Raw genomic sequence first — 72089 nt, 5'->3', positions numbered from 1 at the left:
CTTGGGACAATAGCTTAGGTTTAACCACCTATATGGAATCAACATATACCACTTCTACATTAGATCTATTCTGACCTTCCTATTGGGGCAGAATGCTTATGGGGTAGGATTGAGGGGCATTTGGTTTACCCAAGTGATGTCTACTTTTTTTGTATCTTCCTGAGTCCTAATAGCCTATCCCTTTACTTGGGTTCTATGAGTTAGCTCGATTCCTGTTGGTCACATACTATTTTGTTCATGTGTTATAGTTTTTATAATGACTAGCATTGTACCCTTTTGTTATCCTTGTTGGGTTGCTTATCTTCATTTCTTTGGTTCTGTTTAGGTGCCATCATTGCTAATATGTGTTGCTCTGTTTTACCCAGTATTCTCTATTTTTGTATGCTTTTCCTAGGTGTTTTTAGGCCTTTACTGTTGGTCATGTTATGGAGCCTCTCAAATTTTAATTTTGTTGGGTTTTGTTGTTTTCATTTATGGTTTATTGGTACCTGGCAGCCTTGTGTGAGTTTGGGGTTATTTTGGATTTTTTTTCTTGATGATATATCTATCTATCCTATGTTGATGGTGATGTCTATATTTTTTAGTGTTTATGCCAAGGTGGGTTCCGGGGTTACTGTTAATTATCTTAGTTGCTTTATTGATAGTGGTTTGGTACTTGTTAAAGCTTTAGGTTGCCTTATTATTATATGTATTGTGGATAAGTATTGGAACTATCAAATTGTTAGCCTTTGTTTTTACTTGTGCTATTTCTATCTTGGGTATCACCTTTTTTTAAAGAATTTTCTTAATACAGGTATTTATTGTGGTGTCATTTTGGAAGGGAAGGTAGATCTAAATGCTATTTTTTGGCATCTTCCTCCTTTTTTGGTGCTTGTTCTTGTGCATCGTAGATTGTAGCTACATGATTTTGTACTTTTTCTTATTAGGGAACTCGAGCTCTTAGGATTTTTTTGTTTTCTTTTTGAACCTCTTATGAGCATTAATAAGTTTGAGTTCCCTTTAAGGACTGCACAACTTTTACCTGAATTAATGCGTAGGCCACTTCGTCGATTCCGCCCACCCCCCCCCCCCTTAACAAAGAAACAAAAGTAGAGGAACCATATTACAAATTAACTCACCCGAAAAAAAAAAAACCCTAGCTAAAGTAAAGTTAGCACAATAATCAGCTAACTTATTGCAATTTCTATTGAAAAATGAAATAAAAGATTATCAAAATCATTCAAAAAAGTAAAGTCTTCCACCTCGCCATTACATACATTCCAAACCACCTTACCAACTAATCCTTGCAGATACTTAATGATATTGAAATTGTCCCATTCAATAATGATGCCTCTTCCGACCAACATCCACTTTTAGATTACTTTCTTCAAAGAACAGAATGCAAAAAGTTTTAAATAACCACTATCTCGATGAAGATATCTAAATCAAAAAGCAAGGAGGATTCTCCCTCTATGATCTCTAAATACGCCACCCACACCAGCCTCATTAGAAAGCAATAAAGTAGCATCTGTATTGACTAATTTTATTAGAAATAATGAAGGCCTAGCTGAGTTCCTTACCACCACGAATAACATTGTTCTTACTATTCCAAGAGAAAAATACAAAAGAACAGTAAAGATTTGCAACAAAAGGATCACCCTTAGATAACATCTCTAATTTATTTTTACAATCCAGTATCGACGAGAACACGGGAAATGGAAATCCCCATTTGTTAACCAATGTAATGGCTTGAATGAGTCTGGAACAATAACTATAATCTGCTCAGAACTTTTTGCTGCATTACATCCTCTTGGACAGTAGTTACAATCCATTAATCTTCTATACATTAAGAAATTTGTAGTAGGGATTACATTATTCAAAAGCCGCCACCAAAAAAAATTAACCCGAGGAAAAAGTTTCAAGTTCTTCATCCACCTCTAATAATCTACGTCCGGTAACTCTTCTACAACTATCTTCAATGCCACTACTATAATAGATGTACCATAAAACTTATTGATTAGCTCCAGTCGATCATTCAACATCTCTGAATAAATTTGGGTCTGAATTATAATATCAATCAAGAACTTCCCAAATTATTTAAGAAGCTCAGCACAGTTCCAATTACCATTCACGATGAATTTGTCAAGAGTAGGAAAATCTCCATAAAATATAGCAATGAAAGTCGGCCATTTATCAAAGGATTTATCTAATACCCATGTATCTCTTAAAGTATTAATAGAAGTACCTAAAGAAATTATCCACCTAACCAAAGGCCGAAGAGATTTAGTTCTCTAATCATAATTTTCCACGTGATAGAACAATTTCTTTTGGAATAATCCTTCCAAATATCAATTCCATATATGGCAATTAAAGACTTATTAAGAAGAGAATAAGGTTTATTGAGAAAATTCTAAACAATATTTATTATCAAAGGTCCAACGATCGAGACAGCTGAATGAATTCCACGACCACCAGCACTCAAAGGTTTGTAAAGATCATCTCAAGCAACATAATGTAGGCCACGATTACCACCATGTTTATTCCATAGAAAATTCTTACACGTCTTATCAAATTCTTTTAAGATGCTCAAAGGAACCAAGGAATGAGTAGAAAAGAAAATAGGAATGGATAGAACCACTAATTTAATCAACACCAACCTACCCGCTAATGAGATGAATCTTGTTGCCCAACACATTCAATTTACAAGCAAATTTTCCAACAGGTTTTGGAAATCAGAAGAAACCAACCTTCTCAAAACAAATTTGATACCCAAATAATATTGGTCCTTCACCTTTTTGTAACCAAACATACTTGAAATAGCTCTCCTTTTACTCTAATTCATAGATTTTCCAAAAATAATGGAAGATTTTTGGATATTGACTTTCTGACCAGTCCAACTACAATAATTAGAAATTATTCTTTAATCTTCTTCAAATACCTAACATTGTCTTCCAAAAATATAAGAATATCATCAACAACCAATAATTGAGAAATCCTCGGAGCAGTAGAAGCAGATTTAATTTCCATATTCCTTCCTTTCTGAAGAAAAGAATTAGACAAGAGTTTGTTGCAAATCTATTTTCATGACTTTTTTATGATTGACAAACACTGTTAATTCTATTGGACTGCTTGTTGCTTCTAACTTTTCAGGAATAAAAAATTGGACGAACAGACGAAGCCAGTTCAAGATTGCATAGGTCTAGGGTTGAGTCAGTCTGTACTTTGTTTTTTCTCTTCTTGAGTCTATTTTTAATGGTCAAAGAGACTGATGCTAAGTAGCCCTACATACACACACACTTGAGAGTCTTAGAATTTCTATTTTTACTCATATCGGCCAGGACGATTTTTACATCGTCCTGGACGATCAGGCTTAAAACAGAAAGTCTAAATAAGGATTCTTAATTAAGGCAGCCATCATTAACATATCGGCCTGGATGATACGTATATCGGCCAGGACGATACGCTCAAAACAGAAAGAAGTTGCCGCCATAGACAATTAAGGTATACTGTATTTTTAAATTATCGGCTAGGACGATCATTGATCAGCCTGGATGATATTCACCAATTATGCCTTAATTGATCAGAAAATCAAGGGAGTAATTAAGGATGATTGATACGATCATATCATCCTGGACGATCACAGGATCGGCCAGGACGATCCTGTCAAAAACCTTAAGTTACTTCAGGACGATAAATATCAGCCAGCTCGTATCCAGGGCTATTCTCAGGACGATTTTCCCATGATTTGAACTGATCGGCCAGGACGATCGTGAGATCGGGACCCCCCCCCCCTCTTGGTTAGCTTCGGACTAAGTTCATAAGGGCTTAACATCCCTAATGAACTTTCAGAGTTGAGAGTGCAATATGAATAAATATGTAGATAGAAGAAAACCTTGTCTAAATAAAGTTTTTGCCTCAATCCACATTGAAATCTTGGCATTAATTTGAACCGAAAATTTAGGATCCTCCACACACTCCATTACAAGGTTATAGAACTTAAGAGGAAATCCAAAATACTCCAAAAACTGCCTAAGACTAGCCCAAGCCATACTATCATAGGCTTGTTCCATACCAACTTTAATCACCACCAATCTTTTATTAGACTTGGAGTATCTAAATTTATGCAAGTTCTCTTGAACAAGAAGAATATGATCCGATAAAGTCCACCCTTTGATAGATAAAGGCCACTTACACATCAGAAATCAAACTATGGATAACCTTCATCAATTTATTTAATAAAATCTTTGCAACAATTTTGTAAATTGATAAACAAAGACTGATAGGGCAAAAATTAGAAGGAACTAAAGGATTATTGATTTTAGGAATAAGAATAACAAGAGTCTCCTTCCATTTAGAACACATCTTGCCCAATGATAAGAAATAAATGATAGCATGTCACACATCTTCACCAATAACATTCAAATAAGCTTTTATAAATGATTACAAAATACCATTAGAACCTTGAGAAATATTTCTACCAAGGTTCTTAACAACATATACCACTTATTCAAATAAAAAATCACCATTTAAGAGATTAAAGTCCTCATTACCTAAAGTAGATAAATTTTAAGGCCAGCCTCTGAGATCACAATTCCTATACATCCACTTGTTGTTAAAGAAATTAAAGAATATATCTTCAATAGCTGTTTAATCCTCCACCAGAGTACCATTAACATCCTTCACTTGGTAAATAAATTTACCATTCCTCCTTGTTGACCTCATTTTTGTATGAGGTCACTTGGACTAATCTTGACTTTAAATCAATCCAATATCCAAATCAACTCAAACTCTAGGATCCTCCTAGAATCCTGACCTTAGGCTCTACCTAGATCTTAGATCAATCAAACCAAAATTCAAAGTCTTAAAGCCCTGTCCTAAAGACCTTTTCCAGCGAATTTTCAAACATTTTAAAACCCAATTAATTGACCTCCGATTCAGAGTCTGTCAGTTGCATACTGATGGGACATGTCTCTGGAGGCAACCCTACAAATTTGAACCCATTCTGAGGTCTCTAACCTTAGAATCTAGATTAAAATCCAAAGGCTGTAAAACCATCAAATATTTACAGCCCATGCCACTGGACTTGTCACAAAGAAGTTTCTGACCTTAGAGCCTTCACTAGAGCCTCGAGTCACTTCCAGACCTTTAATCTTGATATGTTGAACTTTAAAATGTATTTTTCTGGACCCACTTTGACCCCCAGTTTACCAGGAGCCAAAATGACCAAAATACCCCTATGGGGTTCAAATTTTGATTTCCAACCAAATGAACTCCAAATTGAATGCAACCACTTCCAACAAATTTCAAATTTCATTTCAAACTTGTTGGACCTGTTCCCAACCCCTGGGTCAACCTGGTTGACCAAGTCAACAGGTTTGACCTAAGAGGTCCTTTAAGGGTCCAAACATGTGTTTTGACCCAAATGACCTCTTTGAGCCATGGAAATACTTCTATTGGCCTCCAAATGTCATTTCAAGCCTGTTGAGCCTGGACCCACCTCTTAGGTTAACCTGGTTGACCCAGTCAACCTAGTTTGACCTAAGATTTCCTTAAGGGTCTAAGTGGGTTATTCAAACCCAATTGAATAAATCAAGTCCATTAAACCTTTAAATCCATCTCAAATATCGATTCAAATTTTTTTTTAAATACTTTTGAAGTCAAATCACCATGGATCTTGACTTAGTCAAACCCTTGACTATAGTCAAACATATATATTCAAATCATATTTCCTTAAACTTCAAACCTCCCCAACTTGTTTGATTAGCTCCTAACCTCTATCGCTTTGACACCTCAGCATAGTTTGACCTGTTGACTGGTCAAACTAGTCATTAAATGGTCAAGAGGTCATTAAATTTCCAAAGGATTAATCCCATAGCACTCAAGTTCCACTCCTTAGCTCCAAATACAGCACCCTAGCTTTTAATACTCCAGTCCATGCCACCTCAGCTGCCATGTGGCATGGGGAATGGTCAAACAGTCAAACCAAGGGTTGGGAGGGGTCAAACTTGGTCAAAACCCCTCTCAAACTTAATCTTATTCTAATCTAATCCATTCTAGCTATTTAATCACCCTCTAGAACATTCCTAGAAGCATTCTAAACCATTGGATCTAGATCCAACAGCCCCTATTGATCCATGTGTCCAATGGGGACCAAAGAGGCTTTCCACCTCATTGTCCTTGCAAATGTCCTTTATCCCAGCTTTCCAACTACCCCCTTGACATGTGGCAGCTATCTGGAGTCCAACCAAATAAATCCTAGCCGTCTATCCAACCAGGGGACTTTTGAATAGGGTGTAAACCCTCATTTGAGATTCATTCTAACCCTAACCCTCTCTCACCCGCCTAGATTTCCTCCAGCTTAAAACTCTGTTCCATTGAGCTCACCAGACCCCCTTCAACACTTCCCCACTCAAATCCTACCGGTCAAAGCCTTTCTCCACCGAGTTCTCGACGAACCTAGCACAAATCCATTTAAGACGATCTCGCACTCGATCCAGACGTTCAAAGTTCGAGCGATCTTCTACAAAATGGAGCGTGGACAGCCTACAAATGCAACATGCCATTATACGGTTTAAACCGTCCATTATCAAGGTGAAAATCTTAAACCCTAGTTTAGAACACTTAGTTTAAATTAACTTTTGATTAAGCATTTTTAAAACTATCAAAACACATCCCCAATATTTATGTTCATCTCTTTAATCTAAGTTTTAAATTTTAAGTTATTTCATTCATTGGTTTGAACAAACGAACCAAAAAACCTCTTCTAGAGCGTTCTCACGGCTCAGTCCAGGCACATCATTTCTGGACCGTTGATCGCCCGATCAACGGTCCAGATTGAGCCGCGCAGCTCGTTGGTCCGACCGCATTTTCAAGTTAGCTCTTGGTTTCTTCATTTGGCCACATCTTTGCCGTCCATTTAATTTGCGGGATCTAATATCTACCGTTAGATCTCCTTTCATAGAGATCAAACGACGGGATCTCATTTCCGCCGTCGGATCGACCAAGATGGATCCAACGGCTCTGCCGTATTGCTGACATGGTTAAGTAGCTAACCACGCTTCAGCACGTGTCCCGCCTAGACAACGCCGCGTGTGAGATGCGGCGCACTGCCGCCATTCACGCGTTTTGGCTCCGCAAACGAGAGGCCGCCGCGTGGCATCTCCAGCCGCCAAACATTTAAAATGATTTAAAAAATCATTTTAAATCATTTTAATTCCAGAAAAATTCTAAAAATAATATAAAATTAAATATAAGTCCAAAATTTTAATATAACCTATCAAATTTCTCAGAAAATTAAGATCTTTAATTTAAAATTAAATTTGATTTTAAATATTATATATATTTTAAATTATTTGAATTATTAAATATTTCTTATTAATATTTTAAATATAGATTAGGCTTGATTGAATAGAAATGTTTGGGGAATGATTAGTGAGTGATTATTTTATAATAATTCACTAATCAAAACTTCGTTACCTCAATTATTGTCAATTTTTGCATGCTTAGGTTGTGCACACACCACATAGTCTAAGGCTCTCCTAGATTTAGGAATTGATTGTGCTTATGTATGTGTAACATGTATTTTGTCAAGGGTTAGTCAAAACTTCAATTCAAACCTATTAAACTTTGTGTCACTAAGGACAATAATTAAGGACATCTGTTTAGAGAACTTAGAATATTTTCAATAATTAGGATTCACTTCCTCTTGAGTTGAAACTTTGAACACTTAAACTTAGTGACACTCTCAGCCCTTAGAAAAATTTTCACTTGTTTTAGAAGTCATTAAGACCCTTAATTAATTTTCCAATGTTTAAGCCTTAAAACCTTCCAGAAAATGTAATAAATCCTTTTTAAACCCAAAAATTATGTGTAACCCCTATAGCTAACCAGAATCAAGTCCTTGACAAATAAAAATTGAAAGCCCCTTGATTTGACAGCAAATTGAACCTTAATTTAATTTTAATTGAAATTCAATATTTAATTAATATAATTAATTAATAATAATTAAAAATTTCAAAAATTTCCCAAACACTTGGGAATCTCTCCTTAGGTCATTCCTGACCTTTGGAGCTGATTTCAAGGAGTTGGGATCTCATTTGGAGCAAAATCACAAAAAGATCCAATAGTTAAGGATTTTTTAAAATCCTTTAAATAGCCAAAACTTTGAATATTCATAACTAATTCAATAAAAATCTAAATTGAACAAACTCACTTGCATTCAACTCATAATAATATCTAATAATTATTAAAAATATGAACATTCCATAATTTGGTTTTTAATTCTAAACTCTAGAAAATTTTAGTTTAATATTTAAAACACTCAACAAACCTTTTAAAATACAACAATCATCCTAAAGATGAAGTTTATTGGCTGGACTACTCTGGGTTGCGGGGCTAAGTGTCCTAAGGAGGCTGGTTCCTCGAGCCTGGTGGCACAACGCCGCGAATGAATTCTAAGGGGTGTTAAATCTTAAAATATATTAATCATTAGTTATTTAACCTTTTAAAATCTTTAATTCAATTTTCTTAATTTGGTTTATCGGCTGGACTACTCTGGGCTGCGGGGCTAAGTGTCCTAAGGAGGCTGGTTCCTCGAGCCTGGTGGCACAACGCCACGAATCAATTAATGGAAAACTTAAACTAATCAACTTTAAAAATCAGCAACCAAACACTTTTAATTTAAATTCATCAAATTTCAAACCTTAATCAAATCAAATCACTTAATTATATCGGGTACCACTTGGTAACCCAGGCCTACAAGGCTATTTACTTAGCCCCAAGGAAGGTGAAATAAACTTCACGGCCTCGGTGTGAAACAAAGGTGGTTTCCAACAAATAATTAATAATTAATTTTAAAAGATTCAAAATATTAATATTTAAACTCTAATTAAATTCTCTTAAACATTTCAACCAATCGAACCTTAAACAACTTTAACTAATAATTCTATTTAGGACATATCAAAACCACACGACCTACCTCACACACTTTAGATGGTTTGCTAGGATTACCGACTCTAGTTTTAGGATAGACCGGTGTTTACTTTTCTGCTGTGTGCCGGGTTTTCGAGTTTTCACTACATGTTGTTTGCTAGTGTAGAATTGATGAGTTTATTTACTTACTTCCTGCACTCTATGATTGATTGTGCGTTAGATTTACCCCTAGGTTAGGGACGAATTATACTTGTGCAATCTTATGCAGGTGGCCATGCTCATACAAGGAGCTGAAATTAAAGGGGGAAATTAATAAAAAAAAATCATATACTCTTTACACAGGTACTTCAGAAGACGCTTAAGACCTCCTTTAAATAATAAGAGCATGGCCAAGTGTGGCTAAAAAAAATTGCATTTCAAATTTCATATAATAACTGCTTGGGATTGTTTATACAACTGCTGATTATTAGGATAATCCTGCAGGATCGAGTCTAGATTTTTTTTTTATTTGAATTAATGTAAATTTAAATTTGATAAGGTTATAAATTCTTTAAAATGATTTGAGATTGGGATATAAATATCCAATTTGAATTTCAAAGAGGTGAAGATATCCCTAAAGAGGAGAGTCCTCTTCCATTTGGAAGTCAAATTAGGATACTTTTCAAATATCCAAAGAGGAAAGATAACACCCCGATCAAGGGGGAGTTTCTTTTCATTTAGATATCCGAAATCGACGAATCAAGATGTTCGTGAGAAGACGAAAAAATGGACGACGAGAAGAATCTCAAATCTCAAAGTCATTTGATTTAAGATTAGAAATCCGGGTAGTTGTTAGTGGTGCCCGACCACTTTAATTTTCAGCAAATTCTGTGATGTAATAATAAGGGCACTTGCCTATGGACTTTCAATTTGAATAATTAATTTAGTTGATTTATTTAATTGATTGCGCATTAGAACTGTATGTTTTTCTAGTCTTCTTACTTGCATGTCGTATTTGATTTAGCCTGGAATTCGATCTTAGGCTCTTAAGGACTTATCAAAATTCTTCTACTTTAATTAAATAAAATTTTTAAGACAACATAGTAACTCTAACGTTTTAAAAAATAAACCCGGGACCGCCGGAAGTTTTCATTTCAAAGCATTCATTCAAATTCAAACTTTTTAATAGAGTCAATTAGCATGCATCATATTAGCAACTAACTTAAAAACCTTTAAACTCTTAATTGTATTTTCTTAAGCATCAAACCCAACATAAGTCAAAGGGGCCAATTAGGATCCGCTCTAGATGTCGGCCCCATTCTCAAAAACATATCTTAAATAACGTCCCTACCCATTCTAACATTAAATGACTTGATACATTTTTTTAAAGCGCCTAGGTGGTTTAGTTGGCTCCCCAATCCAGGCCGGGGTAAGTCCAGATATGCATTGCACTAGCTAGGTTCGGGTCACTTTTAAGTACCCAATTTAGACTTAGGTTCTGAGGCTAGCTCGGGCTATAAGATCTCAACCTCCAGGAATTAAATCCTAAATTTTTAATAAAATTGATCACTTAAACATAAAACCTCTTTCAATCAAATTTGAGCCCAACACTTAGGATAGACTGGGACACTTCTGAATTGTTTCAGAATCCCAAGTGTCTCCTACCCTTCTTCCTTTGACTCCAGAATTAACTGTTCAGCCTTGATCCAATCCCGGTTGAAAATTCCAACCCTTACCTCCTTTGACATCCAGCCTTGAAAATCTTAAATAAAATTTCTACCGCTATTTTAATCAAGAGTTTTCGTAGGAAATTCTGATTTCCTACGATGTAATTAACTACGAGGGCTTGCTTCATAGCCCAACAACCTAAAACACATAAAGCCAAAAAAAATAAAAATTTGTATACCTTCCTCTCAACTTGAATAACTCAGCCAAGCTGGTGTTCTCAAGTTTGTCATCAAGAATAATATGAAATTCAAAACACTAAATCTAGAAAATACGGGATTTTGGATTAACAAAATGATTTAACCAATCAGATATACAACAGTAAAGGGAAGCACAACAGTTGTAATGCATTCACTAGTTTGGTTTACAAACGCGTCACAAGAAATAAAAATAAAATTCATAAAAAATGTTTCTTTTTCATATTTTGATGAAGTTCTCAAGCATGAGAGGCTGGTCATTAAAACAATACTGCAATATCTGCAATCAAGGATATTTTAATGTTTATTTTCTAATGTACGAGAAATCATTAATTTATATAACTTGAAAACAATAAAATATATATATATATATATATATATATATATATTTTTTTTCTACAAAAATAAAAACAAAATCTATAGTTATATTATTATTGGCTTCCACTTTTAAAAATATATTTTTAAATTTAAGTTGTGAATTTGGTTTATGTTTTCAAAAGGAGTTTTTGAAAAAAAAATTAAAATTTAGTTTCACCACACTTTGGGTGTGTCTCTATTGTTCAAGTGGCTTAAAAACTATAAATTAAACTTTCAATTGGTATCAAAGTAGATTCTCTGAATTAGTGGTCTAAAAGTCTTAAGAAAATATCCATAACATAATTTGAGAATAGAAATACTATTGCGAGTTATTCAATAACTCATCCATCATTGTTTGATAATATCCTATTTGATTTCTAAGAAATTCGTATGTCAACATATTTACAATCGATTAAATTAAAATATGGCATATAATACAAGCAGGTTATTCTACTTCTTTTCACATTATTAATGTTGCTAAAATTGAAATCTCATTCACTGAATGGATTTTAAAACATAGGCATCATGCAAACTAAATGTGAAGTGCTTAAATAATTTTTTTATGCTTTAAAATTCAAGGATTACATGTATGTTTCTACTTGCACTATTGGAAAGGATATATGGGATAGACTATGCATTTCTTATGAAGGTGTAAATAAGGTCAAACAATCCTAATTGGTTTTTACTTTTGTATGAATACAAACTCTTTTGTATGAAACATAGCAAAACTATATTCGACATGTATACTAGGTTTACCAAAATAGTGACATCTCTCTACATGCTCTAGGAAGGGAACTATCTAATTCTAAAAGTTTAATAATATTGTGTTGCTTATCTGATAATTTTCATGCTAAAGTCACTACAATTTGGGAATCTAAAAACTTAAATATATATTCTATTGATGATTTACTAGGCTTCTTCATTTCTTACAAGCAAAATGTGAGCCAAAGATTGCTAGATGCAATTGACATGAAAAAGGAGTACAATATGGTTCTAAAAGCTGATGATATAGATAGCTTCAACTCAGGGGCTGATTGGAGCGAGGAAATGGCTCTTATAAAAAGCCAAATCAGGAGCTTCTTGAAGTGCAAGTACAAGCGTCACTTCGATAGGAGCAAAGATAAGAAATGGTAAATGGAATAAATTTTCATCTAACATATTTTTTTTATGACTGTAGGAAGCCTGCACATCTGAGGTCCAAATGCCCCAATCTGAAGAGCTACCCGACGAAGGAAAAGGGTGAAGAAAAATTTTAAACTCCAAAAAGGGCAAGTAGAGGATGAAAAAGGATTTTTTGGCAAACTCATTCTCGAACTCATCAGAACAAGAGGCAAAAGAGGAGGTAACAAATTTATGTTGAATGTCCAATCACTGAATTGTGAACTTTGACCAAGATGAGGTATGCAAGCTTACGTATGATGAACTATTTTCTATTTTCGAATAAATTCAAGATTCATATATGAAGCTAAAAAATAACATATAGCTCTAAAAAAGAAATTTTAAAATTTAAAAAATGAGCATGATGCTTTATTTAAAGGCCATTCTAACTTTGAAGTTGAGCACATTTCATTAGATAATGAGCATGCATCATTATTAGATGAATTTGATGAGTTATACAAATAGCATATTGAATTATCAAAATCACATGAATCCTTGAAAACAAAATTTATTGAGTTAAAAAAAGCATTCAATGAACAAGAGACACTTGCAATTGAACTAAATAGTAATGAGCATGCATTGAAATTTGATGTTGTAAGTTATAAGAGTGCAAATGAACATTTAAATAAATGCACTTCAAAATAACACACTTGGACCTATGTATACAAAGCCACAATATAGGACATAGCATATATCATATATTCCTAGGAAGATGCTCTACCCCAAATATAAATTAGTGAATCCATTTTCAGGGGTCAGGTGTTACTTGTGTGGCATGCTAGGATACATAGCACGCAAGTGCCCATTACAATTTAGATCACACCTAGTTTGAAGGCCCAAACTAGCACTACAGCATAACATGCATACATTTAAGTATAAGGAAAGACCCAAACTGACTTGTGAAAGTACTCTGATGGTACTAAAAAGTTCGTTAGGAATGTTAGGCCCTACGAACAGGCACAAGGCTAATTAAGAGAAAGAGGTGAATCGATATTTAAAATAAATCATTCGATAAAAAACACCACAATGAAAACCAAAGTGCGGAAATTAAATGCGGAAGTAATAAAGGAAAGAACACACTAGATTTATAGTGGTTCGGTCAAACCTTGACCTATGTCCACTCCTTGGAGGCACCCTCAGGATATTGCACTAAACTAAGTGTCTCTCCTTTAGCCCCCCACAGTTAGGCGAAGAAGCCCTTACAAAATCACTTCCACCTTCCCCGGTGCGGCGGATTCGCCGGGTCCTTTGACACCAAAGAGATCTTCTTCTTCTATGAACTTCCCTCAAGATCAGCCTTGAATCTGACGGTATTAAGGTGCAAGCCTGCCAGAGCAACCATGTGGAATCCCCCTCCACACTCCCTTGAGTCCCCCTCACAGGATGTTCTCCCTCTCTCAGACTTCACCCGTTCCTCACTCCCTTTTAAGCTTTCTCTTCAAGTTCCCCCAAAAGAGCGAAGCTACATTGGCTGCCAAAGACACTTACAAAGGTGCCTTATCAAAGCTTAAATAGAAGATCTCAAAACGAGCTCATTAATGCAATTTGTCGATTTTATCGTCCAGGCCAATATAAATATCGGCCTAGCCGATCATCATAAATTATGCTCAATCAGCCCGATCGGTTAGCGACGATTAAACAATTTTTGGTCATATCGTCCAAGCTGATAGGATATCGTCTGGACGATTTGTCCAAATATGAGGAAAATCGTCTTGAACATCGCTCTAAAAAGAAGTTGGCCGATGCCAAATCGGCCCAGACGATACTGCGATCGGCCCGGCCGATGTGATCATGCAAATCACCATTAATTGCTTTCCTTAATTGCCATATTTATTTAAGAAAAATTGTGATGGATCAGACAGGCCGATCCTGATAGGCTAGGCCGATCCACCGGGACGATGTCCAAAAATAAATAATTCCTTAATAGATCTGGCAGCAGATTCTTTCTGAATTGAGCCTATCATCCTGGCCGATACAAAATCATCTAGGACGATGTGTTTAATGATGGCTGCCTTAACCAGGATGATGCCCTAATCAAGGTTTTTATTTTTGAACCGATCATCCAGGTCGATACAAATATCGTCCCGGACGATATTACCAAAAACAATAAACTTTAGGGAATAGTTAGAAATTCTTCCAAGATGTATGTGTGCAAAGTTATTTAGCATCAGGAGTCACATCAAATACAAAAGACTAAATAAAGAAAAAAGGGTACAAAGTGACTCAAACCTTCTCTACCCAATCTTGAGTTAATTCCAAATTGTAGTCTTGATCTTGTGAACCTGAAATGTCAGTAGATAAGACAATCGTAGAGAAATGAAAGTGTTTGATATCATCAAAATCATAAACTATGAAAATAGATATGCAACAACTTGGGTCCCCAAAACTAATGATCGATTATGTGTATAGGTGCCCTCTCATAAGAGGTCCAACAAGAGTGGATAGAACCTAGACAGTGAATGCAACACCTACCTGAAGATCTAAAACATTTAATGTTGTTTGAGACAAAAAAAAAAAAGGTTAAGCTACATTAAAAGATTGCACTACTAGAAAGATAACACATACAAGTATTACTGGTATAAGTTGATAATTTTTTTGTGTTAAAATATTTTGAAGATGAATTCTTACAACCTTTTAAGCATTATTCAATTGAGATTAAAATGATAATATTAAATATATTTCCACAAAATATTCAGAATAAAATAATGAAATAAATTGTATTGATTAAGAATTAACAATTTATTTTGGATTGCAATGATGAATTAATTTCATGATGATTGATGATTATTATTTTCAAATTTATTTTTGATAACTTAAGGCTATTCTTTTCAAAATTATTTTTGGAAATAATAATTGATAGTTTGAAATTGTTTAATGCATAATGATTACTATTTTGGAAACTAATTTTTCAGTGATAAGAAAATCATGGCATGCTAGCTTAAGGACACTATGATTTTGTTATGATTGCACTTTAGTAAAGTTATTGGGACAATAAAAGACTATATGAAATGTAGAACATATATATTTTGGATAAATATAAAATAATTAAAATTCTATGAGGCATAGTGACTGTGTAGCTTAGGAGAGTTGTAGAATTACTATATACTGAAATTAGACTTTCAATTGGAAGACATTCTTATCAAAACCCTCAATTATGACATTTTAAGCACACTTAGGATAAGACAAAGTGTTATTCATATCCATGCATAGAGAAGTTGGGGTAGAGAAAAGTTAAAGTTTGTGTGTTTTTATTTTTGTCTTATGTTTGTGTTGATGTCTTTCATGACTATTTGTTTCTTGTGTGCTTGTTATTTATAAGAGTATTTTTACTTGTGAATTTTTTCTTGATCATCACACAAAGAATTTTTTTTCCCACGTTGTAATGTATGATACATGTAATTCAATAATCAACAATATTTACCATTTAGTCAATCCAACATTTCAGACAAACTTAGTTATTAGAGTTCCTAATGTAGGAACACACATTTCATACCATATAAATTATGTGGCAATGTTGTTGGATAATTTAAATTTAGTAGTACGATCCATTAATAGAAATTGTACTGTACACACATGTTCGTATAAGATGAACCTTTTGGTCAACACTTGTACTATTGACCCCTCAGGATGAAGGATGTGTCAAAAATCATTAGTATGATACCCGATCGTATCGTATGATTTGGCCGACTATTGGCTATCTTGACAGAATAATTCATCTTGTTCTGATTGTACTATATGATTCCCTTCGTATTGTATGATTAGGCTATTTTTTATAAATTGAGTGAAAAACTTCACTTTCAATCACACAATCTTCTTATAAGCCTTCACATCCCTCATCATTTCAAATGGTTGGCAAGAGAGTGAGATTACTTCTTGGAAGTTCTTCTCATCCCCTAGTAGATAAACGATTCCAAAAATAAGATGATGAGGTAGACTATAACCTCTTTCGAGCTGCCTAGATCACACCCTCAAGTATCATAAATAAAGAAAAGCTAACCTACCATATATTAGATCTCTTTGTAGGAACCATGCTCCAGTTCATTCTGACACTTGCCTTTATGTTTCACTCAAAATTAATCTTTGCATTTTTGCAATTTTAAAAATTAATTTTGAAAATACCTCTATGATCTCCTATGTATGTGGAAGGATAGTAGAAAGTTCTTACCAAGACTCCCATGAACTCCTGCATTTTTTTATAACTAGCATTAAAACTCATGATGTTTATAATATCGGAGATTATGATTAGACAATAATAAACCTCGCTATTAGGATCACCTCAATGGTTTAGTAATTACCATTAGTGAGTTCCTTAGTTAAAAATATTTGTGTCATCCAGCATGTGCTTAGAACTTTAGTCATTCCTAAGAATAAAGATAGAATAAGCATCACTCCATTATTATTTTTTGTTACTTATTTTGGCATGACTGGTACTAATTTTAATGCAGCAAACATTATTATTACAAACATAGAAAACCTTATTGTGAGTATTATTTCAAGGAATATAATTTTGATGATAGCAAATATTTTTATTTTTGTGCGACTGTCTTGCCTACTAACGTTTCAGGTCCACAAGATCAAATTGCAAATCAAACGAGTTCAAGAATGGGTAAGATTAGGACTAAGTTAGTTTGTAATGTACGTCAAGTGTTTTTTATTCTTTCTTGAGTCCTTTGTATCATTATGGGTCCCGATGCTAAGTAACCTTGCACACACACACTTAGGGAAAAAATTCTTACTATTTTAGAGTTTTTTGTTTTCATCACATCGGCTAGGATGATCTAAAAATCATCCTGGATGATCAATTAAAAATAGAAACCCTAATTAGGGCATCCTGATTAAGGCAGACACAATTAAGCACATCGTTTTGGACGATATTAGCATCGACTGGGATGATAGGCTTAAATAAAAAAGAATCATCTGTTAGATCTATTTAGGCATCTTTTATTTTTGGACATCGTCAAAGACATCATCATGGACGATATAGTGCAATTATGCATAAATTAATCTTATAATTAAGGAAAGCAATTAATATTTGATTGCTCAATCATATCAGCCTAGAGAATCGCAGGATCATTTGGGATGATTAGTTCATAAACCTTAGTTCTTTTTAGACTATCAATAATCGTCCTGGCTCCATTCAGGGTGATGCTCTAGAAGATATGAACTGAATTAACTAATCATCTGAGATGATATTTATATCTGTCTGGATAATCAAGTTATTTTGTCATCATCTAGACATCCATTTAGTGTGATGTTCTGGACAATATTTATCATTTTGTACTAATCAGCTCGGACGATCGTGAGATCATCTTAGACGATCTAGTTATTTTTCCATCGTCAAGACATCTATCCAGGGCGATGGTATGGACAGTATTCGTCGTGTTGAACTAATCGTATAGGATTATATACTATCATCCTAGACGATATTTGACGATTAGTTGCTAATTAGGGAAAATTTGGAGCCCTTATTTAAAATATCTCTTATTTTCTCAAGTGAAGATCTTTTGCTACTATCTTGACTTGAGAGAGCCAAGAGGAGAGGGAGAGTACGAGAGAGAGAGAGAGAGAGAGAGAGAGAGAGAGAGAGAGAGAGAGAGGATCTTGTGAGGGGGAGTTTATAAGGGTTTTCATAAAGGTTGCACCAAGCAAGGATCCGAGTCATCTTCTCCGATCGTCGTCCCTGGGTCCATGGAGGTTCGAGAGAGGTCTTCTTCAGCAACTGATCGAGGATCTCTATCTGCTTCTGAAGGAAACAAAAGGAGTCGGGTTTGATGTCTACTTCTGCAGGAAGCAAAAGTAGTTGGGTTCTCTACCTTCTACTGGAGGAAGCAAAAGGAGTTAGGTTCTCTACCTCATCAAGGTTGGTGGAAAGAAGTTTTTTTTGTACGAGCTTCTCCTCCTTGATTGGGAGAAAAAGGAGATACACTGAGTTTAGTACAAAACCCAGAGGAGAGGCTCCGGGGAGTGAACGTATGTCAAGTTGACCGAATAACTATAAACTTTGGTGTGTTCTTTCTTATTATACTTTCGCATTTAATTTCTGCACTTTAATTTCTGTGGTGATTGTTTGGATGTGTTTGTGATTTTTTTTTTTGAGAAATTTTTAAATACCAATTCACTCCCCTCTTAGTTAACCTTGGGACTAATTCATAAGGAATTGACATCCCTATCGAACTTTCAACTGGTATTAGAGCAGAATTTATAAAATTGAGATTTTAAAAACTTTTGAATTTTGATGAATGTCTAACGTTGGTAATCGTAATATTACGGAAGGGAATTCTATTATCTGATCACTTTTTTTTGACAATATTCCTTTTAATTTTTGGAAAACTTGCATGTCTACATTTTTATAATCGATTGATTATCGCATGTGGATGCATGTTAAAGAAGGTTATTCACCTCCATCTCGTAAAATTAATGGTATTAATACTAAACTTCCTTTCACTGAATGGACTCTTAAGGATAGGGATTTAGCTCAACTGAATGTAAAATGCTTAAACTATTTTTTCTGTGTTTTGAAATGGGAAGATTATATGCATATTTTAACTTGTGCTACTAGTAAAGAAATTTTGGATAGATTATGTATTACCTATGAATGAACCAAAGAAGTTAAACAATCTAAGTTGAATATTTTATTACATTACTATGAACTTTTTTGTATGAAACATACTGAATCAATTTCTGATATATATACTAGGTTTACTCAAATTATCATCTCATTGCATGCCTTAGGAAGAGAGCTAACTAACATAAAAGTGTGAATAAAATTTTGAGATGCTTGCCTTCTTCTTTTGATGTTAAGATCACTATAATTATTGAATCCAAGGATTTGAATACTTTTTTTATTGATAACTTACTTAGATCACTCATTGCTTACGAATAAGGAGTAAACCAAAGATAACTTGATGCAAGTGAGCGAAAGAAGGAAAAAATTGTGGTGTTAAAGGCCAACAACATGGACACTGATTCTTTCGGGTCTGAAAGCGATGATGTTACCTTAATCACTGGGCAATTTAAAAGCTTTCTAAGGAAGAATCACAAGCACCATAAAAAATGGAACAAAGGTAAGGGTACCAAAAATTATAAAAGTTCTTCTAATGTTGTTTATTTTGAATGCATGAAGTCTGGACATGTCAAAGCTGATTGTGCTACAATTAAGGATCACCCAAACAAGGAGAATGATGAGGAGAAACTCAAGTATAGGAAGGACAAGAAGAGGTTTCAAAAGACATTTTAAGCAGATTATGCATCTAACTCCTCTGAGATTGAAGCTGAGGAGGAGACAATAAACTTGTGCTTGATGGGTGATCATCTTGATCAGTCTAACCAAGAAGAGGTATGCCAACAAAGATATAAATAATTACTTAAAGTTTGCGAGAAAATTCATGCATCATATAGGAAACTTAAGAAATTGCATGCTAGTTTGAAATTAAAATTTTTAAATCTGCAAATAGAATATGAAGTTTTACTTAAAGATCATTCCCAAATTGATAGCAATAACATGACATTATTTAATGAGTTAAATAAAAAGCACTATGAGTTGGTTGTTGAGCATGATTCATTGAAAGCATCCTACACCTCACTTAAAATTGATTTTAAAACTTACATTGATGAATTTAAGCATTGGGAGCACTATTTGAGAGTTGATAACATTATTTTAGAAAGTGTTAACTCGAGATTTAAAGCTAAATTGAATACACTTGAGAAAAATAAGAAAACACCCATACTTGAACAGTTTTTTAATCATGATCAAAAACCAAAAATTTTGAAACCTAGGAAGAGGTACTATAACCCGAACATATTAGTAAATTATGTTCCTAGTGTTAGATGTTTTTTATGTGGCATGCTAGGGTATATTTCATACACTTGCACTGTTCAGCGTAGTACACATTGGATGTGGAAATACAAATTGCATGATTCACAGCATAACATATATACATTGCATTCTTCTTTTCATAAGAAGGAACTCAAACTTATTTGGGTTCCTATATCTGATATTTGATGATTTTGTAGGTGTACCCTTACCAAAGACCTTGTGAGAATATATGGTACCTAGATAGGGGATGCTCACGACACATGACTGGAGATGTCGATCAATTCATTTCGCTGGAGGCCAGGGCTGGAGGCAAGCTCTTTCTTGGAGTCAACACCACTAGGAAAGTGATGGGCGCAAGTATAATCAGAAACTCAAAGAATCTTTTGATTGAAAATGTTTTGCTTGTAGATGGACTGAAACACAACTTTAAAAACATCAGTTAGTTATGTGATAAGGCTTCATCATAAAGTTTTTGGCAAATACATGCATTATTAACTTGAATAACAACACTGTTTTGCAGGAAAAATGGATTAACAATATTTACATGATTGATTTAAATAATATTGAATGTGCTATTTCATTTTATTTAAAAATTATTGCTGATGATTCTTGGTTATGGCACAGGAGGTTATGTCATGTCAGTATGAAAATCCTTAGGAGAGTGACCAAAAAAGACCTAATTAGAGGAGTCCATAAGCTTAAGTTTTTCAAAAACTACCTGTGTGATGCCTACCAACTAAGGAAGCAACTCCATTCCTCTTTCCATTCCATTAAGGACATTAGCACATCTAGACCTTTAGAAGTCATTCATATGAATTTGTTTAGACTCATTAGCATTGCCAGCTTATGGGAAAAAATCTATGGATTTTTTATTATCGCTGACTACTCGAGATTACTTGGCCTAAGTTTATGTCGCATAAGAGTGAGTCTTTTGATGAGTTTAGATCCTTCTTCACTTGGATTCAGAAAAAGCTAGGTTTTGAGATATTGACCATCCATAGGTACCATAGGGAAGAGTTTGAAAATGAAAGATTTGTAAACTTTTATGAGGATAAGGGGATTAGTCACAACTTTTCAGCTCCTAAGACCCCTCAGCAAAACGGGGTAACTGAAAGAAAGAACAGGACCTTAATTCAGGAGGCTAGAGCCATGCTTGCTGAGTATTCACTTTCAAAATACTTTTGGGCTGAAGCAGTAAACACAGCTTGTTATGTGTTGAATAGGGTGAATGTTAGAGCCAAACTTGATAAGATGCCTGTGAGATCCTTAAGGGTAAGACACCCAACCTTTCCCACCTCCATATATTTGGCTGTAAGGTTTTTATTCTAAACAATGGTAAGTCACACTTAGAAAAATTTGATCCTAAATTTGATGAAGGACTGTTCTTAGGATATTCAAGTGTGGTAAAATCCTTTAAGGTGTTTAATAAGAGGACATTAGTGGTGGTGGAGATTACTCATATAGTGTTTGATGAATCTGATCCTAAGAAGTCTAGAGTTGAGGATGAAGATGATGTTGAAGAGATTACTCAATGAATTGATACTTTAGAGAAGATGGTAGAGTCTTAAAACATTGAAGCAGTAGGTGAGATTACCTAAGGAGCAGAGAATGCAAATCTAGAGGAAAGGGTTGAACCTATACACACTTTACCTAGGGATTGGAGATATTCTTCGAGTCATCATAAAGAATTGATCTTAGGAGACCCTTTTGAAAGTATTAGAACTAGGCATGAACATAGGAAGGAAGTGAACCACTTTCTTTTATCTCAATGACTGAACCTACCAATATCAATCAAGCCTTGTCTGATGAGTTTTGGATCTTAGCCATGCAAGAGGAATTAAACAAATTTATTAAGAATAATGTTTAGGAGCTTGTAGAAAGACCAAAGAGACAAAGTGTAGTTGGAACCAAATGGGTCTTTAAGAATAAGATGAATGATTCTAATGTGGTGGTTAGGAATAAGGGGAGATTGATAGCTAAGGGATACAACCAAATATAAGAGATTGATTTTGAGGAGACCTTTATCCCTATAGCTAGATTGGAAGCCATTAGAGTGATACTAGACTTTGTCTGTTATAAGGGATTTAAGCTTTACCAAATGAATGTTAAGAGTGCCTTCTTAAATGGGGTAATAAAAGATGATGTATTTATATAGCAACTCCTAGTTTTTGAGAGTTCTTAATTTTCAAATCATGTTTTCAAATTAAAAAAGGCCTTATACTGATTAAAATAAGCACCAAGAGCTTGGTATGGGAGACTTAGCACATTTTTACTAAAGAGGGAATTTGTTAAGCGGAGTGTAGATACCACCCTTTTTCTGAAAAAAGAAGAAGATGAGTTACTCATTGTTCAGATCTATGTTGATGATATACTTATTTGATGTTCTGATTCTGATTTTACAGGATGTATGGTGGATAGAAAAAGCACTTCTGAGACTTGCCAATTAATATGATAATTTTTAGTCTCTTGGTCTAGTGGAAAACAAAACTATGTTGCACTTTTCACTGATGAAGCTGAGTACATTGCCTTAGGGAGTTGTGTGACCCATGTCCTTTGGTTGAAGAAACAAATTCTAGATTTAGGAATACCTATAGGCATAATTTCAATCCTTTATGATAATACTAGTATAATCTGCATCTTTAAGAATCCTATCCAACATTTAAGGATAAAACATATTGACATAAGGCATCACTTTATTAGAGTCCATGTGACCAAAAGAGATATTGAGTTACATCATGTGACAAATGAGAATCAACTAGCTTACATCTTTACTAAACTATTGGTTTTTCACACTTTCAACATCTTAAGGAACAGATTGGATATGATTGATATAAATGCATGAACTTGATGTTTACTGAATTTTGAATTTTTTATTTTGTTACTTATTATTTTTCTAACACTGCCGTTTCCAAGTCCCAAGTCCTGGATTACAAAAGTGGAGGGTTGCGTTAGGTAGTCGATAGCCAGCGTAAAACTTGTCGAACAATAATGACATGAATCCTTTAAGAAATTGTGTTAATGCTAGGGCGTCTCCTGAAAGCGACGCGCTGTATGGCCTGAATACAGTGACAAGTGTGCAAGAGCCGCTCCACTGGCGCCTGGGTGTAGTGTTAAATAGGCAAGGGTTCCCACATCAAGGACGGATGTGAACAAAAAAGCTAATCCATGAAACTAAAATTAGGATAGAAACTTGGAATATAGGTTCCCTTATAGGAAAATTAATGGAATTAATAGATATTATGATTCATAGGAAGTTAAATATTTTGTGCATTCGTGAAACTAAATGGGTTGGAGAGAAGGCTAAGGAAATTGATAGTTTAGGATTTAAACTTTAATATTCGAGTAGGAGTTGTACTAGAAATGGTGTAGGTGTTATTATAGATAAGAGTTCAAAGGATAATGTTATAAAAATTAATAGGATTGGAGATAGAATTATAGCTTTAAAGATTGTTGTTAATGATAAGATTATTAATATTATAAGTACTTATGCTCCTCAAGTAGGTTTAGATATGAGTTCTAAATTAATTTTTTGGAATGACTTAAAAGAATTAATACAAAAGATACCTCTTGAAGAAAGAGTTTTTATTGAAGGAGATTTAAATGGACAAGTTGATAGAGAGATTTTAAAAGCATTCATGGTGGCCATGGATTTGGAACGACGAATTAAGGTGATAAGACCATATTGGATTTTTGTTTAATTTATGATTTTTCAATTGCTAATACTTTATTTAAGAAAACGAATGAGCATCTCATCACTTATAAAAATGGATATAGTACAACTCTGATTGACTATTTTCTTATTAGAAAATTAAATCGTTTAGATTGCAAAGATTATAAAGTTATTTCGAGTGAAAATTTATGTACCCAACATCGCTTATTAGTTTTGAACTTTAAGATAAAAGGACATAAAATAAAAAATAAAGTAAAATGATGTTCTAGGATTAGATGGGGCATTTAAAGAATATTAACAAAAATATTTTTTTAGAATAAGATTTTAGATCTTAAGATTTTGTCTGTGCATGAGGATGCTAATGCTATGTGGGAAAAAGTGGCTAGTGATATTAAAAATATTGCAAAAAATGTCCTTGGAGTATCAAAGGGAAAAGCTCCTAATAGTAAAAATAGTTGGGGGTGGAATCCAAATGTGCAAGAAAAGATAAAAAATAAGAAGTATTGTTATAAAAATTGGTTTAATTTTAAAATTTGTAATAATTGGAAAATTTATAAAGTTGCACGTAAGGATGCTAATAAAGTAATATGAGATGCAAAGACATTAGCTTTTAGTGATTTATATATTAGATTAGATACTAAAGAGGGAGAATGATATATGTATAAGTTAGCCAAATAAAGAGATAGGAGTAGTAAGAATTTAATTCAAGTGAAGTGTATTAAGGATGAAGATCAAAAAATACTTTTCTTAAAATATGATATTCAACAAAGGTGGATGAGATATTTTGCTAAACTTTTTAATGAATATGGTGAAAATAAGATTGACTATAGTGATCTTAGCACCCTAAATATTCAAGAATTCAAGTTAGATGGTTGAAGTGGAGGAATGCATCGAGCTTGTTATGTGATAGAAATGTACCCCTCAAACTTAAGGGAAAATTCTATAAGATGGTAGTGAGGCCTGTAATGCTTTATGGTGCTGAATGTTGGCCATTAAAAGAGAAGCATAATACTAAGTTAAGTGTGGCAGAGATGAGGATGCTCAGGTGGATGAGTGGCTTTACCCTTAGAGATAGGATACGAAATGAGCATATACATGAAAAGGTTGGAGTAGCTCCAATAGAAGATAAGATTAGAGAGAGTCGCCTTAGATGGTTTGGTCACATAAAACGACGGCCTTCCGATGACCCGGTTAGGGGAGTAGAGGTATTAGATTTGACTTATGTTATGAAAGGTAGGGGATGACCCGGATAGGAGATTTGTTTTCAAAAGACGATTTGCCCAAAGAGAACTCTGAGCTAGGGCTAACAGGATCGGCTATTATATCATTTTTCGGATTTCGACGATATTAACTCATTATTCTTACAATTTTTTAAATTCAATTCCATGGAGAATTTATCATTTTCATGCTTTGATTAAAAAAAATATTGCTTTCATTCTTATTTTTCGTCTTCTGTTCTGCTTCTAGTTTTTTCTCCCTTTTTTTGTGATGTCAAAAGAGGGAGTAGTGTTTGAGTTATTTTGTCGTACTGTTTTCACTTTTGTTCGCATTTTATTTAGTTTTGAATGTTTGATTATTTGTCATCATCAAAAAGGGGGACATTATTGTGAATCTGATTTAAGAAAATATAATTTTGATGATAGCAAACATTTATATATTTCTATGACTATCTTGCCTACTAACGTTTCCGTTCCACAAGATCAAATTGCAAATCAAACCAGTTCAAGATTTAGTAGATCAGGACTATGTCGGTTTATAATGTACATCAAGGTCTTTTACCCTTTCTTGAGTCCTTTATATCATTGTGGGTCCTGATGCTAAGTAATATTGCACACACACACTTGAGGGAAAATTTTTGACTGTTTTAGAGTTTTCTGTTTTTGATCACATCAGTCGAGATGATCCAAAAATCATCTTGGATGATCAGTTAAAAATAGAAACCATAATTAGGGCATCCTGATTAAGACACCCACAATTAAGCGCATCGTTATAGACGATATTAGCATCGACCGAAATAATAGGCTCAAATCAGAAAGAATTAGTAGCCAGATATATTTAGGCATCTTTTATTTTTGGGCATCATCCAGGATGACGATACAGTGTAATTATGCCTAAATTAATATGGTAATTAAGGAAAGTAATTATAGTTTAATTGCTCGATGCCTGGATGATCGCAAGATTGTTCGGGACGATCAGTTCACAAACCTTAGTTCTTTCTGGATAATCAATAATCGGCCTGGCTCCATTCAGGACGATGCTTTGGACAATATGAACTGAATTGAACTAATCATCCGGGATGATATTTATATCGGCGTAGATCATCAAATTATTTTTCATCGTCTAGACATCCATTCAGGGTGATGTTCTAGACGATATTTATCGTTTTGTACTAATTGGTCCGGATGATCTTAAGATCATCCTAGATGATCTAGTTATTTTTTCATCTTCCAGACATCCATCCAGAGCGATGGTATAGACGGTATTCATCGAGTTGAACTAACCATACAGGACGATATACTAACGTCTTGGACGATATATTATCATCTTGGACAATATTTGACGATTAGTTGCTAATTAGAGCTAATTTGGAACCCTTGTTTAAAAGATCTTTTATTTTCTCAAGTGAAGATCATTTGTTGCTATCCTGACCTGAGAGAGCCAAGAGGAGAGGGAGAGCAAGGAAGAGAGAGAAAGAGGATCTTATGAGGGGGAGTTTGTGAGGGATTTCACAAAGGTTGCTCTAAGCAATGATCCGAGTCGTCTTCCCTGATTGTCATCCCAAGGTCCTTGGAGGTTTGAGAGAGGTCTTCTTCAGCAACTAATCGAGGTTCTTTGCCTGCTTCTGGAGGAAGCAAAAGCAGTTGGATTCTCGGCCTCACCGAGGTCGGTGGAAAGGAGTTTTTTTTTTGTATGGGCTTCTCCGCCTTGTTATGGGGGCAAAAGAAGAGACACTGAGTTTAGTGCAATACCCAGAGGAGAGGCTCCGGGGAGTGGATGCAGGTCAAGTTGATCGAACCACTATAAAATCTAGTGTGTTCTTTCTTATTGTACTTCCGCATTTAATTTCAGCACTTTAGTTTCTATGGTGATTATTTGGTTGTGTTTGTAATTTTGTTTGGAAGAATTTTTAAATACCAATTCACCCCCCTCTTGGTTAGCCTTGGGACTAGTTCATAAGAGCTTAACATCACCTAACTACCATCAGAAATATGAGAGTCTGACGTAGGAAAAACTTTGCACTAAGATAACATTGCCTATATCTTAGATGTCAAATATAGCCTCATGTACCCTACATAGGCCGACCACCTCACAATTTTTCTACACACACAATTCTTTCAATCTTAGACGTTGTTGGACACAACCCACTATGAGGAATAGGAATTTGAAGAGCCAGGTAAAGACATTACATTCCAGAGGCACTAGCATCACCACTACCACCGGCACTAGTTACAAGACATAGTTTTATAAAGCCCTTATAGAGCGCTTTGACCAGCTGGAAATGCTCCTCGAGACTCATAATTATGAGTCTACCACTCACTAGGATCAGATACAGCTCTATTTAGAGCAGTAGCAGTAGCAACGTGAAGCCAATCATGTATGGTTTGGATAGTAGTTTGCCTCCATCTACCATTAATTACAGCCACCTTTACTGCCATCTAATTATGGACCATCCTATAAATAGTTGTGCTTTGTGCTTTATAATTTATTTGTTTTTGTTTGTTTATTTTTAATGCTTTTTACTTTTTGGTGATATTAATAGGATGAGTAGAATGTTGTTGATCTTATATCATTTTAATTATTGTCCTTCTTATTTTCATTTGTGCAGCGTTGTTTGAAAGTTCGTTAGGGATGTTAAGCCCTTATAAACTTAGTCCCAAGCTAACCAAGAGGGGGGGTGAATTGGTATTTTTAAAAAATTTCTTTTCACAAAGAGAAAAAACACATAAACCAAAATCACACCACGTGAAAAATAAATGCGGAAATAAAAATGCTAAAGCCAGAAACAAGAACACATAAATTTATAATGGTTCGGTCAACTCGACCTACGTCCACTCCCCGGAGGCGCCCTCCGAGTATTGCACTACAAACGTGACTCTCCGTTAGCCCCCACAGCTAGGCGGAGAAGCCTTTTATAAGAACCTCCTTTTTGCCACCCCGGCAAGGCAGAGAACCTATCTCCTTTTGCTTCATCCTGAAGCTGGCAGAGAACCACAACCAAAAGCTAACTCCTTACCACTACCGACCCTTCCACGGATGAGAACTTCTAGACGAAGTAGACTCAAGAAGAGAAAAAACAAAGTACAGACTGACTCAACCCTAAACCTACGCAATCTTGAACTGGCTTCGTTTGTTCGTCCGATCTCTTCGATTCCTGAAAAGTTAGAAGAACCAAGTAGTCCAAGAAAATCAATAGTTTTTGTCAATCATCAAAACATAAGTCATGAAAATAGATTTGCAACATTGTTTTCCATCACTACTTATTATGCTTGTATTATCATTGTTCTATTATATTAAATAATAATAAGAAATAATAATAATAATAATAATAAAATGAATGAAAAGTGGTGAGTTTCTCCCTACTTTTAAAAAGAAATCACTTAGTAATGGGGAGAACTTAGAACTAAAATGGAATTAACTTGTAATTCAACCAACAATATTTATCATCATCAAAAAAGGGAGATTGTTGTAATGTAGGAGCCCAAATTTATGTTTTGATGATAACAAATATTATTAGATTATATTTAGTTTCTCTTATATTTTATTATTGCATATTTTTCCTGTGTACTCATATTTCTGGTTCAGCATGTACCAAGCACCTTTAGATAATCATGACTCAAGAGTGAGTAGTATAAGTTTGATTATGCAAGAGTCTTTTTTTTTCTTTAAATATATCATTATAAAAAGGGGTATATTAGCTTAACAACTGTGCCTAGACACGAGGAGAATGAAAAAATGAATAGTTTAATTCTTCTGCTTTATCAAATTGTGCGATCTCAAACAAATTGTATGATCAATACAAACAGAAATTAATTAAGATATTTAATTTTAAAGAAAAATTAAATCTTGCATATAATTAATCGTGCATTACGATCACACATCGTACTAATGATCAGCTATAACTAAAATCCCCTTCATCGAATCAAACTTACCTAAAATAGGCAAATTTAAATTTTAAAATTTGAACTATTCGCATTGACTAAATCTTTTCGTGTTTTATGATCATTTAAATCACTTTCTAATTAGGTCCATTAATTATGAAATCAAATCAGATCTAACTAATTATATATAGTATTGTATAATACTATATCATGATGTACGAGTCACCCGAGGAGTCTCTGGATGAAGTTTGACTCATCTAGTACGATCAAAAAATTCTTAATGTTTGAATCACCAGAGGGCTCTTTGTATATTTTTGTTCATCATGTATGATCAGATATTGTGTTTTTCTAATCATATTGTGCTCTTGTTCATTCATACAGTATGATCCCTTAACAAACTTTTATTGATTATGTTGTATACTATTCATCATATAGTACTACAGAAGGATATGTGAACTAATTATACTATACGACCTATATATCATACTATATGAACATTGTTGACTAAATTGATTATTACAATTTTCTTGAGACCTAATATTTAATCATCTCTTACTTTGTTAGAGAGAGACTTTTGATAATCATTGGATTGTGTCCTCTGTGAGAAAGCATTGAAGAGAGGAAAGCTAGGGATAGAAAGGGTGAAGTTTGAGAGAAAGAGAGAAGATTCTTGTGAGTTCAAGGGAGTGTGAGAGGATGTTTTCACATGGTTACTCTGGCGAACTTGCACCAGAGTTCCTCCATGAGTTAAGGTATGTGAAGAAGAGCCATTTGGTGTTAAAGAGTTTGGCTACTCTACCACACGAGTTGGTGAAAGGGATTTCGCTACTTCGCTGCACCGGGTTGGTGTAAGGGATTTGGTTACTCCACTACACCGAGGAAAGGGAAAGGGATTTGACTACTTTGCTGCACCTAGGAAGGTAAAAAAGAATTTTAGATTTTCAGCCACATTAAGGGTGAAAGTGATCCTTATAAGCGCTCTCAGCCTTATGGGGGCAAAATAAGAGACACTAAAAAGTTTTAGTACAACACCTGAAAAGAACTCCAAGGAGTGTCCATGTTGACCAAACCATTAAAAAAATTATGTTGTACTTTTTTTATTTTTTAGTACTTTAGTTTTTGCACTTTACTTCCTTATAAATTTATTATCCTATAAATCTGAGCTGTGAATTAACATTATTGTTATACAATAATATTGAGAATACTTTGGATTTAGTTTTTATTCAAAAAAGAAAAAGAAATTAAATTTCTAAAAATAAAAGAATAAAAATATAAATTAATATTTTAATAAAACAAAAAAAAATAGCTGTTTTATTATTTATTTCAGCTTAGAAAAAATCTATTTTTAAATTTAAGTTGTGAATTTTGTTTAAGTTTTCAAAAGAGAATTTTAAAAAAGAAAAGTTTAAGACATCAATTCACCTCTCATGGTATGCCTTTCTAGTTCAAGTGATTTAACAATCATAACTTAAACTTCAACCTTCTCTTCCTTTTCATAGGATTTGAAAGGAAATAGGAGTTGTATTGATACGTAGTTGTCCCATCAATTTATGTTGATATCATTGAAGGTACCGAGTTGATCGACGATCTGAGAGGGCGAGCTGGACCAAGTCGAATATTTTGTTCACCCCATTGAGATGGTAAGGAGCGAATGTTGTTTAGTTGTTGCGGATGGGATATGGTGGAGTAATCTGAGTCACCCTATTATGGCGAAACGGAGAGTTAACTTTTAAGGATGAGCTGGGTCATTTATGGAGATTTTTTGGGGGAGAGTCGTTTTATATTGGTAGCTTCGAGATGTATCTGATATGGGGATTTTAATTCGAGCTTGGGCGAATAAAAGTTTGCCTAGTTAAGAGGAACTGTCAAGGTCGCCCTCTTTCGGGCGAGTGCTTGGCCATAGTGATTAGTCCTTGGTCCATTATTCTCCAACATTAAGCTCCTTTCAACTCCATAATGAGTCCCACGAATGGGTAGCTTCGAGAGTGGAGTGTGTCCTGCTCTCACTCGACTCGAATGTAACCTACAAGGCATATACGAATGGGTACCTGCATAAGTATTCACATGTGTACAGTGGATGTGAATTTGAGTGGGCCTTGACCACTCATGCATTTTTAGGCCATTTAACTAATTTGGCTGGTCAACGTTGGTAAAACTAAGTAGTATATATAATGAGAGAGTTTTAGAGGTTGGTTTGCTCTAGTTTAAGAAGTGTGGTTGAGTGGAATTGAGGTTTATTTAAAGGAGACCATGCTTAGCTTAGATTTTACCATTCCATGGGGGTCAACTCACTATGAAGTGACTAGGCTAGGCTTTAGGTGTGTTAAGGAGGTCAAATGGACCCAACTTGAGCAACGGGGTAGGTCCAATGGATTATATGCATAAGGTTGACCCGGATTAGGCTAGTTTGACCAACCTTGTTCTTGGTTGATCATGTCAACCTTTGACTCAAACAGGCAGACCAAACATGTTCAAACCAAAGCTTTGATGGATTTAATTTGGTGAGGTTTTATAGAATCATAAAGGTAATAGTAAGTCAATGCAAGGGTTTAACCTACTAGGCTAACATGAACTAATTCAAATAGGTCACATGGGCCAACCTCTAGCTTGATGAGCTAGGGTTGATAATTATAATATGGAGCTCTTATGTTTGAATTTTGTGCAAGGTCTAAGGTCAAGAGGATAGTGCCACAAGGCGAGCTAAGTGTAGGTTGGGATTTAACCACTTATCTTTTAGGTCAACCAAGGCATGGTTTAAGGTTTAGACTAGTTTAGATATGTTTAGGGTTAGGTGTAAGGAGCTTGGAGTCCAATGGCAAGGTCTGGTCATCTAGACTAATCATCAGATACAAAACAAGGTTGTAGGCAAGGCACTATTTGACAGGCTAGCGCAAGGGACCTAGGACCGGGTCCATGATGTTTGATAAAGCCATGTAACACTATAGGCATGTGATGTCGAGCTTGAGAGGAAATTTTAGAGGTTCGGGGTTCATATAACCTCAGTTAAAAACGAGGTCAACAAATAAACCACTAACAGGTGTGATGAACTTGAAAAGTAAATCGCACATGTTGGTGTTGACCATTTATAGTAAATGAATGTCTATTTTATATAATTTATAGGCTCACTAATATATTTATAAATACATTATTTCTTTTACATATATGATAAGTTTTTATTCAAGTTATTATAGAATATAAATTAAATATTTTAATAATTTTTTAATAATATGTTGTGCAGTGCAATTTCTCACTATAGTTGATAGCTTACTTTTTAGGAATAAGGAAAGAGCATGTCAAGTAAATTCAAATAGAAGATAGAAATCTTAGGATTTTGTGAGTTTTATGTTTTATATTTTAGTTTGGTTAATCTGATAATAGATGTCATATGTTGGATGAGAAATGTTAAAAGTATTTTGTAACATCATGATTGTAATATAAACAATTTTGGATGAAATAAAAAATGATGTTATTATGTTTACTTCTGTTTAGTGGCTCTATATGAATGAAATTTTTTTATCCTAATATCAATACATCCAACTAGATTCTAAGTCGTCACAGATCCACAAGTGCTACTCTCCTGAGCCCATCAAGCACCTCGCCCTTTGTGAAGCAAATTAAGTATTCCTCATCATACTATCATCTCAACACATACTTAGACCACCACCTTAATCACTCAATCCACCTCAAAACAACCTCAAGCACTTGCTACCTACCAGATCAATCATCCTCACTAGACTCAACTATAAAAAAGTATCTTCTCACAGGGCCTTCAACCTACCTCGCCATAACCATCGCACTCAAAAGCTCTTCATTTCCATGACAACATATCACTCTCCCCCAGTAAAATCAAATCCCTCATAAGTTGTTGACAAAGTCAATAAGCACACCAACCAGTAATCCCCTTTCATCTAAGTACTCACCCGAGCACACTTGCCCTCGTCCACTCAATGCTATTAATCTTGCCCAAAATCAACTCATTGAAACCTTATGACATCACTCCCCATCAACTAATAAGTAGGAGATATGTATTTATGATAATGTATGGAATTGTATGAGCATTTGTATAGCACTGTATTTTTTAGGGGTGTCAATTCAAGTCAATGGGTTGGCTTCGGGACGAACTCGAGTTGACCTAGGTCTAAAAGGATCAACCCTCACCCGACTCATTTTTCCAAACGAGTCTGATATTTCAACCCAGACCCGACCCGCTTAGGTTGCCGGGTTGACACGACCCGACTCGAATTATCTTGATATTGCAAAAGAAGCGTGAACGGAGCTCCTGTCGGACCCGTCGCTACTCTAAGACTTGCGAAAAAGCACCAACAGCGGCGGCGACACACCAACAATGACGACCTAACTGCTTAGGGTGTAGCCTAGGGTCCGGAGAAGGTGGTCGGCGAGGCTACGAGACAGCTGAAGGAAGTCAACAGGGCCGAGGCCGCAAGACGATGGAAGGTGATCGACAAGGCCATAGGATAGTGCGTGATGCACACCTGGCGAGTCACAAGTGTGGGCGGAGTCATCGAGTGCGTGCAGTCCTCAAGTGCGGGCGAAATGCTCCGAATGGACTCGACAGACTTAATTTCAAGTCATTGTTAGGTTGATTTAGAGTTGTCGGGTCAACCCGAATCTGATCCATTTTTTTTAAATGGGTCAAAATCTAAACTCTAGTTCGACCCGTTTGCTAACCGGGTCAAGCCAAACTTAGATTTTTCCAGGTCAGTCCGAGTCATGTTTCGCCTTGTCAAAAATTGACGCCCCTAATATATTTTAAAATTTTTTTCAAATATAAAATTTTCTTTAGCCCTCAAAACCACATAAATAAAAGTTGAATTTGAGATATCATACACTTATTTTTATTATTATTAGTGGCTATTTGAGATTTATTCTTTTTTTTAGCATTCTACAATACTTTACTCTTCCCATCCTCTTCATTCTCACATATTCAACTCATAAGCTCACTATATAGGCTTGCTAGTAAAATAAGATATCATTCCCAGATATTGAATCCAACATATGCATCAACAAAATACAGCAGAAATATCATTCAAATTGTTGTATTTAAAGATATTATCAAATGAATTATGTGATTTATGATAGTAACATGATATTTTATATCCGATAAATAAATTAGTGGGGCATGATATTGCATGGCAGATATCACTTTAACCAACCAAACTTAAAGTTTATTAACGTAAGATTAACTAAAAAACGGCCAAAATACTAACACACTATTAGATTATTATAATAAGAACTAAGGCTAGGAGCCATCTGATACCATCCTCATACACGGTTGGCTGTCTTGGAAGATGAGTTTATGCAACAAGTTATTCGCTAGTGAGCAAATTGGTAACAGTTGCAAGTCAAACAGAGAAACAAAAAAATAAGACACAAGAAAATAGAAAATAAATAGTAAGGATGAGTAAACATGCAAGTGGTTTACATCCGTGCGAAAACTCTAGTTTTCTCCTGGCAATGAAATATTGATTCTTTCCATCACCCCCAATCAAGCTGTATTTGTTTTCTGCAATCCAAACAGTAGAAAAGAAGCAATTAAACTCCAAGGATTAATTAGATAGCAAGGAAAAAAGATAATTCCAATGATCGACAAAGTAAAGGAGCAGTCAGAACAAGAGCATGGCCATACTGATACAACATTTCAATGATGCCACGTTCCACTAGTGTAGTATTTAGAATGTCCTATCCAAAAAATGCATAGTATCACTTATGATGATAAACATAGGGCAATCCCTCACACATAAATATATGGTGGACAAAAATCATAGCTTGCCTTAGCAAAATTAAATAAGTGCATAAAGTCCAAGGACAAATTAACAGTGCGTAACGTACACTGTAATCATATATATAGAAGTGAAATGAATGAATATATTCTGTCAAAACGCTGGTTCAGAACTTTCTGAGTTTCTCACACTAACAAAATGCCAATAATACTTGATGCTAGTCTGTCATCGTTTGGCCATTTCCAAAAGGAGTAAAAGTTGTTATTCTAGTGAAATAATGCAGTATTATGGGTTATGTTTTCACAAGCAGAAAAAACATCCCATGACCAACTGGAAACAGTTGCCAAGCAACGAAAAAGTAATACTAGTAATAATTCAGTTTCAATACGTGGGTATTACAATACTTCAAAGTGTCAGATGTCCAAGAATTAATAGCATTTGGTAAATGGAGAAAACATAATCAACCGTTAATAGAAAAAGATGGCTGAAAGAAGAAGACATAAAAAGGATCCGGTTAAATTACTTTATTAAACTCTAACAATTAAGATTTTGTTTGGAAAAGCGTTCTTGTTGCTTTTTAAAACAGCATTTTAGTACAAAATATTTTTGAACTAAAAAATTTGTACTACTAAGTTTCTTTAAAAGCAAAAACAAAGCTGCCCCAAGCAAGGCTTAAATATAATAAAACTAAACCAAAATAAAGACAATACAACATACAAATAACTTTTCCAAGTAGTTTTTTTAAATACACAATGTGCGCAACAAGAAATATCTCAAAATTATAAGCTTGTAAAAAAAATAGCCAGTATATTAAAAATATGCAAATAGTACAAATTAAAAGTAGCACAAAATCACAGCTATTCAGTTAAGTGATGAATAGAATATTAGCACACCAACATACCCTTTTCTCCTCTTCCATTTTAGCCTTAATGTAGGAGTAAATGGCGACTCCAGCAATCGCAATGCAAGTTCCAATGCCAGTTTGAGTTGAGATCTTGTTTCCTGTTCAGGATAAGGAGAAGGTTGCAGCATTTTGAATGATTTGCATATTTAAATTAGCATGCTTAGTAACGAAGAAAAAAATAAGTAAAAAAATAAAATATTGGAAAATACCAAATACAACGATTGAGAAGCCAATAACAAACACACGCTTCAATACATTTCCAACTGCATGCGTGAGTGGAGCTACTCTTTCCAAAGTGTTTGTTGCAACCTAGGTTATAAAGAGAAGAATATCACGGTTAAAACTACTTGAGCAAATAATCACAATTATGACAAAAGAGTTGGAACGCAAGCAAAGTTGAGAAATTTTCTGCACAAAATCCACAGCATTCCAATCTGCGGACAAACCCAAATCTGACAATCAAAATGTTTGTTTAAGGTTTATAGAATAAAGTAATAAGCACGGTCAATTGGAAAGAATACCAGAGCATTCAGATATGTGTCATTGAGGAACTAAAACTACTTTTAACAGCATTTGATGAACTCCTCTAAATGATGACGCACGGCTCTTTACTTCATAAATATACATCCAGATTTCCAGAAAGTTTGATTCAAGCAAAATCAAGCTACTTCAAGCCAAGCTAATGCAGTCTACCCGGTCTCAACTCAAAAGAGACTCACCAGTCTAAAAGAGAACTCGCTTCAAGCTGGAAACCATGATTTAATCATGTACCAATTGGCAAATATGACTTATCAGTTGGCCTTTGCAACTAATATTTAAGAGTCCCTAACAATTACTTATGGAAAGATGACTTCTCATGGCAAATTATCGATTGACATATCAAGATGGTTACTTGTAAAGAGCTCAACAAACAACTTCATTAAGTCAAACATCTCGATTAGGCTACATAATTATTGCACATTGTATATTTTCTGTATAGTTATGTAAATAACCAATTCTGTAATGCTCCTACTCCAACTCCAACCTTAGTCTATAAATAAAGGATCAAGGAGTGAGCTCAGTTATGTAAGTTATGCAATGTCTATAAGATAATTTTCTATAATCAAGCACATTTATAGAAATCCCAAATCTTCGTACTCTTGAATTCTTCTTTCTCTCTATTTCTCTATTCTCTTTTTCACTCATTATTCTCAATATACTAGGGTGTAATTCATTGATAATTCAAGATTCAATATCCTATGTGTGGTGAGCAAGGAACATACCATTAACTAGAAAAATGTTACATGAAGCCGAATAAAAAAAGAATTTGTCAACATGGAGAACCAAGAGTTTCTAATTGTTTGCGAACTTCCCAAATTCTAGGACAAGACTCAAATGATCCAGAAGCACTGCAGAGATTCTAAAACCACTCCTAGAGTCAAAATGCCTAAAGGATCCTTTGAGTCTATTTATGATCTCTAGATCCAAATACTTGACCTCCAATGAGAAGTCCAGAAAGTGAGAAGTCAACTTTGATTCTAAATTTGGAGGAAAGAATAACTAGGAGGAGGAGGCCACCGTTAGTCAATGCCTTCTCAAGAGAGATTGCTAAGGCCAAGCCTCCATAAAAATTTAAAATTCCACATCAAGATCCGTACAAGGGAAGGACATATCACACTGACCATGTCACCATAAGTTAATTATTGCTCTTATTGATATTAGCAGTTCATTAAAGTACAGGCTACTATTCCTTACCTTCAAGGAATCACCTTTGAGATGGTTCTCATGTCTGCTACTCAGCGTCAACATCTCGTTGGTCAAGTTCAAGTAGATTTTCTTGATGCAATTCGCTAATGTGCAAAGATTGATGAAGAACTCTCAAGTCTTATTGTAGATGAGACAACAATCAAGTGAATTGTTGAAGTTTTCTCACCCGGTTTCAGATGTAAATGCTCAATCAGAAATATTTAGAGCCATATGTGACTCAAGAAGCTCTTAACCAAGGTATGTGTAAATGAACTTTAAGGTAAATACTCAACCTGCAGCCATTATGGCCATTGGCCAAGTTGATTGAACTTAGTAATAGTCACATAAATGCCAAGAAGTACAATACAGAGACTGGTGCCTCTGCTATAACCAGGAGGAAGGAGTAAAGAAAAATGGGAGAGAAATTCAAGCAATTTCATAGGGACCAGAGAAGTCATCCCAGAACTCAAGCGCTAAAATAATATTTTATCATGATCAGAGAAGATCCACCCGGAATCAGAGAATTCATCCCTTTGAGGGTTTAGTTTGAACTTAAAAAAAGGCATGATAATCGCCATAGCGACAGGCCACTATCTCCTCAAATTCACTTGCTACCTCCATTACGAACCTCAACAGTAAGTTAGCTGAGGCCATTCAAAATAAAATTTCTTCAAAAGGCGGACACCCAAGATGGCTGACTTTCATTGGCATGACCAATCAAAGTGTTGTGCTTACCATCACGACCAACACTGAGGAGTCTTGACATCTGTGGAGCTTGGTGGAGGATCTCATCAAGCCAAGAAAACTTAAAGAGCTTGTTCTTGCTAAGTACGGAAGGAGGTCGGGAAAGCTGCTAGTGGATGAGGTCTGCAATTAACTAATCCCAGCACAAGCGATTCAAATTGTTGGGGTGGTTTTCATAATCCATGGAGAAGTTAGCGAAGAAGCTTCTCAGTAAGCTAGCCTAAAACGAATTCGGTCGAGTGTGGTGACAATTACCTCAAGGATGCCTACTACCGAGGTGTCGCCAATCATCTTTATTGAGGCTGATTATCTAGCAAATGACAATCGCTATAACGATGTGGTTGTTGTCACAGAACACATCACCAATTATCATATTGACAGCATCCTTGTAAACAAAGAGAGCTACAAGAATATTATCTTAAAGAAGATTTACAGGAAGATGTACCTTACTTCCAATCCTTTCTCCGGGTTCTCTTGGGAGTGCAAAGAGATGGAAGGAGTGATCTCCTTGTTCATGGATGAATTGTGTTATATTATGAGTTATATTTTCATTTAAAATGTGTTGCTTTAATTGTTTTGTGCAGGAGAAATACAAAAATGACACAAAATTCTAAGTATTATCCAGTGCCGCGGCATTGGACGAATCAAAACCACAATGCTATCAAGGACAACAACGGAGAGCCACAATATTGACATGACGGCGCAGACTTCTCTATTAGACAATGTCGTGGTGTCAAAGTGGTCAGCTTGGTAGCGCCGTGTTCATTCTACAAGTGTCGCAATGTCATAACCTATAACGCCTTGGCGCCAAAATTGTTACTCGTGCACCACAACAATCGAAAGTCAGCAGCGCCACGACATAGCAGTTGTAACTTCCAAATGACAAAATATACCAGTGAAGCAACGCAACTATTCACAACTATTCACTAAGTAGCAGATCCACGTCAACAAGCGCCGCGACGGAGCAAAAACATCAGCAGAGCGGCATTAGTTCATTTTAAGGGTGTTGCGGCGCCAATCTTTCAAGCGCCGCAGCGCCAGTTGCCTATTTTTATTTTATTACAAATAGTCATTGTGTTATGTTTGTAATTTCAGAACTTTCAAAGTAATTCTTTTACATCTCTCTTAAAGTCAATTCTAAGAAAAACTAGAGAAATATTTGATATAATCATTAGAGTGTTAGTCAGTATTTTTTTGAGCAACTCCATACGTTAAGTAGTGTAGATGAGATATATTGATCCTTCCTGGTGATATTATTCTCTCGTATTTTCATTCTTATATGATTTCAATGAAAAAAAATTTACTTATATTTTCTCCATGTCTTGCTAATTATATTGTTTTGGATTGATGATGTAGAGAATATATTAAATACTAATAAAGATTCTTGTTCTCTAAAGTTAAATGATGTTTTCAATATTATTCTGTTCTTTATTTAATACACATAATGGTCATATGTGTAGTTAAAATGTAGTGTGATGTATAGTCACGATAGAGGAATGCAAGAATAATAAGGAATAGTGAAATAGTAAATTTGTATACCTAGACATAAATTGTAAAATATGCTAGGTTCTTAATGAGATGATATAAGTGTAGAAAGTTAGTAGATATCATTTTCACTCCTATAAGCTCGACAGAGATCTAGGGATGCATATCCTTTGAATCACATTACAAATAAGAAATTCATTAGGAAAGATATGAAATTTATATTCATTAATTCAAATCACTTTATTTAAATATTGTGTCCATTATTTCATTATTTTTATTCGATGATTGAATCTTCACAACCAATGTTTTTATTTAAGTAGGATAATTTTGCAATTAGAGTAAACAATAGTATTTGATTGATAAAAAGCATACTTCCTCATGAGTTTAATACTACTCTATCACATTATTACTTGATTCGACATGTATGCTTGTGTATATTAAGTAAGATTTGTTATTTTTATACATAAAAAAAAATTATTGTTTAGAAGAGTAGTGTCTTAAATATTTTTATAATTCAAAAGTGCACTCCACAGCCCCCATCAGATTTATCATAGTTAGCGCGCTGACCACCTACAACAAAATCTTCGACCAACCCTAACTGAACACTTTCTGAGCTGTCATCTCTACACAACATCTTGCCTTGATGTTTCCAACAAGTGGTCAAGAAGTGATAATAAAAGGAAACTAGGGCCAATCAATGTCATAATATCTTGTGCATAATGTAAAAGAAGAATTTCTCCAACTTATTTGTAGAGATGGTTTATGTTGGACACTACAGAAGCCATTGAGGGGCCAATTTTTTAACATAATTTAATTGTAGCTCTTAGATCAATTACTTTCAATAAAGAATGCTGATGGGGCTTGTGTTTATATTTTGTGTGTGAAAAAGTTAATCCTTTACTGATGGTAAAAATTATATACTAATGAAATTGCTTACCACTACACATTCATATGTTAAATGCTCCTAACTAACACAAGTGTACGTGTCAATCAAGTAATAAAGTGTTATGAGAAGAGTGTCGAACCCATGAGGAAATAGATCAGATAACTACTATCTTACTCAAACTACTAAATTTGTCATATGCAACAAAATTAAGGGGAATTGACTAAAACTACTAAGAAATGCAGAAAATAGTTGAGATAACCATATATAAAGATGTTTTGGACTATTGATGATAAATGAATCTATGTTCTCCTAAGCAGACTAGTCTAAAATAGTTGTGAATCAGAGCTTATGCACTTTTAGATCTCTATCGAGCTTGTAAAGGTGTAAAGAAAGATTTATAGCCTCTCTATAGTTATTATATCACAATATATCCTAGAATCATAATCATCCTATGTATAAGCATGCAAGCATTTCATTTGAATAATCCTATTTATTCCAACATTCCTTCGTCGAGACAATGCAACGCACTAGATTTTTTTAAAAGCTCAACAAACAACATCTTCATCTAACTCTCTTATGTTGAGGCTTTCCATTGTTTTTCATCTAACTCTCTTAGAAGTTAGAATTTTCAGCCTTTCGCCTTCCTTTATCCCCCAATTTTCTTCTTACTCTAGAGGCATTCCATTGTTTTTGATAAGTCGCATCCCCTATCCAAATTTAATGCCCCTTTTTAGTATAGAAGAAAATTTTTTTCCTCCTCCCATTTTCTTCTCCTCTGGTATTCTTCTTACATTGAAGGCATTCCACTATTGGAGATAGGTGACATTCTACTATCAAGCTTTAGTGCCCCTCTCTTATGTAAAAGAAGCTTTCTTCTCTTTGTTCTTCTCTAGTGTTCTTCTTCTTACATTTGAGGTATTCCACTATCGGAGATAGGCGGCATTCCCCTATCAAGCTTCTGTGCTCCTCTATTGTGTAGAAGAAGTTACGATGAGAGCTTACTCTCGAATTAAACTGTCATTGATAGAATAAGATCAAATGCTTCTTGCATGTGATGGTGATTTGAGAAGATCTGGTGGCAATAATACTCGGGAGGAGAACCAGAAGTTATTAGTAGACGGGGAGAATTTCAACGCTATTTGAGCGGAAGTCCATCGGTGATGGACGATCGAATGGAAGTCTGTTGGCAGTCAACAATCCAGTGGGGAGCTGAAGAAGAGAGTTAGAGATGTGCTGCTAATAATGGTCGAGCGAGAAGCCGATGATAGCTAATATGAAGTAAGAGACCGCCGACAAATATCAGATGAAGGGCCGATGATGGTGGGTATCCAATGGCATTTTGCTAAGGAAATATGCATCCATACTAAAGTGTGTCGACAACGTCGGTATGGTGACTTTTTAAAAGCTCAACAAACAACTTCTTCATCAAATCAGACATATTGATCAGGCTATTAATTATTATATTTTCTCATATTTTTTGTATAGCCATACATGTAGCAAATTTTGTAATGCTCAAGCTCCAACCCAAATATATAAATATGAAGTCAAGGGGTGAGCTTAACTAATGCAATCTGTTTGTAAAACACAATTTTCTATAATCAAGCATATTTTCTAGAAATCTAAAAGCTTCATAGCCAAGAATTCTTGTCTCTCAATTCCTCAATTCTCTTTTTCACCTTTTATTCATAATATAGTTAGGTGAGATTCATAAAATAATTCTGGATTCAACAATAATTATATTTTTCATTATTCTTAAACTTATTCAATTGATATAATATTATTTTTTAATTTATTTTTACATCATTCTACATTGCAATTTCAATGATTGGAGACCAATACAAAGATCATATAATATCTTAAAATGATGGCAATATAAGATATAGATTTCTATCTCTGTCAACGTAGCAATATGAATATAACTGTAATTAATTAAATGAAACTGAAGCAATTGATGAAGAATTCCATATTTATGACATGATAAACATAATATTTGGCAACAATATTCATGAATATATTCATACAAGAAGATCAAAGTGAACGAGTGAAGCATGATAGCATTGTTTATGGTCACTGAAGCTTCTATGCGCAAAGCATTGAGAGTCCATATTATCTATAAATTCGAATTTCTAAACCACATATTATCCAAGCTCTCAATTGTAAATTTATAGTAAATACCGTAGAGCTCTAACTTAAAACGGTATGCTCCATGATTACGGGTGTCTAAGTCATACTTGCCATTTGGCCTGACTTTCCTTAAAACATAATATTTATTAGCTCATTATGTAGATCTATAATTGATCGTGTACTCTCCTTATTTATGATTAATGTGATGCCTACTTATTTATAACTAGTTTCATGGTTGTTTTCAATTAACAAAATATTTGAGATAGGCTTATATTTTTAATTTAAAAAATAAATAAATAAATAAAGCATTGTTTGGATTCTGGACTTTTTTTAAGGTTCAAACAACTAATTTCACGGCCTAAACCATGATTTAATTTGGAATAGAAGTATTCAAGAATAAATAAGTACAAAAGAAAAGTTAGTAGTCATTTGTGTGATGGCAAATATGAAACTGCCTTTGCCAATGATAAATACTCCGGAATGTTGAAGGAAAAAAACATACCTGATTATACAGGTGATAAAACATGCCCACCCAAAACAGATCTGTGATGAACTTTGTTAAACCTACTTTCGCTATTACATCATTGAAGCCATTCTGCAGCAACTGAGGTCCTTCAATCTGTAATTCAAATATTTATAAGCAAGCAGGAAAAAAAATATGCACTAGCAATGTTGCGATCAGAAAAAAACAGTTCTAATCAATTGCACTATAAGAGTAGTTATCCACCATGATCTAACTCCTTTCTGCTTAAGTCACATACTCCATATGATATTTTTAGTTTCTTCATTACTTTCAGATGGAAATATTGACGTTGTTTAACCAGTATTCCCGCTATTAGATTTTAAGCATTTTCTTAATAGTTTAGAGTTTATGAAAATCTGCTAATAAATAATCATTACAAGTTAATAACTCAATTAAAAAATTCCTATGGCTCTGAAAATTTGCGCCCCGGCCTCCCCACTTTCGGGAGAATTTTAATGGATTAGATTCCGGGGTAAATTTTGGGAAGACAGATTGAGTTTGTAAATAAGTCTCTACCCAGAGATTTCGCCATCATTCTGCAAGGACTTTATTATCTGAGTTCTAGTTTTCTATAGACACGAGCATCTATAGTTAATTAACCCTCTATGTAATGAGAGAGAACTTTCGATTAAGGCTAGTCGTCAATCAAATATGAAGAAATACGTGTTATATGGAATATAGTAGCAGCATGGTTTTTCGTTATTGCAAATTTGATATTTAAAATTTGAAATTCACCAACTTGTACTTAAAACATATGGTGGTGGAATGGATGATGGACACTGGTCTACGGTGCCATCAAGATCTCATGGTTTCGTCATCCCGGGCAATTATGGTCCCTGGTCTACTTAGTTAGAGGAGGTAGTCGACCCAACCTGACAGAAGAATCCTTGTTGAAAGTCATGGCTTGCGTCGTCCAAGAGAACCTTATAGACCTAGGAGTGCATATTTGTCTAAGGAGACAAGTTTGAATCCACCTTAGCTGACAGAGAGCTTTATGCCCTATCGATCATATCCTATTGATTCATATCTCAAGGATTTAGTGTCATTGGGGAGCATACGGGCTCTGGACATGATTGTAATTTAGCGGTGTCATTTGGCGGCAAACCACCCGGTTCAAAGGGCAACTGTCATAACCATTTACCTACGGTGCCATTTAGTGGCAAGACCACCAGTTAGAGGACACGTGACACATCTTACTAGCAATAGACTATTTGAGAATGAATCCTAGTGAATTCTCGACTAGACATTAGCTCTTCGTAAGCCGAATTGATATTGAAATTTATCCGCCTCAACAAACTATTGCGGAGGGTGGATGGGTTTCAGTTTAAGCGTTTTGATGGTTCATTTCGATTTTAAATATTTTGAATTTGGAATTTCTTGAGTTTTGAATTTTTATGGGCATTTGGGTGGCATTGAATATTTGGAATTAACCCCTCCGATTGAGATCTACGTTCAATACGGCCATCATCAGAATAGCTCAGGGTCAATTTGATTTCGTTAATTAAACCTTGTCGACTCTGTCAACTTGCCAACGGAGGATCTAGTTCATCGTTGGCTTTGTGCCTTTGTTGGTGAATTTTCATTATTTATAGGCCTTTAAGGCCGAATATTAACATATCAAAACAAATATCCTAGTCGATATCGTGACCGTATATTTGTTTAATAATTCGAGCCATGTCAACTCCTACCTACTCGCATAGAATGATCGGACTCAAATTTGGATATGTTTCTTAAACCCCCATGCAGCATCCTTAGACGTCACGTGTGCACCCTTAACACGCTCGTCAGGACCCATGCGAGTATTTATGGAGGCATTTTTGTAATCATCTATTATACTTTGCCGACTGTATAATTGCAGATAGAGAATCAGGTTCATTGCCAGCTTTGTGTCTTTATCAGTGAATTTTCATTATTTATAATATGAATGTATTAAATAAATATTTGACCCGCACAACATCCTTAGACGTCATGTGCGTACCTGTAACACACTCGTCGGGGCCCCTGCGGGTATTTAAAATGGGCATTTTTATAATTATCTGTTGAATCTTATTGACTATGTCTAATTACTAACAGAAGATCGGGTTTATTGCTAGCTTTATGCTTTTATTTAATGAATTTTCCTTCTTATAGACCTTGAAGGCCTAATATGAGCATATCAAAATAAAAATTTTGGTCGACGTCGTAACCGTATATTTGTTTGATAATTCGAACCATGTCAAATCGAATCCAATCATGTAGAAGGATCGGGTTCAAAGTTAAATTTGTCATTTAACCCGCGCAGCATCCCTAGACATCACGTTTGTAAATATGAAACAATCGCCCGGGCTCATACGGGTGTGTATTCTTACATATATACATGTTAATATATGTGCATATGCATTTTGGTGCTTGTATATACACATCATAATGCACGTGTGGGGGCATTTTTAGGATATTTGACAGGTCTCCTTCTACTACGACAGCTTGTAGGTGTGTTTGCATTTGTTGTATTTGTTGCGGATCAATGGTTTATAATTTTGATGATAGCAAACATTCTTATTTCTCTACGGCTGCCTTATGTACTGACATTTCAGGTTCACATGATCGGACTGCAATTTGGAATCAGCTCAAGATTGGGTAGACTAGGTCTGAGTCAGTTTATACATTTTTTTCTTTCTTGAGTCTATTGTATTTGGTGTGGCTCCTGATGTTTTGTAACTTGGAAGATTTTCTATTGCTCCCTAAAGATTTCTGTTTTTGGTAACATCGTCCGGGACGATATTTTTATCGTCCTGGACGATCTGTCCAAAAGCAGAAACCCTAATTAGGGCATCCTCATTAAAGCAGTCGTCATTATACAAAACACATCGTCCTGGACGATTTTGTATCGGCCAGGACGATGGGCTCAAAACAGAAAGAATCTGCCGCAAGATCTATTGAGAAATAACGTATTTTTGGACATCGTCCAGGTGGATCGTCCAGGACTATAAAATATCGTCCAGGACAATCCAGGTCAATTTCTCCAAAATTTCTCTGGAATTTAAGGAAAGCAATTATGAATTGATTTCACGATCAAATCGTCCTGGACGATCACAAAATCGTCCAGGACGATATGCTGGACGATTGGTCATCGGATAGCTATTTTTCAGGGCGATGTTGAGGACGATATTCCACAATTTGTACTGATCGTCCAGGACGATATATTATCGTCCTGGACGATATGAACAAACTTCTTCTGATCGTCTCAAATCGTCCCGGCTGATTGGGCTTAAATTGTACTGACCGTACAGGACGATATTCCTATCATCCTGGACGATAATGTCGGCAACTTGTATTAATGAGCTCGTTTTGAGCACTTCTATTTAAGCTTTGTCAAGGCACTTGTTAAGTGTCTTTAGCAGCTATTGTAGCTTCGTTCTTTTGGGAGAAACTTGAATAGAGAGCTTGAAAGGGAGAGAGGAAAGGGTGGAGTTTGAGAGGAAGAAGATCCTGTGAGGGGGAGGAACTCAAGGGAGTGTGGAGGGTATTCCACACGGTTGCTCCGACGAACTCGCACCTTAGTACCATCAGATTCAAGGCTTGTCTCGAGGTAAGTTCACCAAAGAAGAAGATCTCTTTGGTGTCAAAGGACCCGGCGACTCCGCCGCACCGGGGAAGGTGGAAGTGATTTTGTAAGGGCTTCTCCGCCTAGCTGTGGGGGCCAAAGGAGAGACACTTGTTTAGTACAATACTTGGAGGGTGCCTCCAAGGAGTGGACGTAGCTCAAGGTTTGACCGAACCACTATAAATCTGGTGTGTTCTTTCTTATTATTGCTTTCGCATTATTTTCTTACGCACTTGTTTTTTCGTGGTGATTTTGGATTGTGTTTTATCTTTGGTTTTAAAGTTATCCAATTCAGCTCTCTTTTATTTAGCCTTGGGCCAGTTCATAAGGGCTTAACATCCCTAACGAACTTTCTAGTGCCATCAGAGCAATTTCAGTATTCTTTACACATTTTTTGTTACGGTCTTTCGTCCTTGCAGTATATCTACTACTACTGCAGGTAGCATGTAGTGCGTACATCTGTGTTTGTAGAGGACCCGTGTGTGTTGTAGATCTTTTATCCTTACTTGCAGAGGACTCCTCATATTTGCAACGCATCCACCACTGTCATTTGTAAACGGGGCACTATATGCTTTGCAGGATTTCCTCAGTCACCCTTTTTAATTTGCGAGTGGGTCATCGTATGCATGACGAACTTCCTATAATTTCCCGTAAGTATCTGGATTCAGTACAGGCCCTTGCATTTGTGTCTACATATGATCTTCCGCACTCACAACATTCAGCTGTAATTATTGTAAAATAGGCCATATTTGTTGTCGTTGCTTGCAAATGGATTATCTTCACCATAACTTTCATTTCTAATGACATGGCATTCTTCATACATGAATGTCGGTTGTCGTCATTATTTGCAGGAGTTCATCATATTCATCATGCATTGCTCTCCTCACTTATATATATTTAATGAATTCACTTGCAAGTTAATATTGACAAGAGCGGGGTCATCACATTCTCTATTAATGTTTGTATTCCAATTAATGTGATGGCTCCATGATATCTCATTGAGGTTTTGTTGTTTGCAACCAAATCATGTTTTCTTCTGCAGATACACCATTCATCATTTGTAGATAACATATTTGCTAAGGACTTTGTATGTTTTCTTGCAATCAATTCATGCATGAATCCACTATTTATTGCTTATAAGTGAGATGCATGCATCCTTGCTTGTTTATTTGCATTTAATCTCATTCATTGTGGTATCTTCTTGGAGTTGAATTGTTGTTGGTGAAAAGGATGCTATTACATTCCTTCATGCTCACTCACTTTGCAAATATGTTTAATCAAACAAATCCTTTTAGTTGCATTTGCTTGCATGAGGCTCATTTGAATGCATTTGAATGTCCGAAGTTATTATTTGATTTTTGATGTCTTCATCTCGATCATGTCTTTATCAATTTAAAGTCAATGCTCTATTATTTGTTCAAATTCAAGTCCAATTCATCGTCATATTCAAGCTTTCAAGTCTTCTATTTAAGTTGCTCAAGTTCAAGTTCGAGTTTGCAAATTCTTGTTAATTGCTCAAGCCGTTGTTATTTCATTTAGTTCGTGTTCAATTATGGTCCTCTACAGTTCATTCAAGTGCAAATCAGCCAATCAGGTCCCCTATAACTTGTTCAAGTCTTATGCATCCTCTAACTACATTTCGGCAGCCTCCCGGCGTCTCCCTCATAAAAAGAAAACTACATGAGACTTAGACTCCCCGTCACATCAAGAAGGACGTGTACATTCGGTGTCGGGTGACACCGCTGCGGCAGTCTGCATCCCCACCACGCTAAGAAATGTTCATATGAGTCTTCGAAGATACTTGTTTGAAATGCACAATTCTTTTCCCCGCCACATTATGTAATCGCGTAAGTGTACTTAAAAATGTCTCTGCCATGCTACGAGAGCATGTACAGGGCCTACCAGCCTCGCCGTAGGCACCGCACCAAGTTTCCTTCACACCATGCTAGAGATTAGCGTGTATGGGTAGTCCGCCGACTCGCGGCGAACGCCAAGAGCAGAGTTTTGAAGTTTAGAAATAATAAATTTGCGAGTACGGCGATGACATCGACATAAATGCACACAATCAAATATTTTCTTTCCTCCTTTTTTTCATTTGCATTTTTTTTATTCTTTATATATATATATATATATATATATATAGAGAGAGAGAGAGAGAGAGAGAGAGAGAGAGAGAGAGAGGGGGGGGAGGAGCAGATGCAGATATTTGAGGTTACTGTAAGGAGCAGATGTGGCTAATCAGCCGCTTGAAAGGGGATGGGTAGGCTAGGTTTCAAGTGGCTTGCTGAGGGAGATCAAAAGGAGGTCGAAGGTTTGCGATTATGAGAGGTATTTGATTGAGATGGAGTTGTATTCGACCTTACTAGAAGAAGGACAATGAGGTTGAACGGGTATGAGAGGAGACCGGGCCTTAGACTAGTTCACAAACAGGAGAAGGGATTTTGCAGAAAAGTCTAGTAGCTGATGTTTGTCTATTTGCATGAGATTGTCTCAGGCATGGTGAGGTGAGGTCAAATCGAGTGGCTCCACCAGCTGTAGGGGTCGACTCGGCTGTGAGGTGTGAGGGTCATGAGGTTTACGTTTGGAAACGAGAGAGGAGGCGGGCGTGTGGATACAGGAATCGGAGAAGAGGCATGAATGAAGGAGTTGCTGGCTTGAGGAGGTTGCAAATGGGAAGAAGAAAACTTCGGGAGACTTGCAAAAGGTGGGAGTTTTAGCGTGGGAGGAGAAGAGTAAAAGAAGGCTCCGTCTCCTCTCTATTTTTAAAAGCCAGCGTAGGCATGCGTGGGATGACTGCAAATGGCACCGAATCACAGAGCATAGGTACTGTAGCAAGCGGCGGGGATGTGATTGTAGCAGAATTTTGGTATGGACGGCAGAGGTAATGATTTAGCTTTTTTTTTTCTTCTACCGTAGAGGTTAACAATTCCATACAAACAGAAGAAATGTGATATGCTAGATCATTTGGGCATGAACAGCACATTTCTAGCAACTGACTGAAAATTTCATGCTAAATTGGCATCTACGATATTTAAGACTGAAAAAAAAAATTTCCATGAACATAAAGAGAAAAATATCTCAAGACAGCATTATTTTTCAGATTTTTGATGTAGTTATTTCAGAGAGACTTTTCTTTAAATAAGCCTTGCACATTATATTCTTCATTAAGAAAATATATTCAAAATGCCTTCACGTGTGCAGTGAATTATATTAATGGCAAATCAAGTTACTACTATTGATATGCATCTCAGAAGTAATATTTCCTACACCAGAATTAAAAAATTCACTTACAATTATTGCAGGAGGAATGCAAACGATCAGTGCAATAATTGAAATGTAAGCATACAAATTTGTGCTGTCCATATCAGTCTGCAAAATTCAAATTGTTTAAGTAAAGAGCAGCAGTGGAATTAGAAACAGAAATTATGCTAGGAAAAGAGAGACATGCCATTGCTTTCTTCGAATAAATGCTTCTATACGTGAAGGAGATATTGGAAATCATAGCACTAATAAAGCCAAGCCAGTTGAATGATAACTCAGTTAAAGAGGCCATGGAGACACCTGTAATATCCATGAGCAAAGTTAAGCAGGTGATGTCTCATTTTAGCCCATCAATTCAAGACCATATTTGTTTCAAAACCTATTATCTTAAAGAAAGATTACCAACTACAACTGGTGCAAGAGACAACCATAATGCAAAGGGAATCTGCTGGCCAAGAATGAATTGTGAAGCTGCCGCATTGAAGAAAGGTTCCAAAGCTGAAAGGAATCACACGAAGTAAGAAATGTAACACTCATTCTTTGTCTAACTCCAAATTCTGGAGCATCAGAGAAGCAAAAAAAAAATTTCATAATACCTTTGATTGTGTGGGTGAAGGACACTGCAACAGCAGCAAATGAAACATTGCTAGTAACATGACCAAGGGCATGGCAAATCCCAACTGGGATAAGCAACTTCAAAATCTTGGAGTCAATGGGCTACACAAAACAATTTTATTCAGAAAGCATGCTGAGAAATACCCAAACGGTTAAGTGCCTGACGCCTAACACCCACAAATCGCATAATATCTAAATAATACTTGCATAATGATTTCATCTAAGAAGCAAGTGAAAATTTCATTTTTATAGAGGCTATTTGGTTAGTTTGAAAACTTGACTGCCTGATAACTATGCAACAAAATTTACAAAGAAATTGCAACACTAAAAAGTAGTTGAAGTCAACACAAGCACATGCCCAGAAGGTTGAGCAAAGAAAAGTGAGGTCATAGCACCTTGCAAACCTCCTAGGTCTGTGTTATTACTAAGGCGTTGTCTGTACGACTGCTTTGAGTTAGGCGTCTAATGCATTTTGGAAGCAAAAACAGCAAGGAAACAAGTAGAAAACTGTAAGAATTTGAAGCTATGGATTGATTTTGATTAATACATCAACAATAATGAAAGATACGATTGATCTACTATTTGAGAGGTAGATAAACTCTCCCACAAATCCTAGACGCCGCAAGGAACAACTCCTAAGAAAACTACAGCAAACATAAATCACATAAAGAAAATAAAACAACCTAATTACCCTTAAATAAACTATCATATTTCCCACCAAAAACTAAATTCAAATCAGCCCTATTTCCTTTAATAAAAAATTCATAATTTCTTCCCAAATTTGAATCCAAATCAATCATATTTCCCTAAATAAACATTCCTAATTATTTCTCCCTTGATTTCTCCTTGCATAGTGAATATTAACTCCCCTGGGACGGCAAGGTGGGCCCCCTTGGTGTATCAAAACTTCCTCCACAAAATAAAACTTGTCCTCAAGGTGGAAGATGGGAACGATCCCCTGATCATCTCATATGGCTCCCATATAGCTTCGTACTACAACAAATCCTTCCACCTTATAAGTACCTCCTGAACAATAAACTCAGAATGTTGAGAACGAATTGGTAGCCCAATAAGATTATTCCTTGAGATGATTATTTTTTTATCCACTTCAATTTGTTTGTTGAAAGTTCTGAGTTGCTCCTCTTGTCATTAATCATTAGCATCTTCAACTTTCTCACCCTAGAATCGCTACTGCCCCAATAGCTTCTTCCTCCTCGAGTATAGTGGTTGTCATAATCCCTCCATATTTTTCTCATGAATCGAGGATGGGAATCTCACCTTTTTCCACCTACATCACATGACCCTATCCCCATGGATCTACTTGTCCCCCTCCTTCGATCACCTACTCCCCATGCTCAAAAGACCTCACATAGTGATCGACCACAACACCACCTCCACCACGAAACTCCCTTCCTGCTATCCCCCATCCAAAAACCCTATTACACCCCTTATCAGAGCCCTAGGAGGTGAATTTTGACTCCCTCCTCCTATGGCCCACTCCCTTGCCTGAAATGCCTCTCATAGTGGTCGGCTCCCCTGCCATCTCCACCAAAAAATTCCCTCATTGTTGTCCCCTCATCCGGAAACCATATTCTGCTCCTCATCGGAGCCCTAGGCGCTTGCTTTTGATGGAAGAAACACTCCTCTTCGAACTCTTCTCAAGAGAATCCCGATCAAATCATGGTTAGGTTTAGCCATCAAAACCACCAACGGAGTTTTGGATTGCATCTCAATGAGTTTCTTCATCATCTCCTCCAACCTCCCAAATCGAATCTCCATTCAATTCTCTATGGTTCAAAATCTTCCTTCGAGGGTTGAGAATTTCTCCTCCAACCTGGAACTGAATTGTTCCATTTCATTTTCTAACGCAACCACCTTCTTTGCTGCCATTGTCTATAAAAAAACCTCGCGGTCTGATACCAATTTGATGCATTTTGGAAAGAAAAACAACAAAATAACAAGAAGAAAACTGTAAGAATTTGAAGATAGAGCTGATTTTGATTAATATTTCAACAATAATAAAAGATACAATTGATCTACTATTAAAGAGGTAGATTAATTCTCCCACAAATCCTATATGCCGCTAGAAACAACTCATAAGAAAACTGCAGTAAACATAAATCACATGATGAAAATAAAATAACCTAATTGCCCTTAAATAAACTATCATATTTTCAACCCAAATCTGAATTCAAATCAGTCTTCTTTCGCTTTATAAAATATTCCTAATTCCCTCCCAAATCTAAGTTCAAATCATCCACTTTTTCCTAAATAAAACCTTCCTAATTCCCTCCCATATCTTAATTCAAATCAACCCATTAAATAAACATTTCCTAATTTACACCCGAATCTAAATTCAAATCAACCAACTTTCTCTAAATAAACATCCCTAATTTTTTCTCCACTAATTTCTCCTCCTTGCATAGTAGCAGCATGGGTTGGGTATTTGAAAATTTGATATTTAAATCTTAAAATTTCACCATCTTATACTTAAAGCGAATGGTGGGGGAGTGATGATGAGCCCGATCAAGATCCCATGGTTCTGTCATCCCGGGTCATTGTGGTCCCTGGTCTACTTAATCATAAGAGGTAGTTGACCCAACCTGACAGAAGAATCCTTGTTTGCAACCATGGGTTGCATCATCCAAGGATACCTTGAAGATATGGGGTAGATGCTTGCCTACGGAGACAAATTTAAATCCACCTTAGCTAACAGAGGACTTTGTGTCCTATCAATTAACAATTATATCTTATTGATTCATATATCAAGAGTTTTATGCTATTGGTGAGCATACGGGCATTGACCATGATCGTAATTTAATGATGCTATTTCGCGACGAACCACCTGGTTTAGAGGGTCCCGGTCATAACCGTTTACCTGCGGTGCTATTTAGTGGCAAAACCATATGTGTGGTGCCATTTGATGACGAAACCACCGATTAGAGAACACGTGTCACATCCGTACTAGCAAGAGATAAATTGAAAATTGATCTTAGAGATATTTTCAACTAGACATTAGCTCTTTGTGAGCTGGGGTAATTTTCATATTTGTCCAACCCGGCAAAACCTTGTTGAGGATGGATGAGTATATTTTGTTTTAAGTAATTGATGATTGAATTTTAATTTTAAATATTTTGAATTTCGGTATTTTTGAAATTAAGGATTTTAAGGGTGTTTAGGATATTTGAAAACATATAATCCATTCCAATTGAGATAGACATTCAATACGGCCATCATCGGAGTATAGGGAGTCATTTGAAAATGTGTATATTTTGTGATAGTTTGAGGGCATTTGAAGAAATATATGATCCCCTCCGGTTGAGATTTACATTCAACACGATCATCATCGAGGAGTTTATAAATATTTTGTTTTATTGATTGAACCTACTCGACTTTGTCTACTCGCTAACAGAGGATCGGGTTCAAATCCAAATTTATTTCTTTAACCTGCATGTCATTCTCAGGCATCATGTGTATACCTACAACATGCTCACCAGGGCCTACGTAGGTATATTCCATTGGATGCATTTCACACGATGCATTCACATGTATGCATGATATAAATTTTCTTAAAATATAATTGTAGTGTTGAATGACACACTAGAGTGAAACCCTCAACTTATGTAGGATGATGATTTGAAATACAGTAGCAATGTCAAATAACATACTAGAGTGAAACCCTCTGCTTATTGCCAATGCATGCGGAGGTATTTTTGAAATGTAAATATAGTGTCAAATAACACACTAGAGTGATATCCTCTGCTTATGCAAGAGGTTTTTTTAACATGCAACAATGATGTCATATGACATGCCCGGGTAATGCCTTCTATAGATTATGACACATGCATATACAACATATTATCATGCAAATGCAATGTGTATATGAGGGGACATTCTAAAATATTTACATGCAATGCAGAGGGGTGTCCGACTGTATAGGTGACTATTATTATTGAATGTGCATGGCTTTATTTTGGATTTCGTTGACACCTTTTGTCTGCCTGTATGAAGTTTGCAAATTCAGTGGTGTGGTATCACACTCTAGTAGCTCGTGGTCATTTTATTATTGATTCCCCGCCTTTGCTTACAAATGAATCGTAGTGATGTCACCAGGATACCATAAGATACCTCATTGTTCTAATGTAGACTCCCTTTTCTCATTCATCCAGAGATCGGATCTCCGAATCAATCCACTTTTGTTCGGATTGGGTAAATACATCTAAACGACATGAGGTCGTTTTGTGATAGATGATGTATCACAAGCTACTGATATCTCTACACTGTTACGGATATGCTTCATGACATTCCAGAAGGACTCCCCCTTCATGAATTTAGGTCGTACTAATTTGAGTATATTGGAGACTTCCATTACATGATTATGGAACAGTGTGCCTGAAAGTACTTCCCTCTGAGGTATCTTAATTCTTGAAAGTGAATACACAATTGCAGCGTTGTTATTTCTTGGGGTATTGCATTCATCTCTACTTTACTCCCAGTTCTTCAAAAATATTCAGTTGTTGTGCTCTATGATCACAATTAAAGAAATATACATCAAACAAGGATATGTCCTCCAATTACCATTGTTGGAACTCTCTCTTCCACGTGCTCAATATCCCTTTAGGAAGAACCACCAATGGTCTTTTATCAAGTTTCTGAGCGATAAAGCTCTGCATAAATCTTATAAGCATAAATGTTTTCCAGATCCTGGGGCATGATCAAGGATGCATTCACCTAATCCTTCTACCATAAGGTTTTTGACAAGGAATCTGAAGCCTTCTATTTGATGTGGCTTCGTCAATTTCTTATGCCTCAGATCAATGCCAAGATCAATTGCAGCATCTCAACCACCATTGTTGTAGGGTTGTATGTGATGTGTCCATAAGAGATTCTTCATACTTACAGCATCTCAATCATCACTGCTGTAGGTGTTGTACGTGTTCATCCTTATCCGCAGATGGAAACCTGTATGTTATATCTCCTACGATTGTTTGTAGATGTTGCGTGTATTTGTGTCCACAGGGGATTTGATGTACTTACGATATATCCACTATTGTTATCCATAAATATCATATCAACTATTACTGTTTGCAGGGAATATTCACTACAATCTCCTAGACGTACTTATAGTAGAGCCGTTGTATTTGCATCATATCCACCTTGATCATTCACAGGTGGTGTTTGTGTACTTATTTGCGATAGCAAGTTGCATATAGGTTATTGATGTTGACTTCAAGGCATTATTGTACTCAGCGTCTGTTGTCTTGTTGATGTGATTTGTTGTATACATGATAGTTTTTCCTTGTTAATTTTAGGTGCCTCCATTTCAAGTCATATTTTTATAAATTTTCAGTGTTGTCATCTCAATCTACAGGCTTTATTGCTTATATTGGGAATTTCATTAATGCATGTAGGAGACATCCATGCATTCAGAAGTAGGTTGGTGTTGCTTGCAAGTACAATGCATTCAGTTGCATGAGGACTATTGCAGGAGTTTATTCTAATTACTCATATGTTGATCCAGGTTGGCTCTAGAATACTATAATATTCATTGTCTGCCGACACTCATCACTTGTAAGTATGTTATTGCATTTGTGGCCAACTTCTTGCATACACTTCAAGCTTCATTGTGTACATTGAGCTGTTATGTACATCCTATGTCTATCCTTTCTACATGTAAGGGATAAACGTGTATACTTGCTACAATACTATTGCAGGCGGCATGAACAACCATTGTAGACTTCTGTGCTCATCATGCACAATATAGAGATATTTTTAGATCTCTAAACTTTACTCACAAACGTATCACACCACTTATGGATAAGTCATTTTGTGCATTTGAAGTTCTGTTATTTGTATGTATGGAGAGATTTTCTACACTAATTTGTAAGGGCTTGCATTTGTTGTAGTCTTTTCGTATGTGTTGTGATATTCAGCCCTTTGTTTGCGAACAATGTGTTACATATCCATGCTTATAGAGGACCTATTACACCTGTAATATATCTACTATCATTGTTTACAGGAATATTAACGTGCTTGTTTGCAAACCATTATTGCTCGTTGGATGTGTTGCATTCACCATCAGCTTCTTCATGTATGTTGATTGACATCGGCTACAAGCAAGCCATGTTCGCTAAAATGTCCTATGTATATTTTGTTGGTAGGTTATCGTCCCACTTACATACCAACTATCACATTCACTAATAGCTCCATATACTAGTAATTTCAAGCTCCCTCAAGTAGACCTATGGGTTAATTGTCATGAACAATACAAGTTCTATATTGCTTGTACCATTCCTTTAGTGAATCATCATATTCATCAAGAGCTTTTTCTAGTCAGTTAACACATTCATTACAATTATACTGCCACTGGTTGTGGAAGATATGTTGTATGTGCATCTGCACTTTGAAATTGATTGCAGGGTGTTGTTGTAGTCTCAATTTGTATCATCATTTGGTTTAAGCTAAGTTCCTTGTGGTTCAGATCAGGTTCAAGTTCCACTAGGAATGTGTTTTCTTGAAGTTAAATCATTGTTTATTGTTGCAAGCGAGCCATGTTATTCATTAAAAGCATCAGATTATGTCATAAAATTTGATTATATTGTTCACAAATTTACTGCCAATGGTAAGTAGTGTTTGTAAATCTATTTTCCATCCTCAGTCTTATACATTTTTACTTGTATTTAAGTTGGAGCTTATTATTTTACAAATCATAACCTCATTTTTAATGCCATGTCGCTCCTCATATGGTTCAATTTGTATCATCATTTGGTTTAAGCTAAGTTCCTTGTGGTTCAGATCAGGTTCAAGTTCCATGTCATCATGAGTTTATTTTTCTATAACTTATTCATTCGAGTCCGAGTTAACAAGTATTTGCTCATAATTTTTTTTATTTCCAAGTTCAAGTTCTATTTCTCAAGTTTGATTTAAGTCCTTGGCTTATTTATTCAAATTAGAATTCAGTTCATTTTGATGTTCAAATCAATGTCCAAATAAAGTCCAAGTCCCATATTATTTGGTTCAATTCAAGTTCTCATCACTGGAATTTTTGGCAGCCTCCCGATGTCTCCCCTGTTTAGGAGAAACTACAGGAGTCTTAGCCTGCCCGCCATGTCAAGAAAGACATGCATGGTCGGTGTTGGGGGGCACTGCGACAGTAGTCTTTGTCCCCACCACGCCAAGAAAGGTGTGCATGGGTCTTCAAAAGCACTTATTTGAAAAAGAAGCTTTTCTCGAGTACAGGTACTTATATTTTTGCCGTAGTGCAAAAAAAAGCACGCACAAAGCTTGTCAACTTCATCGAAAGCACCACACCGAGTTCCCTCCCGCCACGCTAAGAAAAGCGTGCATAGGGGTCCCTCGGTGTGCTGCAAACGTCGAAAATAGGACTTTGGAGAGGATTGCCCGCCTCGTTACGAGCACCGCAACGAGTTTCTTCCCACTGTGCTAAGAAAAGTGCGCATGAGTGGTTGTTCATCACGTTGCAAGCACCGATGACAAGTTTTTGAAGTTCAGAACTTTATACCTGCATAGAGGGACCTCGGTGGAGTTGGCACGTGGATCAAGACGAGAGAAGATCTCTTTCTTCCTTTTTTATATTAATTTTAATTAAGTTTAAAGACAATAATTAATTATAATTAATAATAATTAATTATTACTTATTAAAATTAATAATAATTAATTATATTCAACTTTTTTAATTACAACTAACTTTAATTAATTATAGCTAATTTGAAATAATAATTAACTATATAAATTTTCCCTCTCTCTCTCTCTCTCTCTCTCTCTCTCTCTCTCTCTCTCTCTCTCTCTCTCTCTTAGTGGACTGAATGGATCAGGAAGCTTGCATCTTGCGAAAAGGGCAGGGGCTACGGCTAGGGGTTTGCAAGAGGAAATCGGCAAGGTCTTGTACAAGATGAAGGTGGATGGAGTTTTTGGTATCAGAGGCTTGCAAAGGCTCAAAAAGGGCTTGGTTTGAGCAGGAGAAGTCGGGAGTGGGCCTGTGGTTGGAAGCCTCAAGGGGATTGGAAGTAGCGACGAGGGTTCGTGGATTTGAGGAGCATGGGAGAGCTTGCGAGCTATATGCCGGAAGATAAGCGAAGAGAAAGCTTCATTTTGGCGTGCTTTTAACGACGCGAAGGGCAGGAGCACGCATGAATGGTCTGCAATGGTGCCGAATATCAGAGGTATGGGCATTGTAGCAGACTGCGACTGATTCAGCAAGATTCGATAGAGTTCAGCAGAGGCATGGCAAAGATTTGAGGAAAGATGTCTTACTTTTTTTTTATTTTATTTGATGATTTTGCTTTGGACTCTAGTAGAGGTCAACAATGATGAAAAAGGCAACATGGAAGATGATAAAGATGGGACATGCAATAGTTCAAATGATATTATCAATAAGCTATATACACTACATAAAATCTATATTAGCTTAAAATGTCTTTTGGGTATTTTATTTAAGCTAATCTATTGAACAAATTCATTAATTTATTAAATATTGAATGTTAAGATTATCATTTTACACTATACAAAATTCTTCCTTGTAATTCAATAGATTTTATTAAATAGAAAAACAATTTCTATCAAAGAATCATACTTTCTTGCGGAGAGTGGGTAGGATGCTTAGCTCCCTGGGCATTAACATCCAGATTACCATAATGATGCCTAACACTCATAAGGACACGAACTTCACTTGATTCATATGCATGAAAAACAACACAAAAGATTAGTTTCCATTTAAAAAATTCACTTCAAATCGAGTTTCCAACAAACCAAATAGCACTTGAGAATTTCTTTTTTAGGTGAACTTTACTTTATGTTAATGACCCTTAGCCAACCTTCAACTCTAGAAATTGTTGTATCAAGCTACTATTTATTTGCCAGGCTACCAACGGATCAGAATTAATTCTTTCATTAATTTAAAAGTGTATACTAATATCGATAAATATATTTTCAGTTTTTTCTATTGTTTTAAAAAGCTCTCTCCATGTGGTAATCCCAAACTTCAATAGGAATACAATCCAAAGCGCTAATTTAAAATGCTTCAACAAGACATGACACTATGTATCATCATTTACAAAGGAATCTATTCAGAAGCAAATAAAGAAAGGTGTTAGCTAATATCCTTTGTTTGTAATATTTATTTTACTGCATTAATTGAAGGAATAAATGACAGCAAAAAGCAATATCCCTTTGGGTGACAATATCTTCACCATACATTCAAATTTGTCTTAGAACACTTACCATCACGGCGCATTGGTTGGATGCCAGTTTTCTATCCTGCCTGGGTTTGAGTGAATCTTTACTTTCAATTGCAATTTATTCGCTCAACTTCTAAAAAAATGTCTTAAAAAAATTGTTTTTGGGAAAGTATCACATAGCATGTGGTTATAAGAACAGCTGTTAATGGTAAAATTTAAAAAATAATAAAAAGAAAACATATGCCTACCTAAACGACCTGCTTTTGGAAGTTTTTAACAAGATGATGCTCCAAAGTATTATATTGTGTCTCATGGAGCTCCTGCTTAATAATTTTCTTGTTTAATGTTTTAAGAAAGAGTAGCATTGAGTAATATGATCTGGGATCCTATCAAACTACCAATAATAGATTCCAAACATTCAATCTATTTTGAATGGCCGGGATCAATGTCAACTCAGTTTATATTGTCAAAATTATATTTTTATTCAAGAACTAGCTTTTGATTAATTCTATAAATGCAATTTGCAGCTATCGAAACGGAATTGGAAGAGCTGGATCCAAAACTGCACATGAATGAAATATGTAGACAGTTGGGTTCGCACGGAACAACTTACAGCGCGTTTAGGAAGGCCAACCAACCAGCTCACGAGACAATACACGACACCCACGAAGAGATGTATGACAGAAACAAAGCTGCCAAGCATAAAACACCAAACACCAACAGCCCATCATTCAAAAACATAACTGAGCCCCTCAACAACACACGAAAAATACTTACTATGGATAGGGGAAGTAGTTGTAGATCTTCTTGTTCAGAATGTTAAAGATCACATTTAGAAAATACCTAGAGCGGCAGAAACGTAGTTAAGAGTCCAATGCACCGTAATTACACCACTTAAATGGAATATTTTAACTCCGTACCACAAGAAAAAGAAAGAACCCGTGATGAGAGCCTGGTACTTCACGGTGAAGGGAACCGACACTTCCCTGAGAAAATCCCCAATTGAGGAGAAAAATAAAATTATAAGATCTTTTATTAAAGCTAATGAAATTTTTCACTTCACGGAGGAGACGGACCTCACCCTGCGTAATCGCTCCCTTCGGCCTGAGACGAAGAGGCAGCGGCGGCGATTGGACGGAGAATCTTGCGTTTTCCTGCGGCCGTCGGAATAAGAGATGGATTTATCCCTTGAAAGAGGGATGGGCAGAGCTGCCTTCCAGAAATGAGGTTTCCGCCGTCGCTAACGTTACCAGCGGGCCGGGGAGCTGCCAAGACGGCAATAGAGGCAGCTGGTGTCGATCGCTGAAGGCCAAGGAGTCCAGAGATTCTGCTGCCGGTGCCCGATATGGAACCCGTCAAAGCCATTGTGAGAGACTGAGAGCAGAGAGAAAGCGAGGGAGTAGCTGTGTGAGTGCGCGGATTTTCATATATTTGGGTAACGCTATTATTTGAGTGGAGGAGAATAGGATAGAATCGAGTTAACGTGCGCCGCCCGTGCGGTGAATGTGAATGCTCTCCGTGGTGATAACGTGCGCCGCTTAACTTTTATGTGCATTTTTGTATACTTGCGTCTCTTTCTATTGTTGTTTTATTTCAGTGCATTATCAATATTTGGAATAATGATTGTATGAAAAAATGCTCTTCCACTTGAAAAATATTGTTAAAAGGTGCCCAATCTTTTCGGCCTTCGATTAGATGGAAGGTTGCTTCAGGTGGTTTATTAATATTTTAAAAGATGTTTGACTTCTTGATAGGAGTTTTTCAAGGTGGTCTACTTTCATTATAGTTTTGGAGGAGGATTTCCCTTCTATGGATAAGTTTATTAAAGAAGGTGAATGGAACCGAAATAAGCTGGCAAAATACTTTGGAGCTGGTAAATTTTGTAAGATCTCCTTAAGTGTGTGTGTCTGTTTTTATTCACTCAATTACAATCACTTCCTCTCAATTCAAAGAACAATTTAAAACTTCAATTTGCAAAGGATTGTATGCTGAATTTGATTTGAAGTCTTCATAGTTTGGAGTTCAATTTTCCTGAAATGTTAGTACACACAAGAGCAGAAATAAATCTTTCAAAAAATGTTAGGAGATAATTACACATAAAATAATAATATTTGAAATCATAAAAAATATACAAGTTGCAAGAATGTAAAACATGTTAATAGCAATTCTCTTAACAATCTCCCCCTTTTTGATGATGACAAAATAATTATTGTTTGTAGGATTTCAAATTCTAATGATCTTCTAAACTCCCCCCTAAATTGATGAATACATGAAAATAAGGAGGCATTGATTCAAAATTTTTGTTTTTCAAAGATTTTATACAATATCAAAATAATATCACACAAAACAAAAAAAACACACAAAACACATAACGATAAAAACACATATTCCAACGACGACAAAAATATATATTCACAAAAGAACTATAATATTCACAAAAGAACTATAAAAGAACTATTGAAACAAACAATTTCTCCCCCTTTTTTACAGCAGCAAAAAGTGAAGAAGAAAAAAGACTTCAAATGTAAGCAGTAATATGAAATTCATTTGATAATTTTAACCTTGAAAGTGATTGAAATAAGTTATGCAAATAAAATTAAAATATTAGGAAAATCATAGAAATTCATATAATTTAAGAAGTGATATAACATAGATAATAAAAAGAATTTATCAAAGATATGAGTCAATTTAGACACTAAGATAGAGAAAATCATTGCACTAAGGATGAATAAAAAATTGTATATTTCAAATTTCAATATCAATTATAAATGAACATAAGATCAATTTGAATTAAGAGATTAAAAGAGTTTAAAAAGAAATAATTACCACATGTAGCGTTTTGCGCATCTTTTTCATATTTGTGGCACATTTTTGTGCATCATTTTTACTTTGGGCTTATTTTGTGCCTCTTTTTCACATTGCGAATATTTGCGCAATTCCTTTTAATTTTTTTTACTTTTAAACAATTTACAAGAGTAATTTTATTCTTTCTAAAAACAATAATCTAAAAGTTCAAATCTGTCTAAATGCATAAATAATGATTGATAAGTGAAATATAAAATAAAAAATCATCGTAATTGCAATAATAATATTAACAATAAGGCAGTCTAAATGAGAGACATAAAATGGAAAATTCTAATAATATCAAGTTATAATCAAAACTTAAACTTAGAATAATTAGATTTTCTAATAAATTTAATTTTAACTCACAATTCAGGTTATAGCACAATTAAGATTAAAAAAAATCTGATGATTTTCATAAAGACTAACAAACATTTCAAAAATAAGTTTAAATTTAAAACACAAGAACTAATATTGATATCACTTTGAAGATATTACAATGATACATCAGGATATCAATACAAAATAAAACATCTGAAATAAAAGAAGAATACATCGAACTACAAAAAAATTTTAATAACTAAGACATAAAGTAAAAACAATAACAACACAAACACATAAAATCAAGTGCATCTATCACTCAGATGGTACCTGATCTGGAGGAGGAGGAGCACCACCAAAGATATTAAAGTATGTACTCATCATAAGTACATTGGTACTAATATCATTCATTTGCTCCCTCATATAGCCCATGTCATGTTGATATTGAGCAGCCTGCTGCTGTAAATGAGTCTCAGTTTGATCAAAGCGTTGATCAAAATGAGTCTCTAACTGATCAAATCTTTGAACTAAATCCTGATAATTTGGTTCATTGGAGGGAGCAGGTACACCTTCTAGCTCTTCCTTTGTATCACTTATGACATGTGCTTTACCTAATTCCTCCTTGAAGATCGCTCTAAATGATCCGTCATTGTAGTAGAGCAGTTCTTCATATTTATGATCAGGATGAAACAAGTTGTATTTCTTCTCCAGAACATAGTTAACTAAGTGTCCTAAGGCAATATTCCTTTTTCTTTTCTGTTCTGCATGGTCAATTTCAGAAAGCCCATAAAGATAGTCAAGGATAAGTTGGGCTTCATCTATAGGCTTATTGCTCATGATTAAGAAGGTCACCATGGAAAGAAGGGGGGTAATATTGACTATATCACCAGCTTTTGGAATGATTGAAATTCTAAGAACGTGCTGGATGATACGTGCATTCCGGATAAGACTGGATACCCTAGCCACATGCTCATCTAAACTATTTCCTCTAATCACCTTATTGATTTCATGCTATTTATATTGATCATTGGTGATTAAGGTATGGGATCTACCTCCCTCAGTCCTTAAATTTAGAAATGCTCCTAAGTCATGTTTGGTGATTTCAACTTTTTGTTTGAAAACATAGAAGCGAATCACAGAGTGGTCAGAGTTGAAGGACATGTTGGCAAGAAAGTAATGAAATGTTTCTTTATTGTAGATGTGGATGAGGGTAAGGATAAAATGAAACTGTGTCGAAGCAAATAAATGCATCACCTGAAAGGTAATTTCATCTTGGTTTAGAATTCTGGATGGGGTGATTTTGGATGCAGCAAACCTAGGAAAATAATCCTCATTAGCTTTGGAAAGAAAGTTCTCGGATGAATTCCTATGAGGTTTCTTTGCTAGAACCTTTTGGCGCTTACTAGAACTTGTCATTTGTAAAAGATCTAAAATACGAAAGGGATTGAAAGTGATGTTAAGAGTGTGACTATTGATCTAAAAAACCCGCCTATTTATTGAAAATAACATGTTCGTACCAGACAAAAACTTTTTGTCCCATACTATATTTTCGTTCGTCACATACGAAAATATATCATATAAAAGATCCAATACGACCAGAATGAAACGGCTTTTCGTAATCAACGTGATTTATAAAGCGTCCTTTCGTACAGAATTTTGACCAGTCTAATCGTACAGACGAATACGTGTTCGTCCCGGGATGATCAAAACTTATATCGTTTTAATGGCAGTTGAAACCGTCCCCTATATCGAACCGACATGTATTCATCCAGATGAACCAAAGGTTCGTACGCACGAAGTTCGTATTAAAAACTACCTTATCCATTCAACCGCTTCATTCATTCATCCTGTCGATTGAAAAATAAATCGTCCCGTACGATCATAACGATCGTCCAAACGAAGTGACCATTAAACACTAAAAAACTGCAAGCAAACAATTCAAAATCTTACACTTTGACACATTAGACAAATTGTCCGTACGAAAATTTTTTGTCCCAGACGATTTCTACTTAAAAAAATTTTTGATTTTGCACACAAATAAAACTAAAATTCAAAAACACATCAAAAACACCATATACAACAAAAACAACGTAGACTGAAAAAAAATCACATAAAAAACAAGATTAAAAACTCATAACGAACTTAAAAATATTAACTAGAAAACAAACATCAATGTTGCAGAAAACATTTTTATTTAAGCATTTAAATCAATCACACTAAGCCTTGTTCTTAATGCACTAAAAGTATCAAAGGTTAAAGGTTTTGTAAAAATGTATGCAAGTTGTTTTCAGTTCTAACATGAATGAGTTCAATTTCTCCATTGGATACATGATCCCTTATGAATTGATCCCTTATGTCTATGTGTTTAGTTCTTGAATGTTGAATAAGATTTTTAGAAATGCAAATAGCACTAGTGTTATCACAATAAATTGGATAGTGCATATAGTCAATCCTAAATCAATCAACTATTGTTTCAACTAAAGTACTTGCACACAACTTCCTAATGCAATGTATTCATCTTTAGTAATAGATAGGGCTACTGAATTTTATTTTCTACTAGACCAAGAGACTAAAGAATTTCCAATGAATTGACATGTTCCATAAGTGCTTTTCCTATCCACCCTACAGCCTAAAAAGTTAGAATCCGAATAACCAATTATTTCAAATGAAGAGCTAAACTTATGATACCAAATTTCTAAGTTCTGAGTTCCTAACGGATATCTTAAAATTCTTTTCACTACTATCAAATGTGATTCTTTTGGATCAAATTGAAATGTAGCACATAAGCAAACGCTAAAAATGATATCGGGCCGGCTAGCAGTCAAGTAAAGTAAAGATCCAATTATTCCTCTAAATTTCTTTTGATCAACAGATTTTCACTTAGGGTCCTTATCCAACTAAACTAAGAAACTCATTAGAGTACTAACAGGTTTAGCATTGTCCATTTCATACTTTTTGAGGATATCCTTAATATATTTTGACTGACTTAAAAATGTACCTTCTTCAATTTGCTTAATGCTAAAGCCTAGAAAGTAACTTAAGTCTTCCATTAGACTCATCTCAAATTCACTACTCATTGTTTTAGAAAAATTATCACAAAGATTTTATTTGAAGATCCAAAAATGATATCATCCACATAAATTTGAACAATGAGTAAATCCTTTCCATATTTTTTCAAAAAGAGAGTTGTATCTACACTTCCTTTTTTAAAAGATCTTTCAAGTATGAAGGTGCTCAACCTCTCATACCAAGCCCTAGGTGCCTATTTCAATCTATATAATTCCTTTTTCAACTTGAAAACATGATTTGGGTATATAGAATTTTCAAAACCTGGAGGTTGTTCCACAAAAACATTCTCTTGAATTAAACCATTTAAAAAGGCACTTTTGACATCCATTTGATACAATTTAAATCCTCTAAAACAGGCAAAGGCTAATAAAACCCTAATAGCTTCAAGTCTAGCTACAAGGGCAAAAGTCTCCTCAAAATCAAACCCTTCAATCTGATTATACCCCTTAGATACTAATCTAACCTTATTTCTAATAACCACTCCTGAGTCATTCATTTTATTTTTGAATACCCATTTAGTTCTAACTACACTTTGATTCTTTGGCCTTGTAGTTAATTCCCAAACTTTATTTCTTACAAATTGATTCAACTCTTCTTGCATGGCCAAAATTCAAAATTCATCCGATAGTGCTTGATCAATATTTGTGGGTTATATCGTTGAAATTAAGGTTGAATGATTGACTTCCTTATTTAATCCACGCCTAGTCCTTACACCATCTCTAGGTTCACCTATAATTAATTCCCTTGGGTGATTTTTAGAAAATCTCAAATCTCTAGGCAAAGGGTTTTCTTCCTCCAAATTTTCTTCCACATTTTCATCCAAATTTAATTTATCAATCTTTTTGGGAGTTAATCTCAATCTCATCTTCTATAATATTTGGCTATTCTATATTACCAAATTCATCAAATACAAAATGTGTGGTCTCCTCAATTACCAAAATTCTTCTATTGAACACTCTATAAGATTTTCTAACACTCGAGTATCCAACAAAAATTCTTTCATCTGATTTTTGATCAAATTTTTCCTAAGGCAGATTTTCCATTATTATGAATTAACACCTTGCAACCAAAAACATACAAATGAGATAAATTTGGTGTTCTTCCTTTTAGCAACTCATAGGGTGTTTTATTTAATTTAGATCTCACATTCACCATATTCAGAACATAACATGCAGTGCTAACCGCTTTAGACCAAAATATTTAGGAAGAGAGTATTCTGCCAACATTGCTCTAGCGGCTTCTATTAATTTTCTATTTTTCCTTTCGACTATCCCATTCTGCTGAGGAGTTCTAGGTGTAGAAAAGTTGTGATCAATTCCTTTTTCCTTACAAAATTCCTCAAATCTCTCATTTTCAAATTCTCCTCCATAATCACTTTGTATAGTCATGATTTCACACCCAAGTTTTCTTTGAATCCAATTCGAAAAATTTTTAAATTCTCCAAATGATTCACTTTTATGAAATAGAAATATAACCCATGTGAATCTTGAATAATCATCTACAATTACAAATCCGTATACCTTCCCTCCTAGACTCACAGTTCCAACTGGTTCAAAAAGATCCATATGCAAAATTTCCAATGGTTTACTAGTTCTAAGATCCTTATTGGACTGAAAAGAGGACTTCACCTGCTTTCCTATTTGACATGCATCACAAAGGTGGTCCTTAGTAAAGTCTAGTTTGGGTATACTTCTCACTAAGTTCTTTTGGGTAGTCCTCCTAAGATTTTTCATGCTAGAATAACAAAGTCTCCTATGCCATAGCCATGACTCATCAGATACAGTTTTCAAACAAAAAGCAGTAGGAGAATTAATGTAACTTAAATCTAGTATGTAAACATTATTTACCCTTTTACCATTCAAAACATCTTTATCATTTAGGCTTAATATGCAGCTAGTAGGAAAAAATTTTACACAATAACCCTTATCACATAGCTGGCTTATACTTAACAAATTATGCTTTAAGCATTCTACCAATAACACATTGTTTATGAAAAAAATCTTAAAATTTTCAATCATACCTGATCCAACCACCTTCCTTATGGTATTATCTCTAAGTATAACCTTGCCTCCACTTCTGGCTTCCAACATTATGAATTGAGCAGTATCTCCAGTCATATACTTTGAACATCCGCTGTCCAGGTCCCATATGCTCTCACGAGGTCTTCTTTGAGAGCGACCCTGTAAAATTATCAAACGTTAGACCTGTGAACACAAATAAGTTTGGGTTCACCTTTTAGCAATTTATAATAAGATATATGTATGATATGTCTAGTTTTATGCATCTTAGGTCTCCACACCAAATTAGTTTTCATCTTCAAAGTACAGTTATGAGCTATATATCCAAATAATCCATAATTATTACATTTAATATTAGGAAAAGAATTCTTAAGTTTTATACTACTTAACTGTCTATTTAGGGATTGCATAAATTTAGGATACAAAATAGGATTAGTAAAATCTTCAAGTCTGGGGGTATCCTATTATCCTCAAGAGCTTTTATTTTCAACTTATAAAATGAATTCATATATTCCAAGATTCGATTCGTATAATTGATTCGATATGTTTTGCTCTCCGGTTCATCCTTAAAATTTTTAAATTCTTTTTCAAGATCAGCATAGGATGATTTTAAATTCTCATGATTTTTATTAAATTCATTAAACTCATCGAGTAGTTTCATGTGGTTGTCATCTATTAAGGCATGATCTTTCCTAAGGATTTCATGTTCCTTTTGAAGTTCTTCAAATTTTAAACTTAGACTAGCATGCATTTTCTTCATTTTCTTATATGCATCATGCATGTGTTCAGAAACTTCAAATAATTCATCATAAGTTAAGTCATATACCTCTTCTTGATCTGACTTATCAAGACTATCTGTCATTAAGCAAAGATTAGTGACTTCTTCTTCCTTTTCAGTCTCAGATGAATCTGAAGCTGAGTCTGCCCAAAAAGCTCGTTGGAACTTCTTTTTACCCTTCTTCACAAATGGTTTTTCCTCTACCTTCTCATTGCTAGGATTGGCTTTGAGTTTTGGGCAATCCGTCTTTATATGTCCAGGTTTCCTGCACTCATAGCAAAAAATATCATTTGAAACCTTGGCATTTCTATTAAATTTACCTCTATTTCATTGCTGGCGTTTCTTCTACTTCCTCTTCAGAAAGCTTATGAATTATTTAGTCATCAATGCGATATCTTCTTCATCCTCAGGTTGTGAGGTTTACTCTCAGACTCTTCCACATTCAATGCTATTTTCTTCTCCCTTCGTGGTTCACCTACATCAATCTTTCTTTTGGCTAACTCCTTGCTCGTAAGCAATAAGCGAACCAAGAAGATTGTCAATAGAGTAAATGTTTAAATTCTTAGACTCTATAATTACAGTAATTTTAGCATCATAAGCAGTAGGTAAGCAACGAAGAATCTTATTAACTATTTCAGTATTTGTTAACTCCCTTCCCAATGCATGTAAAGAGGTGACTATTTGTGTGAATCTTGTGTACATATCATAAATAGATTCATTTGGTTTCATGCAAAACTGGTCATAATCATGCAACAAGATATTAAGTCTAGATTACTTAACCTCATTAGTCCCCTCATATGTTATACAAAGTTTATCCCATATCTCATTTCCACTTTTGCAAGTGGAAACCCGCATGTAGTTTTCTGATTTTAAAGCATAAAAGAAACTATTCAAGCATTCGGCATTACGTTGTGCTAAGTCACGTTCTTTTATTATCCAGTCTGCAAAAGGTGTTTCAACTCTAACTCCATCAACTAATCTAGTTGGTTTTGTATATCCTTCATGGACTAAGATCCATATGTGATAATCAAGTGACTGTAAGAAAGTAGACATGCGTGTTTTCCAAAAATCAAAAGGTATATTGTCAAACAGTGGAGGTCTAGTAATAGAGTAACCCTCAGGCATGTTTCGATTTCCAAATATAGCCATCTACGTTAATACAAAAGTAGTCTAAACTTATGATTTTGAAACAAAGCTTTGATACCACTTGTTGAAACTCGTTCACTATAAATTAGGTTGTTAAACTTAAGCTTATGTCCCAAGGCTATTCAAGAGGGGGGGTGAATTGGTAATTTAAAAAAAATTATCCCTCTTATGAGTATACTGAACCGAAAATAAACTTTAATGAAATTTTTAGAAATAGTTTTTCAACCATAATTTATGAACAGAAAAAGCAAAAATTAAAAAGCTGTAAAAATAAAAGACAAGATTTATAGTGGTTCGGTCAAAACCAGACCTACATCCACTCCCCAGAGGCACCCTCCGAGTATTACACTAATTCCAATAGTATATCTCCTTTTGCACCCACAACAAGGCGGAGAAGCCTTTACAAACACTCTTTCCACCACTTCCCGGTGCGGTAGAGAACCGTCGTCCTTTTACACTATCCCCAGTGTTAGCAGAGAACCGTCCGTCCTTTCACACTCTCCTAGTGTGGGCAGAGAACCCTTCGGCTATTCACACTCTCCTAAAGTGGGCAGATAATGAACGTGCTCTGATACCACTTGAAAGTTCATTAGGGATGTTAGGCCCTATGTGAACTAGTCCCAAGCTAATTAAGAAGAGAGGTGAATTGGAAAACCTTAAAACCAAAACACAAACCAAATCACCATAATCAAAGTGCGGAAATTAAAATGCTGAAAAAGTAAAAAGAAAGAACACACTGGATTTATAGTGGTTCGGTCAAATCTTGACCTACGTCCACTTCTTGGAGGCACCCCCCAAGTATTGCACTAAACTAGTGTCTTTCCTTTAGCCCCCATGGCTAGGCGGAGAAGCCCTTACAAAATCACTTCCACCTTCCCCGGTGTGGCGGAGTCGCCGGGTCCTTTGACACCAAAGAGACTTCTTCTTTGGTGAACTTACCTCGAGACAAGCCTTGAATTCGATGTTACTAAGGTGCGAGTTCGCAGGAGCAACCGTGTGGAACCCCCTCCACTCTCCCTTGAGTCCCTCCTCACAGGATCTTCTCCCTCTCTCAAAACGAGCTCATTAATGCAAGTTGCCGACATTATAATCCAGGCCGATAGGCATATCATCCTGGCCGATCAGTACAAATTAAGCTCATTAGCCCGGGACGATTTGAGACGATCAGAAGAAAATTGGTTACATCGTCTAGGCCGATCTCACGATCGTCCTGGCCGATTAGTTTAAAACCGATTTCAATCGTCCTGAGCATCGCCCTGTTTTTGAGCTGGCTGATGTAGATCGTCCAGGCTATCGTCCCGGACGATGTGATCGTATCAATCAACCATTAATGCTTTCCAAAGATACAAGATCAATTTAGGCATGATTGAATTAGATAGTCCTGGACGATAATAATATCGTCCTGAAAGATTTCCTAAAATAATGAATACCTAATCTGATCATGGCGGTTGATTCTTTCTGAATTGAGATTATCGTCCTGGCCGATACAAGTATCTCCCAGGCCGATCTATTGACGGCTGCCTTAATGAGGATGCCCTAACTAGGGTTTCTGATTTTGGACAGATCATCCAGGCCGATATTAATATCGTCCCGGACGATGTTACCAAAAACAGAAATCATATAGGGAGCAAGAGAATTTCTACCAAGTTATAGCCACACCAAAAACAACAGACTCAAGAAAGGAAAAAGATTACAAACTGACATAGACCTAGTCTACCCAATCTTGAGCTGGTTCCAGATTGCAGTCTGATCGTGTGGACCTGAAACGTTAGCACATAAGGCAATCATAGAAAAATAAGGAATGTTTGCTATCATCAAAATAATAAATCATAGATCCGTAACAATCTCTCCCTTTTTGATGATGGCAAAACATTTCAATTTGAATTTTCAAAAAAACAATTTCTGTTAATCTCCCCCTCACTAGAATAAACCCTTTTAAAAATAGGAGAGATAAAAATATTTTTGTAGTTTTAAATTTTTGAAAAGAAAACAAGGGATACAAGTACGTTCTCCCCTTTTGACATTATCAAAAAGAGAGAAGACACAGAAAACAAAAAAGAAACTTTCAAATCTAAAAAAAATCTTAAAATGAGAAAGTTACCTCTTAGTTTTAATCAAAATTTTAGTAGAATTGGATTGACAACACATATCCCAATAAAGGTTAGAAATTCAAGATTCGATAATCCAAACTCAAGTTCTTTAAAAAGGCTTAAAAAC

The 72089-nt window shown here is 35.3% G+C and overlaps 1 protein-coding gene across 2 annotated transcripts; it reads right to left on the bottom strand.

The window, feature by feature from the left end:
- Positions 1-34128: 34128 nt before the first annotated feature.
- On the bottom strand, positions 34129-61120 carry LOC110116070 (triose phosphate/phosphate translocator, chloroplastic). Of its 2 annotated transcripts, XM_028700634.1 has the most exons (13): positions 60781-61120; positions 60620-60685; positions 60477-60542; positions 60313-60391; positions 50484-50604; positions 50290-50385; positions 50075-50187; positions 49918-49995; positions 43023-43139; positions 35766-35865; positions 35554-35654; positions 34559-34611; positions 34129-34435 (listed from the first exon to the last, which is right to left on the bottom strand). In XM_028700634.1, the coding sequence occupies exons 1-13, from the start codon at positions 61062-61064 to the stop codon at positions 34408-34410; spliced, it is 1302 nt and encodes a 433-aa protein (XP_028556467.1). In that variant the 5' UTR covers positions 61065-61120; the 3' UTR covers positions 34129-34407. The 2 variants fall into 2 exon arrangements, with proteins under 2 accessions (XP_028556467.1, XP_020705177.1); XM_020849518.2 differs by lacking the exon at positions 34559-34611 and having other exon boundaries at positions 60781-61119.
- Positions 61121-72089: the final 10969 nt, after the last annotated feature.

The sequence above is a fragment of the Dendrobium catenatum genome, unplaced genomic scaffold (genome assembly GCF_001605985.2).
Source record: "Dendrobium catenatum unplaced genomic scaffold, ASM160598v2 fragScaff_scaffold_1560, whole genome shotgun sequence".
Classification (NCBI taxonomy): Eukaryota; Viridiplantae; Streptophyta; class Magnoliopsida; order Asparagales; family Orchidaceae; genus Dendrobium; species Dendrobium catenatum.
Note: the sequence above shows the minus strand (reverse complement) of the source record. Positions and strands in the feature narration are given on the sequence as shown.

Bases quoted from the DNA above. Each gene is read 5' to 3' on its own strand.
- LOC110116070 (XM_028700634.1), bottom strand. From the start codon at position 61,064: ATGGCTTTGACGGGTTCCATATCGGGCACCGGCAGCAGAATCTCTGGA. The intron at 50,605-60,312 runs GTAAGTTGTTCC...TGTTTTGTGTAG, and splicing joins TTGGCCTTCCTAAACGCGCT to CCCATTGACTCCAAGATTTT. The intron at 34,436-34,558 runs GTATGGCCATGC...TTTGGATTGCAG, and splicing joins ATCATTGAAATGTTGTATCA to AAAACAAATACAGCTTGATT.